Below are 70,147 nucleotides of genomic sequence, written 5' to 3'. Positions count from 1 at the left end.
CCCGTACCTGCAATATCTCCACCGAGGAGAGCTACCCCTCGACAGAGCCGAGGCTCGGCGACTGGCGCGGCGCGCCAAGTCATTCGTCTTGCTGGGTGACGGGAAGGAGCTCTACCACCGCAGCCCCTCTGGCATCCTCCAGCGATGCATATTCATCGTCGAAGGTCAGGAGCTCTTACAAGAAATACACTCGGGGGCTTGCGGTCATCACGCAGCGCCTCGAGCCCTTGTTGGAAACGCTTTCCGACAAGGTTTCTACTGGCCGACCGCGGTGGCCGACGCCACTAGAATTGTCCGCACCTGCCGAGGGTGTCAATTCTACGCAAGGCAGACCCACCTGCCCGCTCAGGCTCTGCAGACAATACCCATCACCTGGTCGTTTGCTGTGTGGGGTCTGGACCTCGTCAGTCCCTTGTAGAAGGCACCCGGGGGCTACACGCACCTGCTGGTCGCCATCGACAAATTCTTCAAGTGGATCGAGATCCGACCCCTAAACAGCATCAGGTCCGAACAGGCGGTGGCATTCTTCACCAACATCATCCATCGCTTTAGGGTCCCGAACTCCATCATCACCGACAACGACACCCAGTTCACCGGCAGAAAGTTCCTGGACTTCTGCGAGGATCACCACATCTGGGTGGACTGGGCCGCCGTGGCTCACCCCATGACGAATGGGCAGGTAGAACGTGCCAATGGCATGATTCTGCAAGGACTCAAGCCGAGGATCTACAACGAGGTCAACAAGTTCGGCAAGCGATGGATGAAGGAACTCCCCTCGGTGGACTGGAGTCTGAGGACAACGCCGAGCCGAGCCACAGGCTTCACACCGTTCTTTCTAGTCTATGGGGCCAAGGCCATCTTGCCCACAAACTTAGAATACGGTTCCCCGAGGACGAGGGCGTACGACGACCAAAGCAATCGAACCAACCGAGAAGACTCACTGGACCAGCTGGAAGAGGCTCGGGACATGGCCTTACTACACTCGGCGCGGTATCAGCAGTCCCTGCGACGCTACCACGCCTGAGGGGTTCGGTCCCGAGACCTCCAGGTGGGCGACTTGGTGCTTCGGCTGCGACAAGACGGCCGAGGGCGGCACAAGCTCACGCCTCCCTTGGAAGCGCCGTTTGTCATCGCCAAGGTTTTGAAGCCCGGGACATACAAGCTGGCCAACAGTCAAGGCGAGGTCTACAGCAACGCTTGGAACATCCGACAGCTACGTCGCTTCTACCCTTAAGATGTTTTCAAGCCCTTCATACACCTTGTTTACATATGAAGTCTAACCATCAAGGAAGGGTAAGCCTTGCCTCGACAAAGCCCGACCCTCCCTCGGGGGCTAGAAGGGGGGAGCCCCCTACGCGTCAAAATTTTCCTCGGAAAAGGTCTTTCTGCCAGAACGTCTTTCGTGCTTTTCGACTACTTCGAAAGTGGGATCCTGAAAACGACGGAGTACACGTAAGCAGCCAAGGCCGACTGAGCCGAGGGACTCCTACGCCTCCAGGATACGGATACCTCACTCATCACCTTCTGCGATAAGTAACTCACGCTCGGATAAGCGATTCCGCCGACCGAACAAGTCTTAATGCTCGGAAACTTTTCTGCCGAAACGATTTTTCGTGCCTTCTCGACTATATCGATAGCAGAATCCTACGGACGAGTAAGAGTACACGTAAGCGGCAAGGCCGGCCGAGCTGAGGGACTCCTACGCCTCCGGGATACGGATACCTCACTCATCACCTTCCGTGAAAAGTAACTCTCGCTCGGACAAACAATTCTATTACCGACAAATAAGTCCGGATACTCGAAACAAGAGGAAAAGAAACGCAGCTTTACAACGCGACAACAGTATGTTTGGGCCTCGGTGGCCGCAAAAAACATATGCATACTACAGGCGAACTGATCCTGCAGGCTCAGACGTCGATGGAGGGGGAGCAGCAGCACCCTCGACGTCAACTCCACCTTCGGCGAAGTCCGACCGAGCCTCGGACGGCAACACGGGCGAAGGATCTCCGCTCCGAAGGACGACGTCAGCACCACGCCTGGGCCATCACCGCCAGGGTCTCCTCCAGAAATCTGACCCGAGCAGACGGCTCGGCCGGCCGCCCCGAAGCCTCAGCCAGCTGTCCCCCGAGGACACCAGCCCGGCTCATGGCCTCGGCAACTCGACTCTGGCGCTGGTCCCGCCAGTGGACGGCCCGACCAGGCTCCGGCCGACGAAGTCTTCTTTTCGAGCCAACTCTGCCTCTGTCCATGCTGACACCGCTGCCCCCGGCTCCGGCTCACCGCAGAGCGGCCGAGGGTTCCTTTAACTAAGCAAGAGAAGCCTCGGGCGGCAAGGCCGACCGAGCCGAGGGACTCCTACGCCTCCGGGATACGGATACCTCACTCGTCACCTTCGCACGAGGCAACTCACACTTGGTGAAGCGGTTCAGTTAGCCGACAGGCAAGTCCTAGTGCTCGAAATGAGGAAAAAACACGGCTTCATGCCAAAATACATACATGTTCAGGCCCCGACAGCCACAATGAACAGACACCGGCACTCAAGGTGCCATTACAAACGGAACTCCGGTTCCGCCCCCGCAGGTACGAACAACCCCCCACATTGGAGGGCCTGCGGGGCAACGAAACCCCAGGTGGCTCGCCGACGCCCGCTCCGGCAGCAGCGACAACGACCTCCGCTCCAGGTGGCCAAACAACAGCAGTGATGGCCTCACGGCGGACGCTGCTGCAACAAGGCCCTCGCCCACGCCCCCGCTCGAGGGGCGAGGACAAGCCTCCAAGGCCGTGGAGTTGGAGGTCAGTCCGCGGGTGGCTCCGACTATCTCGTCGGCGGAGAAACCTCTTCCGGCTGCCTCGGTGGGAGGTGGCACCGGAAGCAGCACCGAAGCCGCTCAGGCCGGAAAGCCAGACACGCGGCAGCTGCCAGCGCCACGAACGGCGAATGCCCTTCCCCCCGATCACTGAGAGAAGGAGCGGGCCGCTCCCCGCGCGGAGACAGGCCCCAACTCGGCGCACTCCCCTCCCCAGCATTGATGATGAACATCCTTGAAGCTGAGGGAGGGGCAGAGGCCGCAACCCGGCTTGCTTCTCCCCACCCTGGAACTGGTGGTCACCGTCTTGGGTGACCACCGGCGAGGGGATGCAGCCGGGCTGCCTGATGAAAATCCTTGAAGCCGAACGATGGCTGAAAGGTAGCAACTTCCGCGAAGTTGCGTTCCTCCAACGATGACAAGGCGGAAGAACCGCGGGCGCTCCCCATCCGGGGGCTCGGAAGGTGGAAGGACGCGATGCATGAAGGGAGTGCGAAGGCATGGTTGCCTTCCAAGGGGGTCACCCTCCTTTTAAAGGCAACTCTCCCCACTTGCGTCCTCAGCCGGCGCGGACCGAGTCTTCTCCAACACGCTCCAAGGTCCTCCCCCTACGACACGGGGGTTGAGTCCCACGCGTCATGCAAGCTGGCCCAGGGCAGAAGAAGCCAAACCGCCGCGCGCGGTGCGCGTAACTGCCCAGCGGTTACAAGCGTAACTGCCCAGCGGTTACTGGGAAGATATTGCAACTATTAAGTCCTTCTTTGAGGCAAACCTTGCTCTTGCTGAACAGGTACGTGTTTAATGATTATTGGCTTTCTGCAAACTCTTCGAGTAACTCTTTGTACTGCTTTTGTTGCAGAGCTTGTAGTGACCCGTACGCCTGTAGTGACCCGTACTGCTTTTGGCGGAAGGAGAAGGTGAGGCACACCTGTAGTGACCCGTACGCGGTCGCTCTTGTTGCAAAGCTTGTAGCCTTGTAGAGGTGGAGCAGCTACCGGAGCCCAAACGAGAAAAGAAAGAAGAAACAAATGGAATCTAGAGAAGCAAGAACACTGACAGCACAACGCATGCCTAGGAGAAGCAGAAGAAGAAGGAACCCGCTACGCTAGGGATCTCATCTCAGACGACCATGGCGAAGCAAGCGAGCGTGAGCCCATCGTCGGGCCTGGCGGCGGCGGCGGTCCCAACGAGTGTCCCGAGGAGGCGGTGGAACGCGACCACGGGAAGGGGATGCAGAGCGGGCCCGGACACGCGTACATGTACTCTTGCGTGGCACGGCGGAGCAGCTCGACGATGGGTGGGCGGCCCAGCAGCTCGGCAGGGATGACGAATCACTGCGTATCCTCCCCTCCGCGCCGACCACCACAGGCACGTGCCCCACCGGCACCTTCCCGCAGGTGGCCCCCGGCAACGCCGGCACCGGCTTCACCACGGCGCCCGGCGCCACCCTACACACCCCCGTGGACACGCACCGGAGCAGTGCAGGTCTGCAGCGACAGGACGAGGAGGAGAGGTGAGGCACAACACAACGCGGGCGGGGAGGGAGGCAAGCGAACAGCGGGGAGGGAGGGAAGCGGGCGGCGGGGACGTGTGCTCTATGCTCTGTGGGCGTTGCTATATAACCCCGGCTGCATGCGAGGATGGCGGGGGTGGCCGCGCAGATCCATGAATGGTGCCTTCCATCTAGAGAGAACGTGGTGGGGGCGAGGATGGTGTCTCCGATGGAAGGGGACCGCGGGGAGCGGGGCGAGGATGGCGGCGCGGTGGTGAAGCGGGGCGTGGAGAAAGGCAGAAAGCGCGGCGTGCGGGCAGGACGCGGTTTGGGCAGAACATCCTAGTGTGCACGCCTACATTAGGCACTTAAGTAGTAGTAGAGATTAAAAGAGTAAAAATAAAATATATCTATATTTTTTAAAACTTTGAATTTTTTTGTTAGTTTAATTGTAAGATGGTTGCATGAGAAACTTAGGCCTAATTTGGTGGAAGGGAAATGTAGGGGATCTATAGGGAGAAATTACCTTGCTACTCAAAATAAATAGCAAGATAATTACTCTCCCATTGATCACCTCCAATTCTTCTTCCACCAAACTAGCCCATAAAAACTAATTTGGTGGGATCCATGGGGTTTCTCTCCCATATATTCCCTCTAATCCTCTTGTTACCAAAACAACAGTAACTGTACAATAGTCTTTGTTTTAAGTCAAATCATAAACTAGGTGTTCGAGAAAGACAAATAGAATTGGTGTATTCATGATTTTGCATCATAAAACCTTTGTTTGGTTACAAGGGATGAAATTTCACTATGGATTTAATCCGGGTCTGAATTGTGTAAATCCATACCTCACATCCAATCTTACGATGGAATTAAATTCATCGTTTATTCCTGTATATCTCAAAGCTAGTTATTCTTTTGATCCATTGATTCTAATATAAACACGTGTAATATCTTTATGGATTTGTTCTATACCTAATGAGTTATGGATATAATCCATGCATTTCATAGTTTAAAAAATTCCTAACCCTTGGGTTCTAATTCATGAGTTTAACCAAATTAATTTTTTAGTAGGCTTGGATTATGACATAGATTTAATTTCAATCCATACTAATCTAGAGTTGGATTGATGTAAACGAATAAGGATTAAAGGGGCGCACGCTTTATTTTTCCACAAGAAAGTAACCAGGGAAAATAATAATCCTTACCACACTTTCGTCTCATCTGAGCCACTCGATTCCGCATCCAATGGCGTATGTGTTCTCCGAGGTCCGACTAGCAAAGTGGAAAATTGATTTGTCCACATTTCAGGCGGACACCACCGTGTCGCCCCCGCGTCCTAAACTTCTCACCTCGCCGGGGTCCGGTAGCCGCGAACGATGCTCCGCCGCGCTCCTCCTCTCCTCCGTCTCCCCACTCCACGGAACGGTACGAATCCCGAGCCCCAGCTACTCTCCTATCCAAGCCCTTCTCGCCCCAGGGGATCACTGCGACCTCTACGTCTGCAGGCATGACGTCAAGTCCAGCATCATCTGCGTCGCCACCCTCTCCAGCTCAGTACGTTGCTGGTCAAGACGAGCCCATCACTCCAGCGCACGGCGCAGGAGGAGTGGCGGACTTCGCGTCGCCACCAGAAGGTTTTGATGAGAACCTGGACGCCGATCATGAAGAGGATGCACCACTCAGGTTCAAGAGGATGAACAACCTGCTGGGCTCTGCATCAGCACCTGGGCTGGCACGAAGAGAGCTGAAGGAGCATCTTTTTTTGACCAGCGACGCGGAGCCGTCGTGTTTCGATGAGGCACAGAAGCACGAGTGCTGGCGCCACGCCATGCTCGATGAAATGACGGCGATCGAGGCGAACGGTACATGGGAGCTCGTCGACCCTCCGCCGCGTTCCCGACCCATTGGGCTCAAATGGGTGTACAAGGCGAAGAAGGACGCAATCGGGTTCATCTCCAAGTATAAAGCCCGGCTGGTCGCGAAGGGCTACGTCCAACGGCAAGGCGTCGACTTCGACGAGGTGTTCGCGCCCGTCGCGCGCATGGAGTCCGTGCGGCTTCTCCTGGCGCACGCTGCAAGCGAGGGCTGGGCCGTGCACCATATGGACGTTAAGTCCGCGTTCCTCAACGGCGAGCTGCAGGAGGAAGTCTTCGTCGAACAGCCGCCGGGGTTCGTGCTAAAGGGCTAAGAAGGGAAGGTCCTGCGCCTCGTCAAGGCGCTGTACGGGCTCGGTCAAGCTCCTCGCGCCTGGTACGCCAAACTGGACAGCTCCCTGCTGGAACTTGGGTTCCAACGCAGCAGCTCCGAGCATTCTGTGTACTTCCGCGGTGCTGGCGCACGTCGCCTCGTCGTGGGAGTGTACGTCGACGACCTGGTGATCACCGGCGGCACCAAGGACGACATCGACAAGTTCAAGGTCCAGATGAAGGGCACATTCCACATGAGCGACCTGGGGCTGCTCCACTGCTACCTCGGTCTGGAGGTGAACCAGACTAGGGACGGCATCACGCTCGGGCAGAGGGCGTACGCGGCGAAGATATTGGAGAACGCCGGCCTAGCTGGGATTGCAACTTGAGGCGCGGCTCCATGGGGATGCAGCTGGGATTGCACCCAGCTAGGCCGGCGTTCTCCAATATCTTCGCCGCGTACGCCCTCTGCCCGAGCGTGATGCCGTCCCTAGTCTGGTTCACCTCCAGACCGAGGTAGCAGTGGAGCAGCCCCAGGTCGCTCATGTGGAATGTGCCCTTCATCTGGACCTTGAACTTGTCGATGTCGTCCTGGGTGCCACCGGTGATCACCAGGTCGTCGACGTACACTCCCACGACGAGGCGACGTGCGCCAGCACCGCGGAAGTACACAGAATGCTCGGAGCTGCTGCGTTGGAACCCAAGTTCCAGCAGGGAGTTGTCCAGTTTGGCGTACCAGGCGCGAGGAGCTTGACGGAGCCCGTACAGCGCCTTGACGAGGCGCAGGACCTTCCCTTCTTGGCCCTTTAGCACGAACCCCGGCGGCTGTTCGACGAAGACTTCCTCCTGCAGCTCGCCGTTGAGGAACGCGGACTTAACGTCCATATGGTGCACGGCCCAGCCCTCGCTTGCAGCGTGCGCCAGGAGAAGCCGCATGGACTCCATGCGCGCGACGGGCGCGAACACCTCGTCGAAGTCGACGCCTTGCCGCTGGACGTAGCCCTTCGCGACCAGCCGGGCTTTATACTTGGAGATGAACCCGGTTGCGTCCTTCTTCGCCTTGTACACCCATTTGAGCCCAATGGGTCGGGAACGCGGCGGAGGGTCGACGAGCTCCCATGTACCGTTCGCCTCGATCGCCGTCATTTCATCGAGCATGGCGTGGCGCCAGCACTCGTGCTTCTGTGCCTCATCGAAACACGACGGCTCCGCGTCGCTGGTCAAAAAAAGATGCTCCTTCAGCTCTCTTCGTGCCAGCCCAGGTGCTGATGCAGAGCCCAGCAGGTTGTTCATCCTCTTGAACCTGAGTGGTGCATCCTCTTCATGATCGGCGTCCAGGTTCTCATCAAAACCTTCTGGTGGCGACGCGAAGTCCGCCACTCCTCCTGCGCCGTGCGCTGGAGTGATGGGCTCGTCTTGACCAGCAACGTACTGAGCTGGAGAGGGTGGCGATGCAGATGATGCTGGACTTGACGTCATGCCTGCAGACGTAGAGGTCGCAGTGATCCCCTGGGGCGACACAGCAACAGCCTCCTGGATGTTGAAGTCCTCCTCGCTGGCCTGTTCTCCGGTCCAGCACCATTGCGCGCCTTCGTCGAAGACGACGTCACGGCTGATGTGGACTCGCCGCGTCGACGGGTCGTACAGGCGGTAGGCCTTGGAGCCTGCCTCGTACCCGACGAAGATGGTACGCCTGCTTCGATCATCCAGTTTCTTCTGATGCGGCGCCGTGAGCTTCATGTGTGCGACGCACCCAAACGTCCGCAGGTGTTGGACTCCCGGTGTGCTCCTGGTCCAGAGCTCGTATGGGGACTTGCCGCCAACGCTTTTGGATGAGGATCGGTTCAGCAGGTATACTGCTGTTGTAACAGCCTCGCCCCAGAACATGCCCGACAACCCCTTCGCCTTGAGCATGCACCGAGCAGTGCCAACCACTGACTGGTTTCGTCGCTCGACGACGCCATTTTGTTGGGGCGAGTAGGGCGCCGTGCACTCACGGCGGATGCCGATATCAGCGCAGTACTGCTCGAAGTCGCCCGCCAGAAACTCCCCACTGCGGTCAGTGCGGAGCGCACGTACCCGCTTGCCTGTCTTCCGCTCCGCCGTGGCTTGGATACGCTTGATCGCCGCGGCCGCGCCATCCTTGCTAGGAAGCAGTGCGATCCACATATAGCGTGAGTAGTCATCGACGATGAGAAGAAAATACCGGTTCCCCTCGGCGTCGGTGGCGAGATTGGACCACAGAGGTCCCCGTGCAGCAGCTGAAGCACCTCCGTGGAGCGCGACAGGGCGTGCTGGGGAAACGGCGAGCGCCTATGTTTCCCTGCCAGGCAGGCGTCGCACACCTGCTCCACCTGGTCGAGCAGAGGCATGCCTCGAACAAGCCTCTCCTGGCCCATCTTCCTTAGCGCAGTGAAGTTGACATGCCCGAATCGGGCGTGCCACAACCACGCATCTTCCTTCGGGTGTGCCGCCAAGCACACTGGTCGAGCAATCTCGGCGTCGAGGATGTAGAGCCAGCTTGGGCTCCGGTAGATCTTGGCGAGCAGACGACGCGCCTTGTCATGAATCCGCATCACTCCTCCCCTTACGTGCACCTCAAACCCCACCTCATCGAGCTGGCCAACACTGATTATACTCGTAGTGAGGCGGGGAATGTAATATGCATTTGCGAGGGTGTGATGCTCCCCGTTCTTGCAGGCGAAGAGGATGGTGCCCCGGCCTTCGATGTTGACGATGGATCCGTCTCCGAAGCGCACCGTGCCGGCGATGTTCTTGTCGAGGTCGGAGAAGACACCACGACATCCGATCATATGGTTCGTGGCGCCAGTGTCCAGGACCCATCGCCGTGAGTCCCGGTGCCCAGCCGCGTCGAATGAGGCGAACACCTTTGCCTCCACAAGGTTCACGTGATGTGGCGTGTGGACACTTGTGGGGCCGTCGATGTTCACAGCAGCATCGACAGGTGTCGGAGAAGACGTGTTCGCAGCGCCGCCAGGGTCCTCAATGTCGAGGGCAAACATTAGCGTGGGCTCGTCGTCCTGAGCCACGTGTGCCTGCTCCTCCACCTTCAATTGTCCACGACAATTGCGAGCCCAATGGCCCTTTTGCCCGCATCGCCTGCATTCGTCATCCGGGCTGGCACGACTCGAGCTCGTGCCGGAGTTTGCAGCGCCGTTGTTACGGCCTCCGCGGCCGCGTGGCTTGCCGCGGTGCTTGCCCCGTCCTCCAGCACGCGCACCACCGCGTCCGAAGTCCGACCCCTTCTACTTGTACCTCTCCATCCACTGCTCCTCCGTGAGCAGCAGGCTCCCACCAGCGGCTTGAGGCGGCGTAGGCTCAACGTCGTCCGTCGCCTTCAGCCTTCCGGTGATTTCCTCGACCGAGAGCTGGGAGATGTCAAGGAGCGTCTCAATGGAAATGACGAGCTGCATGTACCTCGGTCGAACGACGCGCAGATACTTGGCCACGACCTTGTCGTCTGGCTCGGGATCACCCAGCGATGCCAGCCGCTGGACAATTCCCGTCCGACGGAGCGCGAAATCCTCGATTGCTTCTCCGTCTCGCAGCTTGATCGTCTCGTACTCGGTGCGAAGGTTTTGCGCCGTCGCCTTCCTCACTCGGTCATCACCGATGCGGAAGGTTTTGATGGCCTCCCAGGCTTCCTTTGCGGATGGCTTGGCCACCAGCACGGGAACCATCTCCGCCGGAACTCCGCTGCAGATCGCGTCGAGCGCACTGCGGTCGTTGTCATACTCCGCGTCATCGAACTCGATGGCGTCCCAGAGATGGCGTGCCTGCAGCTTCAGCCTCATGCGAAGGGACCACTCGTGGTAGTTTGTCTTCGTCAACTGCGGCCAGTTGCCGGAGCTGCTGCCCTCTCGGATGACGCGCTCGATCACCACCTCCCGCTGATGGTGTGCACCACGGGTGCGCGAGCGACGCCCGTCGCGCGTGCGTGGTCGGCGTGGCGGAGTAGGCATGCGCGGCGACGTCTTGGTGCCTGAGTCCGTGCCCTTCTCCTTCCGTGTCGGGGAGCGTCCTCGTGGGCGCGGTGGAGATGCCATGGGCGCCGCGGGTATACCAATTGTTGGAACCGGACCGCCGACACATGGCGTGTCCGTCGGGGCCGCCCGCACACACGGCGCGCCCACCCAGGCTGTCGGGCCGCGACACACGCGCCCGCACGTATAGCAGCGGGCTTTTAGGTCTCTTGGGCCAACACTCCCCCAAAAAGCTAGCCTGTCAGGGGTTGCACCCTCAACCATATAAACCATGCTTTCTCACCCTCACCACACAATATGGGACTATTCCCAACAATCTCCCCCTCACACATTGTGAGCTGAGATTTGTCTGAGAATGCACTGGGCCAACCTGGCTCTGATACCAATTGTTAGGCCTGAACAGCAATGAACGGCACCGGCGAACACTCGAACTCAGCAGAGGCGAAGAGCTTCACTCACACACAGTTTCTGGAACAAACTGGACACACGTATTTGGTGCTGCCTGAAAGCGCAACTTTTCTGTTCTATTTGCTTCTCCTTTATTATGCATTACACAGAGGAGGGCTCTGGTAGCCGTCCGCGCGACGCGTCCATCCCCATGTCCGCATCTTTCGTTCAGCCCCAGACGCCCAGGTCGTGCGGCGAGCGATTCTCGCGGTCACGACCTCCTACGCGCACGGCAGCCACAATCCGGCGCTCATGCGCATGTATCGCAACAAAACGGAAATATGCAACTAACTACATGCGAGGCTTATCCAACAAATCTCCTCCTAAGCCTTGCATCTCTGCTTAATCTTGACGAGCCTGAGCTTGTCGCGCAGTTCGCAGAAACGTTCCCGCGCAAGCGCCTTCGTCAAAATGTCCGCCAGCTGCTCGGTGGTGTCGATGGAGACGACGTTCACCCTGCCTTCCTCGACGCACTCACGAATGAAGTGATATCTGGTGTCTATATGTTTGCTGCGTTCGTGAAAAACAGGGTTCTTACTGAGCTGGATGGCGGACTGGTTGTCGATAAAGATCGTGATCGCACCCTCCTCATTGTTGGAACCGGACCGCCGACACATGGCGTGTCCGTTGGGGCCGCCCGCACATACGGCGCGCCCACCCAGGTTGTCGGGCCGCGACACACGCGCCCGCACGTATAGCAGCGGGCTTTAGGTCTATTGGGCCAACACTCCCCCAAAAGCTAGCCTGTCAGGGGTTGCACCCTCAACCATATAAACCATGCTTTCTCACCCTCACCACACAATATGGGACTATTCCCAACAATCTCCCCCTCACACATTGTGAGCCGAGATTTGTTTAAGAGTGCACTGGGCCAACCTGGCTCCGATACCAATTGTTGGAACCGGACCGCCGACACATGGCTTGTCCGTCAGGGCCGCCCGCACACACGGCGCGCCCACCCAGGTTGTCGGGCCGCGACACACGCGCCCGCACGTATAGCAGCGGACTTTTAGGTCTCTTGGGTCAACACTCCCCCAAAAAGCTAGCCTTTCAGTGGTTGCACCCTCAACCATATAAAACCATGCTTTCTCACTCTCACCACACAATGTGGGACTATTCCCAATATTTTATACTATGTTAAGTGCCAATAGCGATTCTCAGAAATGATTGACACAGAGAAGCTTTCTACCTCTGACAGAATGCCACCTCCACATCCAACATCAATAACTTTGAGACCTTCAAGTGGCTTAGATGAATTTGGATCCCTCCTGGTTGAACAATTATGCACACTTATGCAGTTAGCAAAACGTTAGCAAATAACATGTGCTGTTTCATAAGCTATATCAGTTTACAGTCGAAACAAAGAAGTTTGATCCCAGACATAAATGCAAATGGAATACCACATAAATTTACGAACACCATTACTGATTTCATTAGTCTAGTAAAGCATACTAATTAATCAGCTCAATCAAGAAATCAATTCTATAGGAAAACACTGCCAATGTAGACCAAGAACGCCTTAAGAGATGATATTCACAAACAGCATGATTTATCAACTCTGGCTTTAAGATGGTAAGATACACCATCAAAGGAACATTAGAATTCATTGTTCATGATTGGTAAAACGAATGTGTTAAATGGCCGGAGAAGTGAAATAATGTCGATTCAACCTTTAATTTATTCGTATACCATGAGAAATACAGCTGGCAGTAGATTTCATGTATATTTCAGGCGGCTCACTGTGGTACCAACAAAAATGAACAAGATCAAGGGGTGCACAATTGTACCTGAAATGTCTACAGAGAGTGGAGCGGATAAAAGACAGTCGGGTTGGATTCATCACATGCAAAGGATTGAATGGGCCACTAGAATCCCACCTGTTTATTCCAGAAGAATAGCACCATGTCAATGAGCTAAAACATACAAAGAGATACCTGTAGTTCGCCACCGATTTAGCATTTCATCTGTGATTCTAAGTTACAGTGTTAGCTGAACAGTCCTACCTTACTCAGGTCTAATTGCGTGATTCCTTGCCGGTATTCATAAACATGGGTGGTGATCCAACACTAGTTATAGCATCATTGTCTATATCCATCCATACCGCAACCAAGGGCAGTAAGTAAATGAAGGATGGTAGGGATTCTGTTCAAATGCGTTCGGAAACGGGTTGCCAACTGATCTGTTTAAACTTTGCCTCCCATGTTACATAGGCTGTAGCTGTTTCACCACCATCCTTCAAATACACGCACGCGCTCAACCATGCTGTCGCCCAACCTCACACACGCTCAAAAATTTATCCAAACGTCCACGAACAAGCACGGGAGGTCGTCGTCCTAGGCAAAGTAAGGAGGGATCTCATTTCTCACCAGGTCTCGGCGATGGATGCGAACTTGGCGACCTCTGCAGGGTTCAGCGACGAGGAAGTGGGACCTCCACCGCTCGACCTCGATGGACCTCGAGGCGGAGATGGAGGGGGCGGCGGCGGCGGCGGGGCCGCGGATGAGACCACGGAGGCGTACCTGCTCCATTGAGGGAGAAGGGCTTGGATAGGAGAGTAGCTGGGGCTCGGGATTCGTATCGTTCCGTGGAGTGAGGAGACGGAGGAGAGGAGCGCGCGGCGGAGCATCGTTCGCGGCTACCGGACCCCGGCGAGGTGAGAGGTTTTCGCGGGGGCGACACGGTGGTGTCCGGCTGAAATGTGGACAGATCGATTTTCAACCTTGCTAGTCGGACCTCGGAGAACACCTAAACCATTGGATGCGAAATCGAGTGGCTCAGATGAGACGAACACATAAACCATTGTTTAGAAGAGTTTCACAAGAGTTTTAAGTTTATTTTAGCTTCTTCTGTCTAAACAGTGTCAGCCTGATGAGCTCTAGATTCAAAAAAAAATGAAAATAGAGATTAGTTTCATGAAAGTTTCCAAGCTTCTCAAAGAATGCTTCAAAAACAGTGTTTTATAATTCCTCATGAAGTTGCACAAAAATTACCCAACATATCATTGGTTACATGGCCTATCAATTCATGTCTCTTTCTCCACCCTCTAATTATCAAAAGTAATTAAGTAAACTCACACATATTAATGGTATTACAGAAGCTAGAGTTTACAAGCCAACCACTCTTTGAAACCGCCTTATCAATATGTTTAAGTTGTTTCGTGTTGAAGCTAGAAAATCGAAATTGTTATTTCTAAAGTGAAGCCCTCTCAAATAGGACCTAAAAACCGCTCAGAATGAAGAGCTAGAGCCAGTTTAATTCCTAGGAGCCGGAGCCCAAAATAATAGCTCCATGCTGCTCTTCCTCGCGCTCAGGGTCCGTCGTCGTATGCGGCGAGCAGGTTGGTTCTTCCGGCGGCGGCTCCTTGCACTCGCCCTTCCCAACGTTGCGCTGGACCTCACTGTTTTTTCCACGTAGCTTTGTGCCGACGTCCATTACTTATGGAGAGCTATGCCTATACGAAAATGAAAAGACTTGATTTCTCATGGGAGTAACAGGCGCGACCATTATTCTATAAAATATTTTTTCAACATGTTTTTTTTGTCTCGTACACAAATCAAATAATATACGAGGAACCATTTTGCCAAACGATTTGTGTCGGCGTTTCGAGACCGGGGGGTCCCTAAGCCGACGAGTGAGTGTGCCGTGTGCCCCAGCCCAGATGGGTCGAGCGCGTGGGCGAGCGTGAAGGGGGGAAAGCGAGGTGGCCGGAGACGGGTCGAGAGAGAGGTGGAAGTCCCGCGGCCTTCGTGTTCGTCCCGCGCCCAGGTCGGGTGCGATTGCAGTAGGGGGTTACAAGCGTCCACGCGGGTGAGGGAAGCGAGCGGCCCCAAGAGAGCGCCTGCCCCGTCCTCGTCCCCGCGCGGCCAACCTTCTCTAAGAAGGCCCTGGTCCTTCCTTTTATAGGCGTAAGGAGAGGATCCAGGTGTACAATGGGGGTGTAGCAGAGTGCTACGTGTCTAGCGGGGGTGAGCTAGCGCCCTAAGTACATGCCAATGTGGCAGCCGGAGAGATCTTGGCACCCAGCTGGTGTGGTGTCGTGGCTGTCGGAGGAGCAACGGAGCCTGGCGGAGGGACAGCTGTCGGAGCGGTTGGGTCCTTGCTGACGTCCCCCTGCTTCCGTAAGGGAGCTGAGAGCCGCCGTCGTCACGGGTCTAGCGGGGCGCCATCATTGCCTATCTGGTGGAGCTAGCCAGATGGGACGCCGGTCTTGTTCTCTGCGGCCCGAGTCGGCTCGGGGTAGGGTGATGATGGCGCTTCCTGTTGACGTGGCGGACTTGTGCCCTAGGTCGAGCGACGTGGAGGCTCCTCCGAAGCCGAGGTCGAGTCTGTCTTCCATGGTCGAGGCCGAGCCCGAGATCCTGGGTCGGGCGAGGCGGAGGTCATTTGGCAGAGGCCAGGGCGGAGTCCGACCCCTGGGGTCGGGCGAAGCGGAGTTCGTCGTCTTCTGGGGCCTAGCCCGAGTCCGAGCCCTGAGTCGGGCGGAGCGGAGTTCGCCGTCTTCTGGGGCCTAGCCCGAGTCCGAGCCCTGGGTCGGGCGGAGCGGAGTTCGCCGTCTTCCGGGGCCTTAGCCCGAATCCGAGCCCTGGGTCGGGCGGAGCGGAGTTCGCCGTCTTCCGGGGCCTTAGCCCGAGTCCGAGCCCTGGGTCGGGCGAAGCGGAGTTCGCCGTCTTCCGGGGCCTAGCCCGAGTCCGAGCCCTGGGTCGGGCGGAGCTTCCTATGGCGCCTTTGGCAAGGCCTAACTGCCTGTCAGTCTCACTCTGTCAAGTGGCACTGCAGTCGGAATGGCGCAGGCGGCGCTGTCCTTCTGTCAGACCGGTCAGTGGAGCGGCGAAGTGACGGCGGTCACTTCGGCTCTGCCGGGGGGCGCGCGTCAGGATAAAGGTGTCAGGCTACCTTTGCGTTAAATGCCCCTGCGACTCGGTCGGTCGGCGCGGCGATTTAGTCAGGGTTGCTTCTTAGCGAAGGCAAGGCCTCGGGCGAGCCGGAGATGTGTCTGCCGTTAAAAGGGGGCCTCGGGCGAGACGGAAACATCTCGGGATCGGCTGCCCTTGCCCGAGGCTAGGCTCGGGCGAGGCGTGATCGAGTCGCTCGTATGGACTGATCCCTGACTTAATCGCACCCATCAGGCCTCTGCAGCTTTATGCTGATGGGGGTTACCAGCTGAGAATTAGGCGTCTTGAGGGTACCCCTAATTATGGTCCCCGACAGTAGCCCCCGAGCCTCGAAGGGAGTGTTAGCACTCGCTTGGAGGCTTTCGTCGCACTTTTTTGCAAGGGGACCAGCCTTTCTCGGTTGCATTTTGTTCCGGTGGGTGCGCGCGAGCGCACCCGCCGGGTGTAGCCCCCGAGGCCTCGGAGGTGTGGTTTCACTCCTTCGAGGTCTTAATGCCTTGCGTAATGCTTCGGCTGGTCTGGTGGTTCCCTCATGCGAACTGGCCGTAGCCCGGGTGCACGGTCGGGGCCCAAGTTCTCGGGCTGGTATGTTGACGCTGTCAACGGTTTGGCCGGAGCCGGGTTTGCGAGAGCAGCCCCCGAGCCTCCGCACAGGGCGAGAGGGCGATCAGGGACAGACTCGGCTTTTTTGCATACGCCCCTACGTCGCCTTTCCGCAAGGAGGAGGGGGGGAGAGTGCCATGTTACCCTCGATGGGCACCAAACATGGTGTCTCCGGTGAGCTGCAAGCGGGTAATCCGAGTGGACGTCCGTGCCCCGTTCGTTGGGGGTCGGCTAGGGGCCCAGAGACACGCCCAAAAGTACCTGCGGGTGATCTGCCGGACCCGGTCCCCTAGCGACAGGGTCCGAGGGCTCGATGCCTCCCTCCGATGGGATTCCGTTACAAAATCGCTCCCGCTGGTCTCGGAAATGTCCTAGGGTACCTCGGGAGCGCAGCCCGAGCCTCGGTTATGTATCGAACGTACCCCTGGTCATCCCTCGCTCGGTGTCTGAGGCGACTGTGAACCCTTCGGGGGCCAGCCTTCGAACCCCTGATCAGTAATGGGCGCGGAGCCCGAGTAGCCTGAGGCGGCCGTGGAACCCTTCGGGGGGTCGGCCTTCGAACCTCTGACCAGTAGTGGGTGTAGGGCCCACGCGATCTGAGGCGGCTGTTGAACCCTCCGGGGGGCCAGCCTTCGAACCCCTGATCAGTAAGGAGGCTCGGAGCCTAGTTCCTTCACGGGGAAGGATCCCTTTCGGGGTATCCCCCTTTCCCGGTCCCTGTCGCAAGAGATAGAGAAAGAGGAAAAAAGGAAAAAGGATACGAAACCGAACGACGCGGCGTACCTTTTTTGGCGCGGTTGTTTCGGCGAAGGCGAAGCGTCGCCCGCTGCTCCTGCCAGAAGCGCCGCCTGTCCAGCCGCGGAGTTAATGCGACGGGGCGAGTAGTTGGCGGGGCTGCCGTTGCGCGTGCGCGAGCCGTTCGAGGAACGGATCACGGGCGCGTTGTCTTCACGCCGTGAGAGGGGGTTCTCTTGCTGCCCCCGGATGGGACGCGAGCTTGGCTGACGACGTGTCCGCTGCTCCCGCGCGCCTGCCACCGTCATTACTGCCGGCCCACCTTTGGCCGCGTTGGCCGCTGCGTCAGGCTGGCGCTGCTGGGTCGCGCGCTGGGTCGCCTCGAGTCGCGGTATTGGTTCCGCGATCGAGGAGGCGCGGTGGTGGCGCAAGTGGTACAGTTGCTTGCATGCGGCATCCGGCGCGCCGGTCGCGCGACGCGTGGGCCTGGGCCTCCATGCTGGCGTGTCGGGAGTCGGAGAGGTGCGTCCACTTGGCGCGATTGCATGCCGCCTGCATGGCTGCCCGCCCCTTTCGCCCGTTGGTCTGGGCAAAAGTGGGGGGTCACTTGTAACCGCTGGGCGGTTGCGTGCACCACGCGCGGCGGTTTGGCTTCTTCTGCTCGGAGCCGGTCTGCATGACATGCGGGACCCAGCTCCCGCGCCGCAGGGGAGGGCTTTGGAGCATGTTGGAGAAGACTCAGCCCGTGACGGTTGGGGGCGCAAGCAGGGAGAGTCGCCTTTAAAAGGAGGGCGACCCCTTTCGTAAGGCGACCATGTCTTCTTCCTGCCTGATGCACCGTGTCTTTCCACCTTCCAAGCCCCCGGATGGGGGAAACCGCCGTCTTTTCGCCCTATCGTTGGAGGAACGCAACTCCGTGGGAGTTGGTACCTTTCAGCCATCGTTCGGCTTCAAGGATTTTCATCATGCAGCCCGGCTGCACCCCTCCACCGGCGGTCACCCAAGATGGTGACCTCCGGCTTGATGGTGGGGGAAAGCGAGCCGGGCTGCGGCCTCTGCCCCTCCCTCAGCCTCAAGGATTTTCATCACCAGGGCTGGGGAGGGGAGTGTGCCGAGTTGAGGTCGGCCCCCGCGTGGGCGGCGGCCCGCTCCTTTACTCAGTGATCGGAGGGAGGAGCGATCGTCGTCCGTGGCGCTGGCATCTGCAGCGTGCCTGGCCTTCGGACGCGAGTGGCTTCGGAGCCGCTCGCGGCGCCGGCGTCTGCCACGGCAGCTGGAAGAGGTTCTTCCGCCGGCGTGATAGCCAAGGCTGGCCACGGACCGACCTCCAACTCTACGGCCTTCTGCCCTTCCTTGCCTCTCGAGTTCGGGCATGGGCGGGGGTCTCCCAGCAGCAGCATCCGCCCTGAGGTCATCACTGCTGCTGTTCGGCCCCCCGGGACAGAAGTCTTCATCGTCGCCGCTGTTGGGGCGGGCGATGACATGCCGTTCGTCGGTCTTCTGTTGCTCCGCAGGCCCACCTCTATCGAGTGGGGTTGTTCGTACCTGCGGAGGGGAACCGGAGTTCCGTTTGTAATGGCACTTCGAATGCCAGTGTTTTTTGTTCATTTCGGCTTTCGGGGCCTGAACATGTATGTAACTTTGGCACGGAGCCGTGTTTTTTCCTCATTTTTGAGCACTAAGACTCGCCTGTTGACTATCTGAACCGCTTCACCAAGCATGAGTCGCCCCGTGTCAAGGTGACGAGTGAGGTATCCGTATCCCGGAGGCGTAGGAGTCCCTCGGCTCGGTCGGCCTTGCTGTCCGAGGTTCCTCTAGCTTAGTTAAAGAGACCCCTCGGCCGCTCTTCGACGAGCCGAGGCCAGGGGTAGCGATATCAGTATGAACAGAGGCGGAGTTGGCTCGAAAATGAAACCTGGTTGGCCGGAGCCTAGCCGGGTTGTCCGTTGGCAGGATCGACGTCGGAGTTGATCAGCCGAGGCTTCGAACCGGGCTGGCGCCCTCGGAAGATGGTTGGCCGAGGCCCCAGGGGTGACCGGTCGAGCCGCCTGCTCGGGCCGGATTCCCGGAGAGGTCCCTGGGAGCGATTGCCCGAGCGTGGTGATGACGTCGTCCTTCGGGGCGGAGACCCTCGGACCGCGTCGCCGTCCGAGGCTAGGTCGGGCCTCGCCGTAGGTGCCGTCGATGCCGAGGGTGTTGCTGCCCCCTTCTAGCGTCAAGACCCGAGCCTGCAGGATTAGATTGTCTTGTAGCGTGTGCCTTGTGCGGCCGTCGAGGCCAGAACACACACCCTTGCTGCATTGTAAAGCTGCGTCTCTTTTCCTCTTGTTTCGAGTATCTGGACTTTTTGTCGGTAACAGGGATGTTTGTGCGAGCGAGAGTTGCTTCTCGCGGGAGGTGATCAGTGAGGTATCCGTATCCCGGAGGCGTGGGAGTCCCTCGGCTCGGTCGGCCTTGCCGCTTACGCGTACTTTCACCCGTCCATGAGGCCCTGTCACCGACTTGGTCGAGAAGGCTCGAAGGATCGCTTCGGCAGAAAGGCTTCCGAACGTAAAGACTTGTTCGATCCGCGGAGCCACTTTATCCGAACGCGAGTTACTTATCGCAGAAGGTGATGAGTGAGGTATCCGTATCCCGGAGGCGTAGGAGTCCCTCGGCTCGGTCAGCCTTGGCTGCTTACGTGTACTCCGTCGTTTCCAGGACCCACTTTTCGAAGTAGTCAAAAAGCACGAAAGATATTCTGGTAGAAGATTTTTTTTTCGAGGAAAATTTTGACGCAGAGGGGGTTTCCCCCCTTTTAGCCCCCGAGGGAGGGTCCGGCTTTGCCGAGGCGAGGCCGACCCTTCCTTGTTGACTAAACTTTGCGTGGGTGCGAGGTATATGAACAACTCGGAAACATCTTAAGGGTAGAAGCGACGTAGTTGTTGGATGTTCCAAGCGTTGCCGTAGACCTCGCCTTGACTGTTGGCCAGCTTGTACGTTCCGGGCTTCAGAACTTTGGCGATGACGAATGGCCCCTCCCAGGGGGGTGTGAGCTTGTGCCTCCCTCGGGCGTCTTGCCGCAGCCGAAGCACCAGGTCGCCCACCTGGAGGTCTCGTGGTCGGACCCCTCGGGCGTGGTAGCGTCGCAGGGACTGCAGATACCGCGCCGAGTGTAGTAAGGCCCTGTCCCGAACCTCTTCTAGCTGGTCCAGCGAGTCTTCTCGGCTAGCTTGGTTGCTTTGATCGTTGTAGGCCCTCGTCCTCGGGGAGCCGTATTCCAGGTCAGTAGGCAAGACGGCCTCGGCCCCGTAGACCAGGAAGAACGGCGTGAAACCCGTGGCTCGGCTCGGCGTTGTCCTTAGGCTCCAGACCACCGAGGGGAGTTCCTTCATCCATCGCTTGCCGAACTTGTTGAGGTCGTTGTAAATCCGAGGCTTGAGCCCTTGTAGAATCATGCCGTTGGCACGCTCTACTTGCCCATTCGACATGGGATGAGCTACGGCAGCCCAGTCCACCCGGATGTGGTGATCCTCGCAAAAATCCAAGAATTTTCTGCCGGTGAACTGGGTGCCGTTGTCGGTGATAATGGAGTTTGGGACCCCGAAGCGATGGATGATGTTGGTGAAGAACGCCACCGCCTGCTCGGACCTGATGCTGTTCAGGGGTCGGACCTCGATCCACTTGGAGAATTTGTCGACGGCGACTAGCAGGTGCGTGTAGCCCCCGGGCGCCTTCTGCAGAGGGCCGACGAGGTCCAGACCCCACACAGCGAAGGGCCAGGTGATGGGTATCGTCTGCAGAGCCTGAGCGGGCAGGTGGGTCTGCTTCGCATAGAATTGACACCCTTCGCAGGTGCGGACAATTCCAGTGGCGTCAGCCACCGCCATCGGCTAGTAGAAGCCTTGCCGGAAAGCGTTCCCGACGAGGGCTCGAGGCGCTGCATGATGGCCGCAAGCCCCCGAGTGTATCTCTTGAAGGAGTTCCTGACCTTCGGCGATGGAGATGCATCGCTGGAGGATGCCCGAGGGACTGCGGTGGTAGAGCTCCTTCTCATCGCCCAGCAAGACAAACGACTTGGCGCGTCGCGCTACCCGCCGAGCCTCGGCTTGGTCGAGGGGTAGCTCTCCTTGGCGGAGATATTGCAGGTACGGGGTCTACCAGTCTCGATCAGGCGTGACCCCGCTCCGCTCCTCCTCGATGCGCAGCGCCTCGCCCTCGGGGGCCGAGGGTACCTCGGGCTGAACCGAGGACGCCTCGGACTGGGCCGAGGGTACCTCGGACTGGGTCGAGGACGCCTCGGGCTGGGCCGAGGGTACCTCGGACTCAGGCGTGTCGTTGATCTTGACGGAGGGTTGGTGCAGATCCCGGGAGAAGACGTCCGGGGGAACCGCCGTTCGCCCCGAGGCTATTTTTGCCAGCTCGTCCGCAGTCTCGTTGTAGCGCCGGGCGATGTGGTTAAGCTCGAGCCCGTAGAACTTGTCTTCCAGGCGCCGAACCTCATCGCAGTAGGCCTCCATCTTCGGGTCGCGGCAGTGGGAGTTCTTCATGACTTGGTCGATGACGAGCTGCGAGTCGCCGCGAGCGTCGAGGCGTCGGACCCCTAGCTCGATGGCGATTCGCAATCCGTTGATCAGAGCTTCGTACTCCGCCACATTGTTGGACGCCGGGAAATGGAGGCGCAGCACGTAGCGTAGGTGTTTCCCGAGGGGCGAGATGAAGAGCAGGCCCGCGCCGGCTCCCGTCTTCATCAGTGACCCGTCGAAAAACATGGTCCAGAGCTCCGGTTGGATCGGAGCCGTCGGCAGCTGGGTGTCGACCCATTCGGCTACGAAGTCCGCCAATACCTGGGACTTGATGGCCTTCCGAGGGGCGAACGAGATTGTCTCGCCCATGATTTCCACCGCCCACTTTGCGATCCTGCCTGAGGCCTCTCGGCACTGGATGATCTCCCCCAGGGGGAAGGATGACACCACAGTTACCGGATGAGACTCGAAGTAATGTCGCAACTTTCGCCTCGTCAGGATCACTGCATACAGTAGCTTCTGAACTTGTGGGTAGCGGACCTTGGTTTCGGACAGCACCTCGCTGACGAAGTAAACTGGCCTCTGAACGGGCAATGCATGCCCCTCTTCTTGCCTTTCGACCACAATCGCGGCGCTAACCACCTGAGTGGTCGCGGCGACGTAGACCAAGAGGGCTTCTCCATCAGCTGGGGGTACCAAGATTGGCGCCTTGGTGAGGAGCGCCTTCAGGTTCCCGAGAGCTTCCTCGGCCTCAGGGGTCCAAGTGAAGCACTCGGCCTTCCTTAAGAGGCGGTACAGAGGCAGGCCTCTTTCGCCGAGGCGTGAGATGAAACGGCTCAAGGCCGCGAGACATCCCATGACCCTCTGTACACCTTTTAAGTCCTTGATGGGCCCCATGTTGGTGATGGCTGCGATCTTCTCTGGGTTGGCTTCGATGCCCCGCTCGGAGACGATGAACCCCAGGAGCATGCCTCGGGGCACCCCGAAGACACACTTCTCGGGATTGAGCTTGACGTCCTTTGCCTTGAGACACCGGAATGTCACTTCAAGGTCGGAGAGGAGGTCGGAGGCTTTCCTTGTCTTGACTACGATGTCATCGACGTAGGCCTCGACCGTGCGACCGATGTGTTCGCCGAACACATGGTTCATGCACCGCTGGTACGTCGCACCCGCGTTCCTCAAACCGAACGGTATGGTGACATAGCAGTACATGCCGAAGGGCGTGATGAAAGAAGTCGCGAGCTGGTCGGACTCTTTCATCTTGATTTAATGGTACCCTGAGTAGGCATCGAGGAAAGACAGGGTTTCGCACCCAGCAGTGGAATCCACGATTTGATCGATGCGAGGTAGAGGGTAGGGAACCTTCGGACATGCTTTGTTGAGACCAGTGTAGTCTACACACATCCGCCATTTCCCCCCTTTCTTTCTCACAAGCACAGGGTTGGCAAGCCATTCGGGATGGAATACCTCTTTGATGAACCCTGCTGCCATTAGCTTGTGGATCTCCTCGCCTATCACTCTGCGCTTCTCCTTGTCGAATCGGCGCAGACGCTGTCTGACCGGTCGGGCTCCGGCCCGAATATCCAGCGAGTGCTCGGCGACATCCCTCGGTATGCCGGGCATGTCCGAGGGACTCCACGCAAAGACGTCAGCGTTTGCGCGGAGAAAGTCGACGAGCACTGCTTCCTATTTGGGGTCGAGCCCAGAACCGATCCGGATCTGCTTGGAGGTGTCGCCACTGGGGTCGAGAGGGACGGCCTTAACCGTCTCCGCTGGCTCGAAATTGCCAGCATGTCGCTTCACGTCTGACACCTCTCTGGAGAGGTTTTCCAGGTCGGCGATGAGGGCCTCGGACTCGGCGAGGGCCTCGGCGTACTCCACGCACTCCACGTCACATTCGAACGCGTGTTTGTACGTGGGGCCGACGGTGATGACCCCGTTGGGGCCCGGCATCTTGAGCTTCAGGTAGGTGTAGTTGGGGACGGCCATGAACTTCGCGTAGCATGGCCTCCCCAATACCGCGTGGTAGGTTCCTCGGAACCCGACCACCTCAAACGTCAGAATCTCCCTTCGGAAGTTGGAGGGCGTTCCGAAGCAGACAGGAAGGTCGAGCCGTCCGAGGGGCTGGACGCGCATCCCAGGAATGATCCCGTGGAAGGGCGCAGCGCCTGCTCGAACGGAGGACAGATCGACGCGCAGGAGCCTGAGGGTCTCGGCGTAGATGATGTTGAGGCAGCTGCCCCCATCCATCAGGACCTTGGTGAGCCTGACGTCGCCGATGATGGGGTCGACGACGAGCGGGTATTTCCCCGGGCTCGGCACGTGGTCGGGGTGGTCAACTTGGTCGAAGGTGATGGGCTTGTCAGACCAGTCTAGGTAGAGAAAAAAATATATATTATCTCTATGTAAGTTGATTGCTTTGGATTTTGATTTGTCTTTTTTCTTCCTAACTTTTGTTTGGACTTTTGAGTCAATTCTTGAATCTAAGCTTGTGAGGAGTTTTAGACTAGATAGAAACTTAAGAAACACTACCAGAATCATTGTCACATCTGGTATCGACTGATTTAACTCGTGCATAAGTCTAACTAAATTGTGATTATTTACGAAAATCATAGTTCGATTTTGAGTTTTATGATCTGTCATCTTCAGGTTTGATTTTGAGCTTATGATCGAGCGATGTATTGCAGAAGTAACTTAATGTGCCACCACCAGTGTGCGATGTACTCGCGAATGATCATACTCATACTGGATACCCTTTACGAAAAAATATATATGATCGAAGATGACATCCCTTGAAATATGAACACGCTCAGTGATGGGGTCGTAAGCCCGGTATGCCTTCGTGCCTTCTTCATAGCCAATGAAGATCATTTTCCTTCCTCGATCCTCCAGCTTCTTCAGATGAGGAACAGTGTTTCGGACATAGACAATGCAGCCGAACGTCTTGAGGTGGTGAACTGCTGGTTTCTTGCCATGCCATGCCTCAAATGGAGTCATCCCATCTACACTCTTGGTTGGGCACCTGTTCAAAACATAAACAGCAGTTTTTACTGCCTCTCCCCAAAACCAGCCAGGGAGTTTCTTTGCCTTCAACATACTCCTTGTTGTGGCCACAACAGTCCCATTCCGGCGTTCCACTACGCCGTTTTGTTGAGGATTGTACGGCGCAGTGTGTTGTCGGTGAATACCACTGGCCATACAATACTCCGCAAATTCACCCGAGGTGAACTCCCCACCTCGATCAGTTCGAAGTGTCTTCAACTTGAGTCCAGATTCCCTTTCAGCTTGCATCTGAATTCTTTTCACTGCATCAATAGCTTGGTCTTTCGACGAGATTGCAGCCATCCACATATATCTACTCAAATCATCCACCAACAGCAAGAAATATTTGTTACCTCTTGGTGTCATTGGGGCAATAGGACCACACAGATCACCATGTACCAACTCCAAGCGCTGTTTTGCTCGGTATTCTGCCTGCGCTGGAAAAGAGGTGCGTTTCTGTTTGCCTGCCTGGCATGCCTCACACACCCTTTCAACCTGTCCGAGCTTGGGCAAGCCTCGAACCAGTTCTTCTTTCTCTAGTTTCCGCAGTGCAGCCATATTAACATGACCAAACCTCTCATGCCACCGCCAGGCTACTTCATCTTCGCGCCCACGCACTGCTAGGCACACAGACTGTTGTATCTTCAAATGAAGGAGGTACAGCCTGTTTTCAGCCCGCACTATTCTTGCCAGTAATCTTCCATCAGGTTCCCTAATATGCATCACCCCATCATCAACATGAATCTTGTACTTTGCTTCATCAAGTTGCCCAATACTGATGATATTTGTTGTCAGGCGAGGAATAAAATAAGCCCCAACAAACGACCGGGTCTCGCCATTCTTGCACATAAACTTGATGGTTCCTCGTCCCTCAATCTGAGCCACCGAGTTGTCACCGAACCTGACAGTACCCAGCACTCTGGTATCCAGATCGGTGAAAACAGCCCTGGATCCGGACATATGATTTGTGGCTCCAGTGTCCAGGATCCAGGTTCCCTCCTCTAATTTCTCCTCTTCTTCATGCTGTAAAAACACCTTCTCCTCCCTGATCTCTAGATGAGAACTAGACATCTTGCAGCATGGTTTAAGTGTTGAGGTTTTTACCGGGAACGTCTTTGCCACAAGAAGTGTAGCCTCCTCTTCTTCTTGGACAGCATGTGCTTGCTCCTTCTTGTGCCTTGACGGACACTCTCGCGCCCAATGTCCCATCTTGCCACACCTTCTGCACTCATCACCAGTGACCTTTCCAGCCAGTGGTCCACCTGATGAGCGCCCTCCTCTGCCACGACTGTGACCACGGCCCCGACCACGCCCACGGTATCCTCCATCATGGCGCCCTGATCTTCCACCCGAGCTGCTGCCAGGATGGTGCTCGACTTCCTTCTTGCGCCGGGCATTCCACTCTTCTTCCGTGAGGTAGAGTCGACCACTGTGCTAAAGTGATCCTGGGGCCTCCTCAAAGGCGTCCTCCGCTGCCCTCAACCTCCCCACCATGTCAGACACAGTGAGGGTTGACAGGTCGAAGAGAGTGGTGATGGAGAGGACGATTTGCTTGAAGCGTGGTGGAACGCTGCGAGCAATCTTCTCCACGATCTTCTCTTCTTCCACGCCAGCTCCAAGAGTGGAGAGTTTCGCTGCCATGCCATTTAGGCGCAGCGCGAAATCTTCAACGGACTCACCGTCATTAAAAGTTGCCAAGTCGAACTTCCTCCGAAGCAGCACAGCAGCAGTCTTCTTCATGCGATCATCGCCGACCCGTAGGTCTGCAATGGTCTTCCACGCCTCCTTTGCCGTGGACTTGTCTGCGATCGAAGACACCATCTCTGGTGGCACTGCGCTGCAGAGAGCGTCGAGTGCCATCATTTCTTCATGGATGTCTGCTCCTCCGTGCTCGATGACGTCCCACAACATCCTCGCCCTCAACTTCACCTTCATCAGGAGTGCCCAGTCCGAGTAATTGGTCTTGGTGAGTGTGGGATATCCACTCCCTGCACTCACCTCACGAATTACTCGCTGGACCACTGCTCCATCTTTGGAGGTGTCGTCGCTGGACTTCCTGAATGTCGCACTGCTATCAACAGTTTTCGACATCTTGCTCCTCCTTAGCTCCGATACCAGTTGTTGGAATCTGCGCCGGAGAGACAACCCTGCAGGTTGCCGGCGAGTTCCTACCTCCCAGGTAAGTTCTTCAGGTATAAGAAAAACCTCCCAGGGACTCACACGCACGCGAACTCTTTTGGAGGGGAACACAGCAGATTTGGTGGCGTCCTATTGACTGCCTTTTCTTAGCCTCTAAGGCCATATATTTATAGACTTTCATAAGGAAACAAACTAGCTATTACAAGGTAATAATCCGGACTGCTATCAGTCCTGATCTTGCTGATTGGATCCGTCCATATAAGACTGATCCACTACCATACTAGCTATTTCCTAAAACAGAATAAGTAAACTAGCACCAATCAAGGATTACTTTCCTAACATTTTATACTATGTTAAGTGCCAATAGCGATTCTCAGAAATGATTTGACACAGAGAAGCTTTCTACCTCTGACAGAATGCCACCTCCACATCCAACATCAATAACTTTGAGACCTTCAAGTGGCTTAGATGAATTTGGATCCCTCCTGGTTGAAAAATTGTGCACACTTATGCAGTTAGCAAAACATTAACAAATAACATGTGCTGTTTCATAAGCTGTATCAGTTTACAGTCGAAACAAAGAAGTTTGAGCCCAGACATAAATGCAAATGGAATACCACACAAATTTACAAACACCGTTACTGATTTCATTAGTTTAGTAAAGCATACTAATTAACCAGCTCAATCAAGAAATCAATTCTATAGGAAAACACTGCCAATGTAGACCAAGAATGCCTTAAGAGATGATATTCACAAACAGCATGATTATCAACTCTGGCTTTAAGATGGTAAGATACACCATCAAAGGAACATTAGAATCCATTGTTGATGATCGGTAAAATGAATGTGTTAAATGGCCGGAGAAGTGAAATAATGTCGATTCAACCTTTAATTTATTTGTATACCACGAGAAATACAGCTGGCAGTAGATTTCATGTATATTTCAGGCGGCTCACTGTGGTACCAACAAAAATGAATAAGTTCAAGGGGTGCAGAATTGTACCTGAAATGTCTACAGAGAGTGGAGCGGATAAAAGACAGTCGGGTTGGATTCATCACATGCAAAGGTTTGAATGGGCCACTAGAATCCCACCTGTTTATTACAGAAGATAGCACCATCGTCAATGAGCTAAAACATACAAAGAGATACCTGTAGTTCGCTACCGATTTAGCATTTCATCTGTGATTCTAAGTTACGGTGTTAGCTGAACAGTCCTACCTTACTCAGGTCTAGTTGCGTCTTGCGTGATTCCTTGCCGGTATTCATAAACATGTGTGGTGATCCAACACTAGTTATAACATCATTGTCTATCTCCATCCATACCGCAGCCAAGGGCAGTAAGTAAATGAAGGATGGTAGGGATTCTGTTCAAATGCGTTCGGAAACGGGTTGCCAACTGATCTGTTAAACTTTGTATCCCATGTTAGGATGTAGCTGTTTCACCACCATCCTTCGAATACACGCACGCGCTCAACCATGCTGTCGCCCAGGGGCGGATACAGGCCTATGGCCACTAGGGCCTGGGCCCTACTCTTGGGCCGGATTATTGCTAGGTATGGGCCCAGAAAAGTGCACAGCAATTGCCTTCACCCCACTGCGCACAACTGCGATTTGTAGCGAGCATCGGCTTTCACGCTAGGTTATGGAGCAATCGAGTGGCGGCGGCGTGACTCGGCAACCAGCCAACCACGCGTGTCGAGCGGGGAGCGGCGGCACCACGGCAAGCAGCTGCCCCTGCCCGGACGCCGGCATGGCGGCGGCAAGCTAGCCAGCGAGCGGCCAGCGGCGTGCAGGATGCAGGCACGCGCACGTAACCAGGGCACGCGATGCACATATCCCCTCGGTGAGCACTCTTAATTATTCTTTCTTGCATCTTCATATTACTGTGTTGCCATACTTTGAAGTTTTGATCATAGAAATAGCTGAAGATAAGTTGTTAATGCATATAAATAGCTTCAAATATGACTACTAGCTGCAGCTTACATATCCATGTATACAGATTCCACATACACATACCTTCATACTAACGCAATTTTTACCTATTGGATTTGGATCCATACAAGCCATTGACTATATGAACAAATGCACTCCTACAGAGCATGATTATTTTAATAATAGAGTTGAAATCACCATCTTAAGAGAGTTCGAACAATAACATCCTAATGTTGATGAAAGCAACACAAACTATTGATTAATTGATCACCGAGACGAAAATCTATCTTTATCTTAATTAGGTAACCACTTGTTTAAGTCAATTTTACGTTAAATTATAATTATTGTGTTCAAATGATATGTGCCATTATCTACGCATTTGCATAAAAAATTTAGTGTTATATCCGGCCATACTCATAGAAAGATTCTGGCTCCGCCACTGCTGTCGCCCAAGCTCACACACGCTCAAAAATTTCTTATCCAAACGTCCACGAACAAGCACGGGAGGTCATCGTCGTAGGCAAGTAAGGAAGGATCTTATTTCTCACCATGTCTCGGCGATGGAGGCGAACTTGGCGACCTCTGCAGGGTTCAGCGACGAGGAAGTGGTACCTCCACCGCTCGACCTCGATGGACCTCGAGGCGGAGATGGAGGGGGGGGCGGCGGCGGCGGGGCCGAGGATGAGACCACGGAGGCGTACCTGCTCCATTGAGCGAGAAGGGCTTGGATAGGAGAGTAGCTGGGGCTCGGGATTCGTACCGTTCCGTGGAGTGGGGAGACGGAGGAGAGGAGCGCGCGGCGGAGCATCGTTCGCCGCTACCGGACCCCGGCGAAGTGAGAGGTTTAGGACGCGGGGGCGACACGGTGGTGTCCGCCTGAAATGTGGACAAATCGATTTTCCACTTTGCTAGTCGGACCTCAGAGAACACATAAACCATTGGATACGGAATCGAGTGGCTCAGATGAGACGAAAGTGTGGTAAGGATTATTCTTTTCCCTGGTTACTTTTTTGTGGAAAAATAAATCGTGCGCCCTCCTTGTTAGTTACATCAATCCAACTCTAGATTATTATGAATTGGAATTAAATCTATGTCACAATCCATGTCTCAAAATAATCCAAACCTACTCAAAAAATTTTAACTCAGTTAAACTCATGAATTATAGTCCAAGGGTTTGGAAATTTTTAAAACTATGAAATGCATGGATTATATCCATAACTCATTAGGTATGGAACAAATCCATAAAGATATTGCACGTGTTTATATTAGAATCTATGGATCAAAAGAATAACTAGTTTTGAGAGATGTATGGATTAAATGATGAATTTAATTCCACCATGAGATTGAATGTGAGGTATGGATTTAACCAATCCAGACCCGGATTAAATCGAGATTTTATCCCTTGTAACCAAACAAAGGCTTTATGATGCAAAATCATGAATACACTAATTCCATTTGTCTTTCTCATGCACCTAGTTTATGATGACTTAAAACAAAGACTATTGTACAATTACGGCTGGTTTAGTAACAAGAGGATTACAGAGAATATATGGGAGAGGAAACCCCATGGATCCCACCATTAGTTCTTATGGGCTAGTTTGGTGGGAGAAGAATGGGAGGTGATCAATGGGAGAGGAATTCTCTTGCTATTTATTTTGAATAGTAAGGCAATTTCTCCCTATATCCCCTACAATTTTCCTTCCGCCAAATTAGCCCTAAATTTCTCATGCAACCATCTTACAACTAAACTAACAAAAAATTCAAAGTTTTTAAAAATATAGATATATTTTATCTTTACTCTATTAATTAATATATTAAATTTCAAGTTATAATCTATCATACGTCAAGTGATATAAAAAAGAGAAAAAAAAATCTATTATCTCTATGCAAGTTGATTGCTTTGGATTTTGATTTGCCTATTTTCTTCCTAACTTTTGTTTGGACTTTTGAGTCAATTCTTGAATCTAAGCTTGTGAGGAGTTTTAGGCTAGATAGAAACTTAAGAAACACTACCAGAATCATTGTCACATCTGGTATCGACTGATTTAACTCGTGCATAAGTCTAACTAAATTGTGATTCTTTACGAAAATCATAGTTCGATTTTGAGTTTTATGATCTGTCATCTTCAGGTTTGATCTTGAGCTTATGATCGAGCGATGTATTGCAGAAGTAACTTCATGTGCCACCACCAGTGTGCGATGTACTCGCGAATGCTCATACTCATACTCTGGATACCCTTTATTTCGGAATGATCATACTCATACTGGGTACCCTTTATTTCGTTATATTATATTATATACACAAAATCGACACCGTACAGCTCGGAACAAATCACAAGCGAAGCTCAGGTCTTTGGAAAATGAAACACATTGAAGCATTACAACACACTTAAAACCTGGCTACTGGATAGCTCAGTTGATGTTTGAATGACCACCCAGTCCTGGATATTTTCTTTCGTCATTTAGCCCACCAAGAAGCCTTTCTCAAGATAGCCTAGACCGGACAGTGGTGTCTAGTGATCTTCTTGTCGCCTCTCAGTACTCTCTTCTCCGGCGCTTGAAACTGGAAGGTACGGTGAAGTGACTTTGGGAGTTCTGAAGGGAGGTAATTTCAGGAACAAACATGGTGCTGTCATACGCAGGGAAACACAAATTCCCGTGCCAGTTGAGCCCCGAGGCTGTTGGTGGAGAGGGAACCTCAGGCACTGTCCATGAATTCTCAGGTACTCGGCTCATATATTCATCGGTGATCAATCCAGGCACCTGCCCTAATAGTTCCTCAGCAACTGAGCCTTCAGCCAAACGGCATTGTGGAGATCCACCAGCGCCCCCCAGCTTAGCGTTATCACCCTGTAAAGAGAGAAATGGTATTCAGTAGTCTGTCTTTTAAGTATTTCAAGTGAATGAACAAATCTGATGCTACGCTAAAACGAAATAATGATCGTCATCATGTCACAATCCACAAAGCCTGGACTACCGCAAATAGCAATCTCCTAAACTAGAGTAACGGTCACCAAATGTAGCAACTAAACCTAGCACTACAACAGCACAGATCTGAAACTCTAGTTCACCATCAGCCAGTTAACAATGGATCAGATCAATTTTCAACCTAAATAACCTTATCCATTAACTTTCTTCATGTAGATGCCAGAAAGGATGTCACTCTCAAGCTCTTAAATCATGTTTACAACAACAATCTGAATTTTCGTCATAGTAGAAGGTCACAAGTTCAAATGCATGAAGCTAGTCAACCATGAACTATGCAAGAAATAACATGAACATCCACATCAAGAAATGCTGCCTATGTGAATCAACAGTCTAAAAGACCATAAAACTGAACAGAAGCTAGTAGGCTATTAACGATATGGAGGAAAGAGAGGCAAAAAGATAAGAAAAAAATGTATATATGGTAACTTGCCTTAGAAGAACCATTCTCGGAGAAGCCAAAGTTTGGACCATATTCTGAGTTACTGAAGAACTCATCCACGGGCCAATCTGGTAGGCTGTCTGTCACATTACCACCTGAGAATGACAAGTGGTAGGCCCCATCACTGTTGCCATTAATTTGGTTGGAGAAGACTGTTGTGGTCTGGCTAGATTGCAGAAGTGTCGGGCTTTCCTCTGAAATGTACTTAGGCGGAGATTCTACTGACCGAATTGTACTATTATTCATAGTCCAATCAACCACTTCTCCCCTGGCTGTTGGGACAAAATTCTGCCTCGAACAATCTCCATTTGTTACATTTTTAGTAGGAACAGAAGCACTCCCTTCAACTGAAAATTGAACTGTCGGGCTTCTCTTTGGCTGATGTCTCACTGGTTGATTTACTGATCCACCAGCAGCATTAACGTGCTTTTCAGCAATAGGTGGAACTGGATCAGCAGGATCAAGACCCACCTGAACTCCAGTTAGCAGGAATCTCTGATGTACTGAAACAAAGGAATTCACTGTGTGTATAGCAACATCACAGTCTCTACAAAGTAGTGCACGGTCCTCTAGGCAGAAGAAGTATCCAGAAGCCTCCTGCAGTAAGGATAAACATGAGAAGGGTCTTGCAGGAGGATTCGATACACTACAAAACAAACTGTGTCACAGTAGCGAACTATATCGTTGTGATAAACTCTGGTCTAGATGGCCCTGAACCTCAGCAGCATGACATCGCTGATAGCCGGCAACCACACCACAAGGGTAAGGGTAGGAGAATGGGACTAGGACAATATTGATTGATATTCTTCTAGTCTGCCAAGTTCCAACTAATGATCACATGCCCTCTCTAACCACATACTAGCAGCAAGATGATAAAATACTACCAAATGGATCTAGTAGCTAACTAACAAATAATGATAGCAACTCAGAATAAGGTTGTTGCTTGTTTTCTCCTTGTGCCAGCCGCATGAGCCCCTGAAGCCGGTTGGCCACATCCAGATACAGCTTGTCCATGGACAATATAACTCAACAAACTCAAAAATGTAAAATGTAGTTCACTCATCATCCAGACAGTGATTCGACCTTCATAAGTAAAACAATGTAGAGTAACAGAAGGTACACCGCACATCCAAGTACCCAACAGCACTACAGCAGCCCTTAGTGCAGAAACAAGGGTTTTCATCTAGCAACCAGAAGCATAACAAATGCAACTTGCAGAAACACACCAGGCAAATAAATTTATCTGTTCACAGTACTCATAACTTAGGTTGACACAAAATAATGGCATCACTATACATGGACTGGGATTAGTAAATTTACAGTTTGATGGTTGACGCATTTACCAGGTTTTAAAAATCAGAAAAATGTGAAGGTTACAAAAAATGATAGGACATAATGTGTTGTAATTAGAGAAAACACATGTTGTTTTACTTTAGCTTCTTCAAGGTGGTTACAACTTACAACTGCACGTGTCTTTTCATGAACTTCTGTAAGTAAACATGTGCATGAGACTGTGGGATGCAACGCACACATGAGCTTGAGCTATTGTGTGCATTATGTAGCGATCTTGTCTTTCATCTTGAAGATTACCTATTTGTTCCACCTGTGGTAAATTAGGTGCTGGTGAAAAGGAGAAAACTTGCGCAAGTGCAATGTAAAGCCTATTGGGGTGCACTCTAGTTAAATGTACCATTTCACGTAGCATGTAGTACATTTAGCTATGTAATTCTCTAATATTTCAGGCCTTGAAGAATATATATGACCAAATGAAGAGAAAGCTTCTATATGCATGCATTTAGAATTATCTTCACCATTGTCCTTTAAACATACATGTCATTCAAGTAAAAATTGCAATGTAGTCTAACAAAGCTACCATCAAGGCTTGGGCCATTCTAGTGCACACTTCATCAGAAATCAAGATTGAATGCTTATCCATTTCATCAAAACAAGGCTGGAAATGCAAACTGAGACTGCATGTGCATGCACATGGTTAGTAGTCCAGGCAGTATGGTGAAGCAAGCATGCTCATACCTGGGTCCACGCAGGACACCATGATCAACTCTAGCCAACATTAATTATTCTCCTCGCAATTATTGATGTTTTTCAATACTTTTCTATTTATAGAAATTTCTACTACATCTGGCTAGCTAAGGGGATGTTTGGTTTCTAGAGACTATTTTTTAGGCCCCGTTTGGTTTGAGGGACTAAAGATTAGTCCCACTATTTTAGTCCCATTTAGTCCCTAAATTGTCAAACGGTGGGACTAAAACAGAGACTAAACTGTTTTATGGGGCGTTTGAATGCACTAAAACTAATAGTTAGTGGCTAAAATTAGTTGAAACATCCAAACGCCCTAGCTAATAGTTCAACTATTAGCTATTTTTGGTAAATTAGTTAATAGTTAGGTAGCTATTTGTTAGTTAGCTAAGGGGGTGTTTGAATGCACTAAAACTAATAGTTAGTTGGCTAAAAATTATTAGTGAAATTAGCTAGCTAATAGATAAATACCTAACTATTAACTAATTTACTAAAAATAGCTAATAGTTGAACTATTAGATAGGGTGTTTGGATGTCTCAACTAATTTTAGTGGCTAACTATTAGTTTTAGAGCATTCAAACACCCCCTAATTTTACCACCAATTTTTAGCCAACTAACTATTAGTTATAGTGCATTCAAACACCCCCTTAGTCTCTAGTCCCTCAAGGGGTGACTAAAAGAGACTAAACCATATAAATTTCACTTTTTGCCCTCCTTTATTTCAATTGCACTAATGGCGGGAGAATGTTAAGGGGTATTTTAGTCCTCTTATGATTCATTTAATGTGTTTTGAATATTTTTAGTCCATAGAACCAAATATGGTAGGGACTAAACTTTAGTCTCTGGACTAAAGAAACCAAACGGGGCCTTAGTCCCTCCATTTTATTCTATTTTAGTCCCTAAATTGCCAAAAGTTTCCACATTTGGTAATTTAGTGACTAAAATGGAATAAAATGGATGGACTAAAATTAGTCCCTAGAAACCAAACACATCCTAACTAACTAACTAATATGTACAAATATGTCCCAGCCAAGAGATAATTTGCAATACTCTCGCAATCAACAATTTACATCTTCCAATGTCACATTAAGAGAAGCATGAGCTTAAACCCCATTGGCTACAGGGAGAAACATAGACCAACTCTAGATCAATTGTATAAGGGGGTGTTTTTTTTGTAGGTACTAATTTTTAGTCGCTCCATTTTAGTCCCTTTTAGTTCGTAAACTGCCAAACACAGGCATTAAAATAGAGATAATCTCTCCACTTATGCTTCATTTTCTTGTTAAGATTGCTATACATCTAAAGAACTATGCTAATGACACTCACATCAGAGGTGTCATTCAACCTATGGTAGATAAATATAATAAATATTGGAGGAACATCCCTTTACTTTACTCTTTTGCATTCATCTTGGACCCTAGAGCTAAAATGAAAGGTTTTAGTAGAGTGCTTAGAAGATTAATGAACCTGACAAGTACAGATTATGCTGTTTATCAGGTTACCACTAGCGCTAAGCTTACTGATGTTTATAATAAATATGAAGAGAATTATGGATCTGTTAGATTGAATAGGGTTGTCCCTCCTAACTTGTCTGGTAAGAAACGGTCTGCTTGGGATGAAATTTATGATGATGCTGATGATGTGGGTACTTCTGTTGGTATGCATTCTTTTGCTTCTACTCTAAACATTGCTAGAGATACCTCTGCAACTGCTCTACTGCATGCTGCAAGCTCTTCAGCTTCTACTGCTTCTGAACTCATTTCTTACTTAGATTGTGACACTGCCAGATGACTGATGATTTCAACATCTTGCACTGGTGGCATCAGCACAAACTCACTTATCCAGTACTGTCAATTATGGCTAAAGATATTTTAACTGTTCCTGTGTCTACCATCTCTTCAGAATCCACTTTTAGTTTAACTGGCAGGATCATCGACGAGCGGAGGAGATTGAAGTCTGATGTGGTTGAGATGTTGACATGCATTAAAGATTGGGAGGATGCTGAAGCAAGGATGCAACACATGGTGGATGACAAAGAGCTTGAAGAAACATTTGAAAATCTTTATCTTGATTAGTCTCTAGTATCTTACTCTCTTATTCTCTTTGTGACCATTTCTGTAATGGGACTGTAATATTATGCACCTGGACTGGACTTTGTTGTAAGGACAATAAACTTTTTAATGAGCTGGGTTGTACTCTTTTTTCCTGTCTAGGGTTTCTCACAAGGGTGAGTTTTACCTAGACAGGTTTTTAACGAGGCAGCCATTGCACTACAGCTCATAAAATTGTTGTTTGATTAGTCTCTTACTCTCTGTGTGACCATTTTTATGTTGTTTGAAATTATCTTATATCTATTTGATTGCTAGAAGTCATAATAAAATTATCTGTTATTCACTTATTCTGTTTGAGTGTTTGAATGTCGCTGCTGGGATTTTTATGCATAGTATCCGTGCTGGCACTAGCACTGGCGTGCTGGTTGGCACGGCACGGCTAAGCACTAATAGTGTCGTGTCTAGGCCGAGGGCCCAGCACGCTGGCACTAACAGGCACGGCACTCGGCCCAGCACGCTGGCACTAACAGGCACGGCACGGGTCGTGTCGTGCCTGGTCGTGCCACCCGTGCCGTGCGGCCCGGTTGGCCATCTATAGTTCAGGTATGGTAATAGATTCTTCAGCGATGCTTCGTCAGAAAACAAAGGGTACTGAAGACTCAAATATTGTCTTGGGACCGGAAGAAATATCTTGTCAGTCAGTAGCGAAGTGTGTACCACTACCAGGTCAACAAAATCCCTTTGCCAATTACACATGTGAGCGGGAGATTTATTAGGTCTATTGCTCAGGTCATTTATTTACACACGAATTTGCAGGGAGGATTCATATTCTTTTCCCCATGTATTTCATCTTTGTTGTTGCTATAGCCCTGAAGATCTCAGGGCACCCCAAAAATGTAGAACCTCAACCTCTGGTCATATCCATCATAATAAGATTTGACTCGGAAGCATAATAAAAGTGTAACTTACATCTCATTCCTTCTACTTCGTCACATAAACACACACACAGGATCATGAACTGAGGTGGTTACAATGCAAACACACAACACATACGTAGGTGCCGCTTATTCTTCATTGCTTTGTTTATTCTGTATACATGTAGTTATCGGCAGTCCTCGGCCGGGAGAGGCAGTTGCTTAGTGCTGACCGGGGAGTTTCTCTTTGATCTTCTCCATGAAACCCTTCTTCTCGTGCGTACCCTCAGTCGTCGTCCCATACGTCGTGTCGGTGGCTCCACCATAGCCACCGCCGCCGCCAGTTGCCGCGGTGGTGTGCTGATGCTGGTCGTAGTCCTTGTGGCCGCCTGGGATCTTCTCCATCACACCCTTCTTCTCGTGGGGGCCTCCGGTCGTCGGCCCAGCCACGTACCCTATCCCACCGTACGCGCCGGTGGCCGTCGCCTGGCCCTGGCCTTCCCTGTGGCCTCCGGGCATTTTCTCCTTGATCTTCTCCTTCAGGCCCTTCTTTCGGCGCCCACCCATGCCGTCGTCTTCAGATGACTGCATGGAGAGAACATGTAATAACCAGGTACTGCACACACATGCATGGTGTGCATGGGAATGGAAATAGGTAACGAGAATGCGATGGAGCAACGAAACGCACCGAGCTGCTGGAGCTGGAGCTGCTGCCGGAGCGGCGAAGGATGCCGCCGCCCGTCTTGTGCTCAGCTGCATGGGGGAACGCGCCGCCGGTTCCAGCTACGCCTGTGGCGCCGGGACGCGTGTCGTGGCCGGCGGGCATGCCGGTGGCCGCGTGCCCTCCGCCGCCTAAGACCCCCGTGTCAAGCATTCCGGTGGCACCGTGCGCGCCAGTACCGGTAGTCGTCCTCATGCCTGTTGCATGCATGCAGACCACCACCGGTGAGGCCGGCGGCGCCGTCCTGGATCCCGGTCACGCCGCCGTGGGCTCTCGTGCCCGTGGCTCCTCCATACGCACCTGGGCCACCGGCGTCGTGGACGCCCGTTCCGGTAGCCCCGTAACCCGGATGGCCCGAGCCGCCGTAGCCCCCGGCGTCATGCGTGCCGGTGCCCGTGGGGCCATACCCGGCCTGCTGCTGGCCGCCGTAGCTGCCGGTGCCTGCGACGCCGTACCCGCCGGCGGCTTCACCCAGCTGCTGGCCCTGGACACCGTGGCCCCCAGGGACCGGGTTGCCGTACTCGTCCACTTGCTGCCGCCTCCCCTGCTGGTAGTGCGCCATACTTCCTGTCCTCCTGCTCGCTCGCTTCTTCTGAACTTTGGCTGGCTTTGCTGAGCTCACTTGTGTCACTGCACGAGATGCGATGGATGAAATGGACGAGGCCGGATATGTTTATTTATAGACGATACATGCGTGCAACGTGTTGGATCTGGCAGTTTTCGACACGTCGCAGCTACGTGTACGTCCGTCGTGTAGGCAGCAGAGCTGACGACGCGTGGACTGGCCGGGTGCCTGCGTACGTGTTGGTGTATTGTAAGAGCACTAGAACTAGAAGCACCGACGCGGTTTTGACGTGGGATTGCTTTTCCTATTCCGTTCCTTCCAAACAGACCACGATCACCCACCGATCAGCAACCTATAATAATATAACGGAATCGCAGGCGCTAGCTCATCATCTGGCGACGGTATGCACCGGTACGCCGACATGTAAGTGGCACACAAGTGCATTTTGAAAGTTCGTGGATTTAAGTGACGGTCTTTGACAAGCTAAGGAGCTGCACATGCATTTAGAAGGTGTTTAAATGTAATAAGCTAATAATTAGTTCTTAAAATTAGCTAAAGACATTCAAACAGACTAACTAATAATTCGACTATTAGTTACTTTTAGCAAATTATCTAATAATTAGCAACTATTTGTTAGCTAGCTAATTACACTAGCAATTTTTTAGACAGTTAGCTCTAGCACATTCAAACACCTCTTAACTTTCCCTTAAGACCTTGTTCGGTTATTGATATTCCATGAGGATTGAAGTGTATTGGGTGGAATTGGAATGGATTTTAACTTGCTATAGATTTAATCCGACTCAATCACACTCAACCCAATCCATATGGATTAACGCAAAAACGAACAAGCCTTAACTGTTAAAAATAGTTACATTTCCAGACAGCAAATCTGTTCAGTTTTCACGTACAGCAGTGTAGTAGTATTATTTTTATTTAGATCATCAGTGATTGCCACAAAATTGAGAAAAACTGCCCGAAACATTACCCAAAAAAGGCAGATAGCTCTACTTGTTAGCAGTCACTTGTTGTCAACTTGACTTCTCAATGGCGCTTCCAGGAAGCATCACTCCACAAGCTCCAGTTTCCAAGACTAACAAAGGGCAAGAGAATTCTCTTCTGCTACTTGGTTGCATCCTTAGCAGTAAGATTTCAGTGACATGAATTGGTCCTCTGAAAATGATGCCCGACAATTCAAGGTCACGTGTTTTTCTTCAGCTATGATAAACTTGCATCTCTGCCATTTGTCGATGATGCTTCACCCTTCTTGACGCCAAAAGCAATGTAGTTCACACTGATATCATCTGACAGGGACCATTCTCCACTCAACGGATTGTAAACGAACCCTGCCATCTCTTCGACCTGGGGATAGATGTCAAGATATCAGCAACACAACTTACAGTCAAACTCTACAGTGGCTGAAAACTTACGGAGACGGAAGCCTTTTGCAGCATTAGGACAAGCTCCTCCGGGGTAACCAGTTTGGACCACTCATGTGTGCCTCTAGGAAGCTGCACAGGTACAAAAGCTCAGAATGAGATATCAATCTTAAGCTGCATTAGTACTCCACCTCAAGAAAAGCTATGCCAGTATAACTGTAGAACATCATAGCATGAATGTTTCTCTGGAGAAGTGGGAGCTCTTAACCGTCTACGTCTAGGACCATTACTGGATTCTAACCTGGGCAACAAAATATCAGAAAGCCAAGAAGCCTGAACTGACATGGCCTTGATAGAATGATGACTAGATTAGCTCACAGGTTCTCTTCGTTAGGTCATAATAAAGAGTTTCAAATTTGAAACAAAGTCTTCAAACCAGACCAACTTTGAGGGGCGTAAACCACTGGTTTATGGTCTAAAGACAGATTATGACAACCGAACCTACAGAAACATGTAGCTGCACAGAACAAGGGGGGCACTCTAGATGTTCAGTCTGTGACATCATATGTTAGGAAGAATAGAAGTATAGAACTACCATGTCCTTTACAACATAACTGAATATTTAATAGATTTGAAATACTGAATTGTTATAGCTCAAGTTCATAAGAAGCATTAGCTATCAGAGTCCAGACTACAAGTTCCACTAGAGTCAAAACATCACTAAGCAAGCATATTTCTCCAATACAATGGGCTACCCAACAAAATTTATTGATCCCAGAAAATGATTCCAAAACATGAAAGAAAGCTAGATACTAACCCATCTGAGGATATACTCAGCAGCAACTATTGCAGTGGCATATGCTCGCATTGATCGGTTGATTGTGGAAATCACAGTGGCACCATTAGGAATTGTCAAAGCCGAGAGGGATTCACAGAACTCCAAAGGATTGGCGACATGCTCAATCACCTGTAAGACATACAAAGTTCAATCCATATTTCAGATCCAAATTACATGGGTTAACAAAGCTGTAAACTAAATGACCCCCACCCCAACAACAAAAAAAGGCAGTGGTCACATGATCTAAAGATTCTATTGTTCAGAATAAGCATGCATGCTGATATTCTGTTTCAGATTTCACAAGTTTCTCATGATGAGCTATGTTGATGTACACACAGTGCTAATATCCAGATGTATGTGAAGTAAATTAGTCTTATGTATGAACAAACTAATACAAGTATAAATATATTTTCTCTTATGACTAATACACACAAAAGCATTGTCGTCCTATGATCTAATATTTCTAATAAGTAATTATGCTCAATCAGATAAACAAGATGGTGCAAACAGAAAGCTCCAAGCAATAAAGTGCAGGACCACCACGGTCTTTTCCAGTATTATTGAAACGGCTACTCCATATTATTTTGATGGAAGGATAAATACTGATGGAACCAAAAGTATGCATACCTCAAGAGAAATTACAGCATCAAACAGCCTTTTCTCTTTTACCAGTCCCTCTGCATATAAACACTTCTGATATAAATTTCCTCTAGTCACAGTCATAAGAAATATCAGGAATGGATAACTTAGATGTCCAAATTCAGTCTCATCAAAATTTGAAAGGTAATGCTCTTTATTTTGTGCTATGACTAGTTCTACATACAATACGATGCATTAAAACTGTAACCACATTAAGTATTAGCAAAGTTTACAGCAAATAATCTGCACAGCTTAACCCACATGCGAACTAGGGACCTTATTCCTTGTAAAAGATTACATCAGAGTATGGTGTCAATGGAAAAGAACTCCCAGGATCAACTCAGCAGCTCATCTATCATTGTTCAACAGATACAATAGGTACATGGAGGGAGGGAAGTACCAGCTGTTGCACAACAATACTCAATCGAAGCAGTTGTTGGATCAGATGCCTGAGAAGATAAGAACAAAGAATCATAGACTGAAGAAATAGTGAAGTTACTGATTATTGTGCTTATAAAAGCCAAAACTAACTCTTGAGGCAAACAAACAAACATACCTAAATTCATATTACATGATCAAGATTTTGCACATACCGCATGAATACTTGCAATCTTTATATTCTTGTCAACAGCATCAATTGCAGTAACCGTAGCACCCATTCGAGCAAGAGGCTGCAATCCAGAAGATAGAATTATTTTAATAGCCTTTTCCAGATTGATCACAGAACAAAGAAGCACTTCTTACAATCTATATAATTGCACTCAAAACACCCGAAAGGGATTGCACAAACATTATGATAAAATGTTACTTTCAAACAATTACTTACATTATATTAAGCCATATTTGTAAAATCTATTAAACTAATTAGTAATAGCATGTGCAATGTTCCGAGCTGAACTAATAGACGTTGATGTTCCGATGTTCATTGATATTTAAAGTTTTGGTGTTTGATGATCATCATAACCATTTGGACTAACATTATTTGCTAGTGTCTTTGGTTATAGTTCAAAGAATGCAGAGTAGACTTGGACAAAGGCAAAGTGGTGATCCATATGATCAACACCTCAAGCAAGACATTAGAGGACTCGTTGAAGACCTACAAAAGCATGCAAGAATCTAAGACACGAAATGGAACCGAGTCAGTCGAAAAGATAACGAAGAAATGAAGCAAGAGAAAGGTTTGCAGGCGTCAAATCGAGACATCGAACCATTTCCGAGGGAAGCGTCGAACCATATGGTTGAATACAACCCTAACCGGCATAAGAACAAGAAGCTTCCGACACATGTGTCGAACCCACCAAGGCCAGGCAAGGGTGTCAGACCAAAGTTTCCCACTGCTAACACTCATAGAAGGCTTCGGACCATTGCAATAGAGTCTGACAATCATGTTGAAAGGTTCCATAGAGTGAAATAGGGCATCAGACTGGTTGGACTATTGATATAAATGGCATGAATATTATCCGTCTGTATTTGAATTCGGGTTGTCTAAGGCCTTGTTCGGTTGCATTGCAAGGGGACCAGAGGAGAATGAGGGGATTAAATCTTTTTCTATTCAATTTTGACTAGCAAGGGATTTAATTCCCTACAAAAGAGCCTCTAGCTGAGTTGGTTAGGTCGTCTGAGTAGCACTCTTCAGGTCCTAGGTTAGACTCCCCGTGGGAGAAAATTTTGGTTCAAAAAACTCCCTCATCTGTCCCACGCCAGAGCATAGGTCTAAGGCCTAGTCCTGGTAACAATCGTTTCTCACATGGGCTACGGTGCCGCTATGTATGGGTGGGGTAGGGGTTCGAAGGTTTTCTCGGCCTGTGTGAGAAGGTATTCTTAATATAATGTCCGGGGGTTGTCTTACCCCCCACAGGTCGAATTTTTAAAGGATTTGATTCCCTCCAATCCCCTTTAATCCACTCCTAACTAAACAATCCCTAAGGCCTTGTTCGGTTGCATGGGGAACAAAGGGGATTGGGGGGATTAAATCCCCTTCTATTCAATTTTGAGTTTTTGACTAGCAAGGCATTTAATCCCCTACAATCCACTTCAGTCAAATCCACTCCTAACCGAATAAGCCCTAAGAGGGTTGAGATCTAATCCGTATCCGAGTTCGGGTATTCAATATCCGATTCGTATCCGATTTATATTCATATTCGTATTCTTGAAGTTGAATATTTAAGATGTCGATATTTATTCAAATCTTATCTAACACAACTCGATAATATTTGTATTTGATACGAGTCCGAACAGAAATTTGAAAATAAATATGAAACGAGTAATATACATCCATATGTGATCCAATTACATCCCTAGGTCCGTCAGTAGATGTTGGATTATACGGGATTACCCAACGATCGGTATATCGTGACATCCACTAGGGGTTCAGTGCTCAGTTTGCTCAGCTTCAACCGTGTCTCCATGGGAGTCTGACACGGGTTGCATTCTCTCATTCCATTCTTCTCCAGAATTTTTTCTGCATAGGCTCCTTGGCTGAGAGATATTCCCTCCTTATTTTGCCTTACTTCAATTCCCAGATAATATTTCAGTAACCCCAGATCTGTCATCTTGAAAACAGTTGCCATCTCTTCCTTGAACAACTTGATGTCCTCACAATTTGTTCCAGTGATTATCAAATCATCCACATACACGCCAACCACCAACTGTGACTTGATGTTTCTTCTGAGATAAATAGCAGGTTCTGAAATGCTCTTTCTGAAACCAAGAGATTTCATTGTCCTGTCCAGTTTCTCATTCCAGGCTCGAGGTGCTTGGTGTAGCCCATATAGTGCCTTTCTCAGCTTGAGCACCTTGTGTTCTTTTCCAGTGACCACAAAACCTGCTGGCTGCTGCACATATACCTCTTCACCCAATTCACCATTTAAGAATGCTGATTTCACATCCATATGATGTACTTCCCAACTCTCATGTGCTGCAAGTGCAATAAGCAACCTCACAGAATCAAGCCTGGCTACTGGAGCAAATACTTCATCATAGTCAATACCATGTTGTTGTGCATATCCCTTCACTACCAGCCGTGCCTTGTGTTTGGATACTGCACCTTGTTCATCCCTTTTCACCTTGTATACCCATTTAAGACCGATTGCCTTGCGCCCTGGAGGAAGATCCACAAGAGTCCAGGTCTGGTTATCTTCAATTGATTTCATCTCCTCCATCATTGCTTTTCTCCAGCTCGGACTCCTTTCTGCTTCACCAAAAGAGATTGGTTCATCGGCGCTTACTGCATGTAACTCCTCATCTAGCAGCCTCCTTGTTGCATAACCAGGTGGAGTTTTGGATTCCAGTAGTCCATCTACCTTGCGGAATCTAAGTGGATCATCTTCTGCTCTATAGGCATCTAGATACTCATCAATATTTCCCTCCGGTGGTGAAGCAAACTCCACTTCCTGCATTTCATCCTCCTCTTCCGAAACATGCCCTGTATCAACATGAGGGGTCCGAGGGGACAGACCTCCAGCTGAATGCTCATCTTCAGATTCCCCAGCAGTTTTCTCATCTCCTTCAGGATGTGTCTGCTTTCTGATGGCATATTCCATTGTGAACACATCTTGATCTTCATTTTCTGAATTGATGTCCTCCTGGGTTTCCCAATCCCACTGAGCCTGTTCGTCGAAGATGACATCCCTTGAAATATGAACACGCTCAGTGATGGGGTCGTAAGCCCGGTATGCCTTCGTGCCTTCTTCATAGCCAATGAAGATCATTTTCCTTCCTCGATCCTCCAGCTTCTTCAGATGAGGAACAGTGTTTCGGACATAGACAATGCAGCCGAACGTCTTGAGGTGGTGAACTGCTGGTTTCTTGCCATGCCATGCCTCAAATGGAGTCATCCCATCTACACTCTTGGTTGGGCACCTGTTCAAAACATAAACAGCAGTTTTTACTGCCTCTCCCCAAAACCAGCCAGGGAGTTTCTTTGCCTTCAACATACTCCTTGCTGTGGCCACAACAGTCCCATTCCGGCGTTCCACTACGCCGTTTTGTTGAGGACTGTACGGCGCAGTGTGTTGTCGGTGAATACCACTGGCCATACAATACTCCGCAAATTCACCCGAGGTGAACTCCCCACCTCGATCAGTTCGAAGTGTCTTCAACTTGAGTCCAGATTCCCTTTCAGCTTGCATCTGAATTCTTTTCACTGCATCAATAGCTTGGTCTTTCGACGAGATTGCAGCCATCCACATATATCTACTCAAATCATCCACCAACAGCAAGAAATATTTGTTACCTCTTGGTGTCATTGGGGCAATAGGACCACACAGATCACCATGTACCAACTCCAAGCGCTGTTTTGCTCGGTATTCTGCCTGCGCTGGAAAAGAGGTGCGTTTCTGTTTGCCTGCCTGGCATGCCTCACACACCCTTTCAACCTGTCCGAGCTTGGGCAAGCCTCGGACCAGTTCTTCTTTCTCTAGTTTCCGCAGTGCAGCCATATTAACATGACCAAACCTCTCATGCCACCGCCAGGCTACTTCATCTTCGCGCCCACGCACTGCTAGGCACACAGACTGTTGTATCTTCAAATGAAGGAGGTACAGCCTGTTTTCAGCCCGCACTATTCTTGCCAGTAATCTTCCATCAAGTTCCCTAATATGCATCACCCCATCATCAACATGAATCTTGTACTTTGCTTCATCAAGTTGCCCAATACTGATGATATTTGTTGTCAGGCGAGGAATAAAATAAGCCCCAACAAACGACCGGGTCTCGCCATTCTTGCACATAAACTTGATGGTTCCTCGTCCCTCAATCTGAGCCACCGAGTTGTCACCGAACCTGACAGTACCCAGCACTCTGGTATCCAGATCGGTGAAAACAGCCCTGGATCCGGACATATGATTTGTGGCTCCAGTGTCCAGGATACAGGTTCCCTCCTCTAATTTCTCCTCTTCTTCATGCTGTAAAAACACCTTCTCCTCCCTGATCTCTAGATGAGAACTAGACATCTTGCAGCATGGTTTAAGTGTTGAGGTTTTTACCGGGAACGTCTTTGCCACAAGAAGTGTAGCCTCCTCTTCTTCTTGGACAGCATGTGCTTGCTCCTTCTTGTGCCTTGACGGACACTCTCGCGCCCAATGTCCCATCTTGCCACACCTTCTGCACTCATCACCAGTGACCTTTCCAGCCAGTGGTCCACCTGATGAGCGCCCTCCTCTGCCACGACTGTGACCACGGCCCCGACCACGCCCACGGTATCCTCCATCATGGCGCCCTGATCTTCCACCCGAGCTGCTGCCAGGATGGTGCTCGACTTCCTTCTTGCGCCGGGCATTCCACTCTTCTTCCGTGAGGTAGAGTCGACCACTGTGCTAAAGTGATCCTGGGGCCTCCTCAAAGGCGTCCTCCGCTGCCCTCAACCTCCCCACCATGTCAGACACAGTGAGGGTTGACAGGTCGAGGAGAGTGGTGATGGAGAGGACGATTTGCTTGAAGCGTGGTGGAACGCTGCGAGCAATCTTCTCCACGATCTTCTCTTCTTCCACGCCAGCTCCAAGAGTGGAGAGTTCCGCTGCCATGCCATTTAGGCGCAGCGCGAAATCTTCAACGGACTCACCGTCATTAAAAGTTGCCAAGTCGAACTTCCTCCGAAGCAGCACAGCAGCAGTCTTCTTCATGCGATCATCGCCGACCCGTAGGTCTGCAATGGTCTTCCACGCCTCCTTTGCCGTGGACTTGTCTGCGATCGAAGACACCATCTCTGGTGGCACTGCGCTGCAGAGAGCGTCGAGTGCCATCATTTCTTCATGGATGTCTGCTCCTCCGTGCTCGATGACGTCCCACAACATCCTCGCCCTCAACTTCACCTTCATCAGGAGTGCCCAGTCCGAGTAATTGGTCTTGGTGAGTGTGGGATATCCACTCCCTGCACTCACCTCACGAATTACTCGCTGGACCACTGCTCCATCTTTGGAGGTGTCGTCGCTGGACTTCCTGAATGTCGCACTGCTATCAACAGTTTTCGACATCTTGCTCCTCCTTAGCTCCGATACCAGTTGTTGGAATCTGCGCCGGAGAGACAACCCTGCAGGTTGCCGGCGAGTTCCTACCTCCCAGGTAAGTTCTTCAGGTATAAGAAAAACCTCCCAGGGACTCACACGCACGCGAACTCTTTTGGAGGGGAACACAGCAGATTTGGTGGCGTCCTATTGACTGCCTTTTCTTAGCCTCTAAGGCCATATATTTATAGACTTTCATAAGGAAACAAACTAGCTATTACAAGGTAATAATCCGGACTGCTATCAGTCCTGATCTTGCTGATTGGATCCGTCCATATAAGACTGATCCACTACCATACTAGCTATTTCCTAAAACAGAATAAGTAAACTAGCACCAATCAAGGATTACTTTCCTAACATTTTATACTATGTTAAGTGCCAATAGCGATTCTCAGAAATGATTTGACACATAGAAGCTTTCTACCTCTGACAGAATGCCACCTCCACATCCAACATCAATAACTTTGAGACCTTCAAGTGGCTTAGATGAATTTGGATCCCTCCTGGTTGAAAAATTGTGCACACTTATGCAGTTAGCAAAACATTAACAAATAACATGTGCTGTTTCATAAGCTGTATCAGTTTACAGTCGAAACAAAGAAGTTTGAGCCCAGACATAAATGCAAATGGAATACCACACAAATTTACAAACACCGTTACTGATTTCATTAGTTTAGTAAAGCATACTAATTAACCAGCTCAATCAAGAAATCAATTCTATAGGAAAACACTGCCAATGTAGACCAAGAATGCCTTAAGAGATGATATTCACAAACAGCATGATTATCAACTCTGGCTTTAAGATGGTAAGATACACCATCAAAGGAACATTAGAATCCATTGTTGATGATTGGTAAAATGAATGTGTTAAATGGCCGGAGAAGTGAAATAATGTCGATTCAACCTTTAATTTATTTGTATACCACGAGAAATACAGCTGGCAGTAGATTTCATGTATATTTCAGGCGGCTCACTGTGGTACCAACAAAAATGAATAAGTTCAAGGGGTGCAGAATTGTACCTGAAATGTCTACAGAGAGTGGAGCGGATAAAAGACAGTCGGGTTGGATTCATCACATGCAAAGGTTTGAATGGGCCACTAGAATCCCACCTGTTTATTACAGAAGATAGCACCATCGTCAATGAGCTAAAACATACAAAGAGATACCTGTAGTTCGCTACCGATTTAGCATTTCATCTGTGATTCTAAGTTACGGTGTTAGCTGAACAGTCCTACCTTACTTAGGTCTAGTTGCGTCTTGCGTGATTCCTTGCCGGTATTCATAAACATGTGTGGTGATCCAACACTAGTTATAACATCATTGTCTATCTCCATCCATACCGCAGCCAAGGGCAGTAAGTAAATGAAGGATGGTAGGGATTCTGTTCAAATGCGTTCGGAAACGGGTTGCCAACTGATCTGTTAAACTTTGTATCCCATGTTAGGATGTAGCTGTTTCACCACCATCCTTCGAATACACGCACGCGCTCAACCATGCTGTCGCCCAGGGGCGGATACAGGCCTATGGCCACTAGGGCCTGGGCCCTACTCTTGGGCCGGATTATTGCTAGGTATGGGCCCAGAAAAGTGCACAGCAATTGCCTTCACCCCACTGCGCACAACTGCGATTTGTAGCGAGCATCGGCTTTCACGCTAGGTTATGGAGCAATCGAGTGGCGGCGGCGTGACTCGGCAACCAGCCAACCACGCGTGTCGAGCGGGGAGCGGCGGCACCACGGCAAGCAGCTGCCCCTGCCCGGACGCCGGCATGGCGGCGGCAAGCTAGCCAGCGAGCGGCCAGCGGCGTGCAGGATGCAGGCACGCGCACGTAACCAGGGCACGCGATGCACATATCCCCTCGGTGAGCACTCTTAATTGTTAGACCACCCGTCTAGGGTTTGTCCTATTCCCTGTGTAATGACCGATATACCCTGCTGTGTAATGGGCCTTGGCCCAATTACTCTCTCTATTTAATATCACTCCCATCCCCTGGTTTGGGTATGGGTTCCTATTCTAACATGGTATCAGAGGGCGGGCGACGGAGGACGGGGGGTACTCGGTGCCTGGCCCGGCCACATGGCGATGGTCCCGGTCCAGGGGTTGTAGAATGACGGCCACGCGTGGCCGCCACCCCGGCCGGAGGAACCACCACGAGAGGAGCCGCCGCTCCCACGGCCGCCCTTGCGGGAGCGACGACCCCCGTCGGCCGTGGAAGTCGGACGAGGGGCCGCCGGGACGGCAGGAGTAGGGCGGGTGGGAGCCCCGGTCGACGGAGGACGGGTGGCCTAGCCCCCTGAAGGCGGCTGACCACTGGTGGGAGCGCTGTAGAGGGCGGAGGCAGGAGTGGGTGCCTCATTCGCCATGGTGAGCTCCTCGAGGAGAAGCTCGTTACGCACGGCGTGGAAGGTGGGGAAGGGCACACTCCTCTTGATGAGAGCCTTCAGGTGGCCGTAGCGGGGGCTGAGGCCACGCAGGAGGTTCAGCACCAGGGTACGATCGGCAACGGGCTCGCCGAGATCGCGGAGAGAGTCAGCCAGGCCCTTCATCTGGCGGCAGTACTCTCCCACGGAGAGGTCCCCGTCGCCCGCCCTCCTGACTACACCTCACTACGGCACACCTCCGTATGGTGTTCCCGTCGTGCCCCCGGCTTCGCCCGCGCTCCTGCCCCCGGGGACCCCCACCTCGACGACTTGGTCCCCGCCGGCCGGTGGTTGGGACAGCGCCTCCCTCGCTGCTGCCTTCAGCACCATGGCGATGACCCCACCCCCCTCCGACTGGGTGATCGACTCCGGTGCCTCGTACCACACCACTCCCACGGCAGGCACGCTCTCTCGCTCTCATCCCCCCCTCCCCTCTCACCCATCCTCGATCGTCGTTGGAAACGGTTCCACTCTGCCAGTCACCTCAGTAGGTGCCTCGGTTCTCCCTGGGCCGTTTTACCTCAACGATGTTCTCGTAGCCCCCCACATCACCCACAATCTTCTTTCTGTTCGTCGATTCACCACTGACAACTCCTGTTCCATTGAGTTTGACCCCTCTGGTTTTTCTGTGAAGGATCTGGCCACCAGGACCCTTCTCGCCCGCTGTGACAGCTCGGGGCCTCTCTACACGCTCCAGCCCTCCACCGCCGGCGTGTCTCCACCTCCTGCCCTGGTCTCCACCACCTCCTCCACCACATGGCACCGACGTCTCGGCCATCCTGGACCCGACGTCATGACCAAGATTACCAGTAGTCTCGATCCTTCCTGTAGTAGGGGACATTTTGAGGGTCTCTGTCATGCTTGTCAGTTAGGCCGACATACTCGTCTCCCATTTACTACTTCTTCTCGGGCTGAGCAGGCTTTTGATCTGGTTCATTGTGACCTTTGGACCTCCCCTGTACTCAGTCTTTCTGGTTATAAATACTATCTGGTGATTTTGGATGATTTTTCCCATTTTCTCTGGACCTTCCCGCTTCGGTTGAAGTCGGACACATTCACCACCCTCACACACTTCTTCACCTGGGTATCCACTCAGTTTCGTCGCCCGGTCCGTGCTCTGCAGTGTGACAATGGCCGCGAGTTCGATAACAACGCCTCTCGCTCCTTCTTCCTCACTCATGGCGTCCAGTTGCGTCTCTCGTGCCCCTACACTTCTGCCCAGAACGGCCGTGCCGAACGCATGATCCGCACCATCACTAATATGCTCCGCTGTCTCCTCTTCCAGGCGTCTCTCCCTGCCAGCTACTGGGCAGAGGCCCTGCATACTGCCACCCACCTCCTCAACCGTCTTCCCTCGAAGGCGGTGAGCCACCCTACTCCTCACTTTGCCCTGTACGGCACAGCCCCTTCCTACGACCACCTGCGCGTGTTCGGCTGTGCCTGCTACCCCAACACTTCCGCTACCGCCCCTAACAAGCTTTCTCCACGCTCCACTCGATGCCTCTTCCTCGGCTACTCCCCCGACCACAAGGGGTATCGGTGCCTAGACCTCACCTCCCACCGCATCATCATCTCTCGTCACGTCGTCTTTGACGAAGATGTGTTTCCCCTTGCTGGCTCCACCCCACCCACCGACCTTGACTCCCTCCTCGAGTCCGATCCGATTCCTCCCCCATCGTCGGCTTCCGCGACACGCGCGACCCCGTCGACCCCGCCTGCGCCATGCGCGGCCCCGTCGACCCCGCCTGCGCCACGCGCGGCCCCGTCGACCCCGCCTGCGCCACGCGCGGCCCCGTCGACCCCGCCTGCGCCACGCGCGGCCCCGTCGACCCCGCCTGCGCCACGCGCGGCCCCGTCGACCCCGCCTGCGCCACGCGCGGCCCCGTCGACTCCGGCTCGACTTGCCAACCCCGCCCTCGTCTACCATCGCCGCGGCCACGCCAATACCTCGGCGCCCCCCGACTCGGGCCCGTCGACGAGCGCGGCCCGATTCGCCGACCCCGCCGTCGTCTATCACCGCCGTGCGCCGGCCCCACCAGCTGCTCCCGACGGTACAGCGGCCCACTCCGAGCCGTCCGTATACCACCCGGTCGCCATCCATCGCGACCCCGGGCACGTCCACCCGATGGTGACTCGGCGCGCTGCTGGCGTTCTCCGCCCCGTTGACCGGCTCATCCTGGCAGCCGCTACGACCAGCACTCCACCCGACGCCTCCCCAGTACCCTCCTCCGTTCGCACTGCCCTCGCCGACCCACATTGGCGTCGCGCTATGGAGGAGGAGTACGCGGCTCTCTTGGCCAACCACACCTGGGACCTGGTGCCGCGTCCACCAGGCACCAACGTGGTCACCGGCAAGTGGCTATTTCGCCACAAGCTGACCTCGGACGGCTCCCTCGACCGCTACAAGGCCCGTTGGGTCCTTCGGGGCTTCACCCAGCGCCCCGGAGTGGACTACGACGAGACCTTCAGCCCGGTCGTCAAGTTCGCCACTGTTCGCGCCGTCCTCTCCCTCGCCCTCTCCCGCGACTGGGCGATCCACCAGCTCGATGTCAAGAATGCCTTCCTCCACGGCACTCTGACGGAGACTGTCTACTGCAGCCAGCCCACCGGCTTCGTCGACGCTGACTGTCCGGACCTGGTTTGCCGGCTGAACCGATCCCTGTATGGCCTCAAGCAGGCGCCACGGGCTTGGTACAGCCGCTTCGCCTCCTACCTGGCCTCCGTCGGCTTCGTCGAGGCCAAGTCGGACACGTCCCTGTTCATCTACCGGCGCGGCGACAACACTGTCTACCTCCTGCTCTACGTCGACGACATTGTGCTCACGGCATCCACAGCCGACCTCCTTCACCGCACGATCGTCGCCCTTCAGCGGGAGTTCGCGATGAAGGACCTGGGGCCCCTCCACCACTTCCTCGGCATCACCGCCGAACGTCGGCCTCAGGGTCTCTTCCTCCACCAGCGCCAGTACGCCATCGACATCCTGGAGCGGGCTGGCATGTCTGACTGCAAGCCCTGCTCCACGCCTGTCGACACTCAGGCGAAGCTCTCTGAGGACGACGGGCCTCCGGTCGCCGACGCGACGTCCTACCGGAGCCTCACCGGCGCGCTCCAGTACCTCACGTTCTCCAGGCCCGACATCGCTTACGCCGTCCAGCAGGTGTGCCTGCATATGCACACTCCGCGGGAGCCCCATCTCACTGCGCTCAAGTGGATTCTACGCTACCTCCGCGGCTCCCTCGACTACGGCCTCCTACTCCGCCCATCCCCGACGTCGGAGCTTGTGGTCTACACCGACGCTGACTGGGCTGGCTGTCCCGACACGCGCCGGTCCACCTCCGGCTACGCCGTCTTCCTGGGAGCCAACCTCGTCTCTTGGGCCGCCAAGAGGCAGCCCGTCGTCTCTCGCTCCAGCGCTGAGGCCGAGTACCGTGCCGTGGCCAACGGCGTGGCCGAGGCCTCCTGGCTGCGCCAGCTCCTTCACGAGCTTCACAGTCCCCTCCAGCGCGCCACCCTCGTCTACTGCGACAACGTCAGCGCGGTCTACCTCTCCACCAACCCCGTGCAGCATCAGCGCACGAAGCATGTGGAGATCGACCTGCACTTCGTCCGCGAGCGTGTCGCTGCCGGTGACGTCCGCGTCCTCAGCGTCCCCACCACGCTTCAGTTCGCCGACATCTTCACCAAGGGGTTGCCGTCGAGTGTCTTTTCCGACTTCCGATCCAGTCTCAACATCTGTACAGGATAGAGTTGTGACTGCGGGGGGGTGTTAGACCACCCGTCTAGGGTTTGTCCTATTCCCTGTGTAATGACCGATATACCCCTGCTGTGTAATGGGCCTTGGCCCAATTACTCTCTCTATTTAATATCACTCCCATCCCCTGGTTTGGGTATGGGTTCCTATTCTAACATTAATTATTCTTTCTTGCATCTTCATATTACTGTGTTGCCATACTTTGAAGTTTTGATCATAGAAATAGCTGAAGATAAGTTGTTAATGCATATAAATAGCTTCAAATATGACTACTAGCTGCAGCTTACATATCCATGTATACAGATACCACATACACATACCTTCATACTAACGCAATTTTTACCTATTGGATTTGGATCCATACAAGCCATTGACTATATGAACAAATGCACTCCTACAGAGCATGATTATTTTAATAATAGAGTTGAAATCACCATCTTAAGAGAGTTCGAACAATAACATCCTAATGTTGATGAAAGCAACACAAACTATTGATTAATTGATCACCGAGACGAAAATCTATCTTTATCTTAATTAGGTAACCACTTGTTTAAGTCAATTTTACGTTAAATTATAATTATTGTGTTCAAATGATATGTGCCATTATCTACGCATTTGCATAAAAAATTTAGTGTTATATCCGGCCATACTCTTAGAAAGATTCTGGCTCCGCCACTGCTGTCGCCCAAGCTCACACACGCTCAAAAATTTCTTATCCAAACGTCCACGAACAAGCACGGGAGGTCGTCGTCGTAGGCAAGTAAGGAAGGATCTCATTTCTCACCATGTCTCGGCGATGGAGGCGAACTTGGCGACCTCTGCAGGGTTCAGCGACGAGGAAGTGGTACCTCCACCGCTCGACCTCGATGGACCTCGAGGCGGAGATGGAGGGGGCGGCGGCGGCGGCGGCGGGGCCGAGGATGAGACCACGGAGGCGTACCTGCTCCATTGAGCGAGAAGGGCTTGGATAGGAGAGTAGCTGGGGCTCGGGATTCGTACCGTTCCGTGGAGTGGGGAGACGGAGGAGAGGAGCGCGCGGCGGAGCATCGTTCGCCGCTACCGGACCCCGGCGAAGTGAGAGGTTTAGGACGCGGGGGCGACACGGTGGTGTCCGCCTGAAATGTGGACAAATCGATTTTCCACTTTGCTAGTCGGACCTCAGAGAACACATAAACCATTGGATCAGTGGCGGAGGACGGAAAAAAAATTAGGTATGGCTGGAACCTGGAAGTGGAAGGCACAGCGGCTCTGCGGCTGAGCGAGTGAGCTGCTCGGGCCGAGCGGACGGCGGGCGGAGGCGCGGAGCTGCTCGCCTGCTCGGGCCGTCAGGCGCTCGGCGGACGGTGGGCGGAGCGGCTCGGTCCGAGCCCGAGCGGACGGCGGGCGAAGGCCGGAGGCGCGGAGCTGCTCGCCTGCTCCGCTGCTCGGGCCGTCGGGCGCTCGCTGGACGGGCAGACGGCGGGCGGAGGGTCGTAGCCGCGGAGCGGCTCGCGGCCTCGGGACGAGCGGACGGCGGATAGAGGCGCGGAGGCGGAGCGGCTCGCCTGCTGGGCGGTGCTGGCTGCTCGGGCCGTCGGCGCTCGGCGGACGGGCGGGAGCGGGACGGAGGAGGCTCGAGCGCTCGGCCGGCTGAGCGGACGGGCGGACGGCGGCGACCGACTGATTGATTAGGGTTTAGAGATGCTGGGCTGGACCTATTTTTTTCTTGGTATGGCTTGGGCTATAATAGGCCATAATAGGCCCTCCGCCTCTGCATTGGATACGGAATCGAGTGGCTCAGATGAGACGAAAGTGTGGTAAGGATTATTCTTTTTCCTGGTTACTTTTTTGTGGAAAAATAAATCGTGCGCCCTCCTTGTTAGTTACATCAATCCAACTCTAGATTATTATGAATTAGAATTAAATCTATGTCACAATCCATGTCTCAAAATAATCCAAACCTACTCAAAAAATTTTAACTCAGTTAAACTCATGAATTATAGTCCAAGGGTTTGGAAATTTTTAAAACTATGAAATGCATGGATTATATCCATAACTCATTAGGTATGGAACAAATCCATAAAGATATTGCACGTGTTTATATTAGAATCTATGGATCAAAAGAATAACTAGTTTTGAGAGATGTATGGATTAAATGATGAATTTAATTCCACCATGAGATTGAATGTGAGGTATGGATTTAACCAATCCAGACCCGGATTAAATCGAGATTTTATCCCTTGTAACCAAACAAAGGCTTTATGATGCAAAATCATGAATACACTAATTCCATTTGTCTTTCTCGTGCACCTAGTTTATGATGACTTAAAACAAAGACTATTGTACAATTACGAATGGTTTAGTAACAAGAGGATTACAGAGAATATATGGGAGAGGAAACCCCATGGATCCCACCATTAGTTCTTATGGGCTAGTTTGGTGGGAGAAGAATGGGAGGTGATCAATGGGAGAGGAATTCTCTTGCTATTTATTTTGAATAGTAAGGCAATTTCTCCCTATATCCCCTACAATTTTCCTTCCGCCAAATTAGCCCTAAATTTCTCATGCAACCATCTTACAACTAAACTAACAAAAAAATCAAAGTTTTTAAAAATATAGATATATTTTATCTTTACTCTATTAATTAATATATTAAATTTCAAGTTATAATCTATCATACGTCAAGTGATATAAAAAAGAGAAAAAAATCTATTATCTCTATGCAAGTTGATTGCTTTGGATTTTGATTTGCCTATTTTCTTCCTAACTTTTGTTTGGACTTTTGAGTCAATTCTTGAATCTAAGCTTGTGAGGAGTTTTAGGCTAGATAGAAACTTAAGAAACACTACCAGAATCATTGTCACATCTGGTATCGACTGATTTAACTCGTGCATAAGTCTAACTAAATTGTGATTCTTTACGAAAATCATAGTTCGATTTTGAGTTTTATGATCTGTCATCTTCAGGTTTGATCTTGAGCTTATGATCGAGCGATGTATTGCAGAAGTAACTTCATGTGCCACCACCAGTGTGCGATGTACTCGCGAATGCTCATACTCATACTCTGGATACCCTTTATTTCGGAATGATCATACTCATACTGGGTACCCTTTATTTCGTTATATTATATTATATACACAAAATCGACACCGTACAGCTCGGAACAAATCACAAGCGAAGCTCAGGTCTTTGGAAAATGAAACACATTGAAGCATTACAACACACTTAAAACCTGGCTACTGGATAGCTCAGTTGATGTTTGAATGACCACCCAGTCCTGGATATTTTCTTTCGTCATTTAGCCCACCAAGAAGCCTTTCTCAAGATAGCCTAGACCGGACAGTGGTGTCTAGTGATCTTCTTGTCGCCTCTCAGTACTCTCTTCTCCGGCGCTTGAAACTGGAAGGTACGGTGAAGTGACTTTCGGAGTTCTGAAGGGAGGTAATTTCAGGAACAAACATGGTGCTGTCATACGCAGGGAAACACAAATTCCCGTGCCAGTTGAGCCCCGAGGCTGTTGGTGGAGAGGGAACCTCAGGCACTGTCCATGAATTCTCAGGTACTCGGCTCATATATTCATCGGTGATCAATCCAGGCACCTGCCCTAATAGTTCCTCAGCAACTGAGCCTTCAGCCAAACGGCATTGTGGAGATCCACCAGCGCCCCCCAGCTTAGCGTTATCACCCTGTAAAGAGAGAAATGGTATTCAGTAGTCTGTCTTTTAAGTATTTCAAGTGAATGAACAAATCTGATGCTACGCTAAAACGAAATAATGATCGTCATCATGTCACAATCCACAAAGCCTGGACTACCGCAAATAGCAATCTCCTAAACTAGAGTAACGGTCACCAAATGTAGCAACTAAACCTAGCACTACAACAGCACAGATCTGAAACTCTAGTTCACCATCAACCAGTTAACAACGGATCAGATCAATTTTCAACCTAAATAACCTTATCCATTAACTTTCTTCATGTAGATGCCAGAAAGGATGTCACTCTCAAGCTCTTAAATCATGTTTACAACAACAATCTGAATTTTCGTCATAGTAGAAGGTCACAAGTTCAAATGCATGAAGCTAGTCAACCATGAACTATGCAAGAAATAACATGAACATCCACATCAAGAAATGCTGCCTATGTGAATCAACAGTCTAAAAGACCATAAAACTGAACAGAAGCTAGTAGGCTATTAACGATATGGAGGAAAGAGAGGCAAAAAGATAAGAAAAAAATGTATATATGGTAACTTGCCTTAGAAGAACCATTCTCGGAGAAGCCAAAGTTTGGACCATATTCTGAGTTACTGAAGAACTCATCCACGGGCCAATCTGGTAGGCTGTCTGTCACATTACCACCTGAGAATGACAAGTGGTAGGCCCCATCACTGTTGCCATTAATTTGGTTGGAGAAGACTGTTGTGGTCTGGCTAGATTGCAGAAGTGTCGGGCTTTCCTCTGAAATGTACTTAGGCGGAGATTCTACTGACCGAATTGTACTATTATTCATAGTCCAATCAACCACTTCTCCCCTGGCTGTTGGGACAAAATTCTGCCTTGAACAATCTCCATTTGTTACATTTTTAGTAGGAACAGAAGCACTCCCTTCAACTGAAAATTGAACTGTCGGGCTTCTCTTTGGCTGATGTCTCACTGGTTGATTTACTGATCCACCAGCAGCATTAACGTGCTTTTCAGCAATAGGTGGAACTGGATCAGCAGGATCAAGACCCACCTGAACTCCAGTTAGCAGGAATCTCTGATGTACTGAAACAAAGGAATTCACTGTGTGTATAGCAACATCACAGTCTCTACAAAGTAGTGCACGGTCCTCTAGGCAGAAGAAGTATCCAGAAGCCTCCTGCAGTAAGGATAAACATGAGAAGGGTCTTGCACGAGGATTCGATACACTACAAAACAAACTGTGTCACAGTAGCGAACTATATCGTTGTGATAAACTCTGGTCTAGATGGCCCTGAACCTCAGCAGCATGACATCGCTGATAGCCGGCAACCACACCACAAGGGTAAGGGTAGGAGAATGGGACTAGGACAATATTGATTGATATTCTTCTAGTCTGCCAAGTTCCAACTAATGATCACATGCCCTCTCTAACCACATACTAGCAGCAAGATGATAAAATACTACCAAATGGATCTAGTAGCTAACTAACAAATAATGATAGCAACTCAGAATAAGGTTGTTGCTTGTTTGCTCCTTGTGCTAGCCGCATGAGCCCCTGAAGCCGGTTGGCCACATCCAGATACAGCTTGTCCACGGACAATATAACTCAACAAACTCAAAAATGTAAAATGTAGTTCACTCATCATCCAGACAGTGATTCGACCTTCATAAGTAAAACAATGTAGAGTAACAGAAGGTACACCGCACATCCAAGTACCCAACAGCACTACAGCAGCCCTTAGTGCAGAAACAAGGGTTTTCATCTAGCAACCAGAAGCAAAACAAATGCAACTTGCAGAAACACACCAGGCAAATAAATTTATCTGTTCACAGTACTCATAACTTAGGTTGACACAAAATAATGGCATCACTATACATGGACTGGGATTAGTAAATTTACAGTTTGATGGTTGACGCATTTACCAGGTTTTCAAAATCAGAAAATGTGAAGGTTACAAAAAAATGATAGAACATAATGTGTTGTAATTAGAGAAAACACATGTTGTTTTACTTTAGCTTCTTCAAGGTGGTTACAACTTACAAGTGCACGTGTCTTTTCATGAACTTCTGTAAGTAAACATGCGCATGAGACTGTGGGATGCAACACACACATGAGCCTGAGCTATTGTGTGCATTGTGTAGCGATCTTGTCTTTCATCTTGAAGATTACCTATTTGTTCCACCTGTGGTAAATTAGGTGCTGGTGAAAAGGAGAAAACTTACGCAAGTGCAATGTAAAGCCTATTGGGGTGCACTCTACTTAAATGTACCATTTCACGTAGCATGTAGTACATTTAGCTATGTAACTCTCTAATATTTCAGGCCTTGAAGAATATATGACCAAATGAAGAGAAAGCTTCTATATGCATGCATTTAGAATTATCTTCACCATTGTCCTTTAAACATACATGTCATTCAAGTAAAAATTGCAATGTAGTCTAACAAAGCTACCATCAAGGCTTGGGCCATTCTAGTGCACACTTCATCAGGAATCAAGACTGAATGCTTATCCATTTCATCAAAACAAGGCTGGGAATGCAAACTGAGACTGCATGTGCATGCACATGGTTAGTAGTCCAGGCAGTATGGTGAAGCAAGCATGCTCATACCTGGGTCCACGCAGGACAGCATGATCAACTCTAGCCAGCATTAATTATTCTCCTCGCAAATTTTGATTTTCTACCTCTTTTAACAAGAATAAAACATTTGCTACCAAAGACTCTAAAATATAAAACATTGGGCTTTTTACCGGTGAGAAGTTCATATGATGTCTTCTTGAGGATTCGGTGTAGATACAACCGGTTGATGGCGTAGCAGGCGGTGTTGACCGCCTCGGCCCAAAACCGATCTGAAGTCTTGTACTCATCAAGCATGGTTCTTGCCATGTCCAATAGAGTTCTATTCTTCCTTTCCACTACACCATTTTGTTGTGGCGTGTAGGGAGAAGAGAACTCATGCTTGATGCCCTCCTTCTCAAGGAAGCCTTCAATTTGTGAATTCTTGAACTCTGTCCCATTATCGCTTCTAATTTTCTTGATCCTCAAGCCGAACTCATTTTGAGCTCGTCTCAAGAATCCCTTTAAGGTCTCTTGGGTTTGAGATTTTTCCTGTAAAAAGAATACCCAAGTGAAGCGAGAATAGTCATCCACAATAACTAGATAGTACTTACTCCCGCCGATGCTTATGTAAGCAATCGGGCCGAATAGGTCCATGTGGAGGAGCTCAAGTGGCCTGTCAGTCGTCAAGATGTTCTTATGTGGATGATGAATGCCAACCTGCTTCCCGGCTTGGCATGCGCTACAAATCCTGTCTTTCTCAAAATGAACATTGGTTAGTCCTAAAATTTGTTCTCCCTTTAGAAGTTTATGAAGATTCTTCATCCCAACATGTGCTAGTCGGCGATGCCAGAGCCAGCCCATGTTAGTCTTAGCAATTAAGCAAGTGTCGAGTTCAGCTCTATTGAAATCAACTAAGTATAGCTGACCCTCTAATACTCCCTTAAATGCTACTGAATCATCACTTCTTCTAAAGACAGTGACACCTACATCAGTAAATAGACAGTTGCAGCCCATTTTGCATAGTTGAGAAACGGAAAGCAAATTGTAATCTAATGAATCAACAAGAAAAACATTGGAAATGGAATGGTCAGGTGATATAGCAATTTTACCCAATCCTTTGACCAAACCTTGATTTCCATCCCCGAATGTGATGGCTCGTTGGGGATCTTGGTTTTTCTCGTAGGAGGAGAACATCTTCTTCTCCCCTATCATGTGGTTCGTGCACCTGCTATCGATGATCCAACTTGAGCCCCCAGATGCATAAACCTACAAAACAAATTTAGTTCTTGATTTTAGATACCCAAACAGTTTTGGGTCCTTTGACATTAGATACAAGAACTTTATGTACCCAAACACAAGTCTTTGATCCCTTGTGTTTGTCCCCAACATATTTGGCAACTACTTTGCCGGATTTGTTAGTCAAAACATAAGATGCATCAAAAGTTTTTAATGAAATGCTAGGTTCATTTGATGCACTAGGAGTTTTCTTTCTAGGCAATTTAGCACGAGTTGATTGTCTAGAGCTAGATGTCTCACCCTTATACATAAAAGCATGATTAGGGCCAGAGTGAGACTTCCTAGAATGAATTCTCCTAATTTTGTGCTCGGGATAACCGGCAGGGTACAAAATGTAACCCTCGTTATCCTGAGGCATGAGAGCATTGCCCTTAACAAAGTTAGATAATTTTTTAGGAGGGGCATTAAGTTTGACATTGTCTCCCTTTTGGAAGCCAATGCCATCCTTGATGCCAGGGCGTCTCCCACTATAAAGCATACTACGAGCAAATTTAAATTTTCCATTTTCTAGTTCATGCTCGGCAATTTTAGCATCTAATTTTGCTATATGATCATTTTGTTGTTTAATTAAAATCATGTGATCATGAATAGCATCAATGTCAACATCTCTACATCTAGTGCAAATAGAAACATGCTCAATAGTGGATGTAGAGGGTTTGCAAGTTTTTAGTTCAACAATCTTAGCATGTAAAATATCATTTTCACTTCTAAGATCGGAAATAGAAGCATTACAAACATCTAAGTCTTTAGCCTTAGCAATCAATTTTTCATTTTCAATCCTAAGGCTAGCAAGAGAGACATTCAATTTTTCAATCTTAGCAATAGAAATAGCATGATCATTTCTAAGATTGGCATATGAATCATCACAAACATTTGAATCAACCTTAGCAATTAATCTAGCATTTTCATTTCTAAGGTTGGCAATCAAATCATGACAAGTGCTTAGCTCACTAGTTAATTTTTCACATTTTTCCATTTCTAGAGCATAAGCATTCTTAACCTTAACATGCTTCTTATTTTCCTTAATTAGGAAGTCCTCTTGGATATCCAAGAGATCATCCTTATCATGAATAGTGCTAATCAATTCATTTAACTTCTCCTTTTGTTCCATGTTAAGGTTGGCAAAACGAGTAAACAAATTATCCTCCTCATTACTATAATTGTTTTCATCACTAGAGGATGCATATTTAGTGGAGGATTTAGATTTAACCTTCTTCCTTTTGCCGTCCTTTGCCATGAGGCACTTGTGGCCGACGTTGGGGAAGAGAAGTCCCTTGTTGACGGCGATGTTGGCGACGTCCTCGTCGGAGGAGGAGTCGGTGGAGCTCTCGTCCGAGTCCCACTCGCGGCACACATCGCCGCCCTTGTTCTTGTGGTACCTCTTCTTTTCCTTTCTTCTCTCCTTCTTGTCGTCGCCCCTGTCACTGTCACTAGAAATAGGACATTTTGCAATAAAGTGACCGGGCTTACCACACTTGTAGCAAACTTTCTTAGAGTGAGGCTTGTAGTCCTTCCCCCTCCTTTGCTTGAGGATTTGTCGAAAGCTTTTGATGATTAAGGTCATCTCCTCATTGTCGAGCTTTGAGGCGTCGATGGGGAGCCTACTTGGTGTAGACTCTTCCTTCTTCTCCTCCCTTGCCTTGAATGCGACGGGTTGTGCCTCGGGCGTGGAGGAGGTGCCTTGCTCGATGATTTTCTTTGAGCCTTTGATCATTAGCTCAAAGCTTATAAACTTCCCTATAACTTCCTCGGGAGACATTAGCTTGTATCTAGGATCACCTCGAATTAGTTGAACTTGCGTAGGGTTAAGAAAAACGAGGGATCTTAGAATAACCTTGACCATCTCATGGTCATCCCATTTGGTGCTCCCGAGGTTGCGCACTTGATTCACCAAGGTCTTTAATCGGTTGTACATAGCTTGCGGATCCTCTCCTTGGTGAAGCATGAAGCGATCGAGCTCCCCCTCGATCGTCTCCCGCTTGGTGATCTTGGTCACCTCGTCTCCTTCGTGCGCGGTCTTGAGTACATCCCAAATTTCCTTTGCGCTCTTCAACCCTTGCACCTTATTATACTCCTCTCGACATAGAGAGACGAGGAGTATAGTAGTGGCTTGGCAGTTGAAGTGGTGGATTTGGGCCACTTCATCCGAATCATAGTCTTCATCCCCTACGGATGGTACCTGTACACCAAACTCAACAACATTCCAAATGCTTGTGTGGAGTGAGGTTAGATGATGCCTCATTTTGTCACTCCACATATTATAATCTTCACCGTCAAAAACGGTGGCTTGCCTAATGGAACGGAGAGTAAAGGAGTATGCTTTGAAATACGAGGGTAGCGTAGGGGAATCTTACTATACTTCTTGCGCTCATGGCGCTTAGAAGTTATGGATGGCGCGTCGGAGCCGGAGGTGAATGGCGATGAAGAATCGGTCTCGTAGTATACCACTTTCCTCATCTTCTTTTTTCTTGTCGCCACTCTGATGCGACTTGAGGGAAGAGGATTCCTTCTCCTTCCCTTTGTTGCGGGACTCTCTTGATGGAGCCTTCCCGTGGCTTGTAGCGGGCTTGTCGCCGGTCACTATCTCCTTCTTGGCGTGATCTCCCGACATCACTTCGAGCGACTAGGCTCTAATGAAGCACCGGGCTCTGATACCAATTGAAAGTCGCCTAGAGGGGGGGGTGAATAGGGCGAAACTGAAATTTACAAAGTTAATCACAACTACAAGCCGGGTTAGCGTTAGAAATATAAGCGAATCCGAGAGAGAGGGTAAAAACAAATCGCAAGCAAATAAATAGTGAGACACAAGGATTTGTTTTACCGAGGTTTGGTTCTTGCAAACCTACTCCTCGTTGAGGTGGTCACAAAGACCGAGTCTCTTTCAACCCTTTCCCTCTCTCAAACGGTCACTTAGACCGAGTGAGCTTCTCTTCTCAATCACACGGGACACTAAGTCCCCGCAAGGACCACCACACAATCAGTGTCTCTTGCCTCGGTTACAATTGAGTTTGTCACAAGAAAGAATGAGAAAGAAAAGAAGCAATCCAAGCGCAAGAGCTCAAATGAACACAAGTCACTCTCTCACAAGTCACTATTGATTGGAATTGAACTAGAGACTTGGGAGAGGATTTGATCTCTTTGGTTGTGTCTAGAATTGAATGCTATAGCTCTTGCATGAGGTGTGAATGCTGAAAACTTGGATGCTATTGAATGTGGGGTGGTTGGGGTATTTATAGCCCCAACCACCAAACTAGCCGTTTGGTGGAGGCTGCTGTCGAATGGCGCACAGGACAGTCCGGTGCGCCAGCCACGTCACCCGGACGTTAGGGTTCGACCGTTGGAGCTCTGACTGGTGGGGCATCTGGGCTGTCCGGTGGTGCACCGGACAAGTCCTGTAGACTGTCCGGTGCGCCTGCTGCGCGTGCTCTGACCTCTGCGCGCGCAGGCACGCATTAAATGCGTTACAGTCGACCGTTGCGCGCGAAGTAGCCGTTGCTCCGCTGGCACACCAGACAGTCCGGTGCGCCACCGGACACTGTCCGGTTGCCTCCCATGGTTTGTAATAATAATACTCACCACTCATATATTATATTTCTGGTCTGTAATATTATAACTCTGTCTTACTTTTCAATAAAGGTAACTTAATGTAATTGCTTCCGCATTTTCGTATCTCCGATGCTTGTAATGTCTGCGTGACGGGTGAAACGCTCTTGGGAAAGGTAAGGAAAGAAGATACCGAACTTGTCAAGTGATTCAGGGGCACCTACAGGGTTGTCTGAAGTCTGTTGGACAAGGACAACTGTGGGTGGGCCTAATGACTTGGGAGGTTCCGTCACAGCTCGTATCGGAGCGAAGCCCATCTCTGCAGAGGTTATGAGGCATTTTCAAAAAGAATTTTCCAAGATTTATCTAGAAAATTTTTTTTCTTTCTTATCTAGCTTCTTTCTGAAGTACTTATTTGAAAGACCAGATAATAGAGTGCAATGTATAGAAGGTGTGAATCGACTAAGGTTGATTCTATAATTACACATGCATCATGCTAAAAACTATGCTAATAAGATTTCCCCCCTTAAGAAATGCTGCCATGCACAAGAAAGACCGCGCGCAAGTCTACCGGGCCGATTGGCATACCCCGTCATCAACTTGCCCCATGGCATGAAGATAGCAGTAGTGGTACACTACAACACATGTTACCTTTTATGACATTTGTATTACGTCACAAACAGTGGTTTTTTGTCATAGTTTGCTCGGTTGTGACGTCTTTATGACAAAACTGCTATCGTCACAGAAGCTCCGTGTTAAAGCAACCTTTGTGACAAATGGTATAAAAACGTCATAAATTTAGTGACGACCTTAAAGTTCGTCATTAAATCTAATTTAAGTCCCAGTGATTACTATTATGTAGCATCATGGACAAAAAAATGAATTGACAAGTGATTACTTTTCTATGATATTGAATGAAATCAAGACATAAAATAAATAATATTATCACTAGCCATTGATGCCAATCGCCTATTGCAACCGCCGATGTCAAGGTCGAGCCGCTGTTGCAGGAATGCAAGGGATGAGAGGGGAGGGACGGGCAACACCTTCTGTTAACGCCAAGGGGCTGCGCTGAGATGTAGGAGACCTCCCAGTCATAGTAGATGTACAGGTCTCCCGCCGACGTCGGCACCGGCGCCGCAGCCAACAGAAGCAGCCGGGCTTTGGCTGTAATCGGACCTGCAGAGGTTGAGTTCGAGTCCGTCACTTTTTATTTTATTTTGCGGTTCAAATGTATATGTATATAAAGAGATGCTATTTTATTCGTAGCCACTCAAATGGTCTAGTGGAAGAGATGAATGAAGGGAACTATTAGATCTCAGGTTCGATCTAGAAGTTTGCATTATTTTATTTACAAATTAAAAGTGCAAAAAAGCAAGTATTTCTTTTTTTATCAAATGCAACAGTAACTAGCAAGTGTTTCTTCCTTTTTCCTACTAATTTTAACCAGAAAGTAGTGAGCCATAAAAAATAATGCCATGTAAACTAAATATTAGCCGGTCTAAAATTACCTTTTAAACTAACTCATGCCATGTAATCAATGGGGCTAGTGGAAGAGATGAATGAAGGGAACTATCAGATCTCAGGTTCGATTCAGAAGTTTGCATTATTTTTTTACAAATTAAAAGTGCAAAAAAGCAAGTATTTCTTTTTTTTATCAAATGCAACAGTAACTAGCAAGTGTTTCTTCCTTCACTACTACAGGGATCCTCTGTACAGGCGGTCCGGTTAGCCTCTACACAGGCGGTTCCAGGAACCGCTTGTGGTGCACCGCCTGTGATGTAAAACAACATCACAGGCGGTCAATCAAAAACCACCTGTGATAGACACACATCACAGGCGGTCCGGTTTAAAAGAACCGCCTGTGATAGCACACATCACAAGCGGTCCGGTTTAAAAGAACCGCCTATGTTAGCACACATCACAAGCGGTTTTAATTATAAGTCCGACTGTATTTCAATATGCAGATTCCAGATTCATATTTAGATTCCAGATTCATATACAGAAACAGAATTAATAACAGATTCAAACACATATTCCATACATATATTCATCATACAAAGATTCCATACACAGATTCAAACAAGTTCTATAGCAGGTTCCATGCACAGATTCATCCACATATATATCAAGTTCCATCATACACAGATTTATACACCAAGTTGCATAACAACTCAACATCTCAAAGTTCCATAGACAACTAAACATCTAAATTTCCTAACTAAAGACCTAAACACTGTGTGATATTGTGTACAAACTTAGTTCTGGGAATTTTTGCAAATTTCCATTTACATTGTAGAATAGCCCTTGTTGATGAAGAACTTCACGACGCATAAAGTAAAGCAAGTCTCTTACAACCTTAGCCACACCGGTGGAAACCATATCTCTTTCTAACCATTCAGCATTGATCTTAGATTTAGGAACCTGCAATGAAAGCAAAAAGCAATCGGTGCTAAGAGTAATGTGATGAGCAACAATATAACATAAAAATTGCAACATAGACAATGATAGCGAACTTACATCCTCACGATTGACCATGTAATGGAAGGTGACACGACACCATTCGCATACATAATAACCGCACAGGACAGTACCCGGAGGTTGTTTGTCACCATATGGAAATAATGATATTGACAAATTAGGCTTGTCCTCTGGATGTTCGCCGCCAAGATCTTTCCAATAAAAACGGTATGCACTGCATATAAGAATAGCATTGTGAGATTAAGAATACATTTGTTAAGTTGTAATAAGTACAAGTGTGCAATAATAATCATACTTCTCTAAAATCTTCAAGAAGTCATTATACGTAGCCTTTTCCATTCTCAGTGAGTCGAAGACCACGACTTTACCATCCTTTGGCCAGATCATGATACAAATGTAGTGGTCACTATATAGACATAGACGAAAACACATGTTAATATCACGATTGCCATAATTTATAGTTCAAAATTAAACCATGTTGATAACTTACTTAAAGTGGTGCAGAGCTAATATTAAGTCCTTGCCATGTTGTACATGATTATACATGGCTCGTCCAATGTATGCCGCCATTACCTTCATTTTCTTTCTCTGATTCTGTTTGACGGCTTTCTCAAATTCAGCATCGTCCAAGTCTTTGTATTCTTCTCCTTGCCTCCGAGCAACTACTTTGTAGCGAGCTTGGGATATCATCAACGGGTCAAGAAACCCTGTCTTAAGTTGTTTCTTCTTATCATCCATGTATTGCATCCTACGTGTAATAGTGTTAATCGTTAGACTCTCGTTTATGTGTGCGTGTACAAAACTAACAAATATGAAAGTTTAGAGGTACTTACAAGCAAAAGAGGGTTAAGTAGTTGGTTTCCATCCTTTGTCGGTGGTACAACGACCAGAGATCGTCAAAGAATAAATGCCGCACAGGATCTATATGATCATTGCTCCAAAATGCATCTTCTGGCACAACAAATGTGAATTCCTCGAGTTTGTATTTGTTGCTAGCCACCATGTACCACTCATGCATTCTAATCTCCGGAGTCAACAACTTAGAAAGTTGCACCGTCGTTAAGAACGGCCTCCCATTCACAAATTTAGGAGGAACATCCTCCTTCTTGTATACCGAGATATTGGTTTTAAGACGTAATGATTCTCGAGTATGAATCATTCCATCTTCTTCCCATACTTCGAAATTGTCTATTTGGGTCGACCGTGTGCCTACTCCATGAGATGCTGATACCGCTTTTGATTGATTAGTCATAACTCTCTGCAATTTATGCAGGTAGCGTGCCACTGATTCTGACGGTTTCTTGACATCGTCAGTGGCGATTCGCTTATGAATTTTCTTTGAAATAGTTGGCCCTTCAACATTGGTGCCAACCTTTGGTTCCTTTTTGATGTTGACGTCGACATTTTGAGGAACAATTTTGTCTACGTCCCCCTCATCGACATTCTAGTGAACAATTTTGGAGGTCGGTGTCATATTTTCCTGCACCATGGGGTGTGGAATGATCGAACTAGCTTTTTGTTACAAAATACATTATCTCTAAGAGTGAAACCTACGATACTCATATCGTGTTGTTTAGGACTAAACATCAACAACCCCTTGACTGGTCGCTATCATACTCAATTCCAAAATATTTTTCCAATATGTCGGCTTGAGTAAGGAGATCTGGGCTTGGGAGTTCCTCCAAATCATCTGCAGCTTCATCATCTTCAGCATATTGCAGGGCTTCATCTTGAATAATTTTAGCCCTCTTGGAGTCAGCATACTTTTTGATGGACAGAGCACACTTCTCAAGCATGTCGCATACATCTCCAATTTGAAACAAAGTGGTCTTAAGTGTGTACACTGATTCCGGTTCACTAGTATCCACAACCCCATCAGTCACTAGACTGCGAATGATGTCAACATGTGTCTCGATGACTCGAACTGAGCTCTCAACCATGTCAAGTGGCTCTTTTTCCATCTCTAAAACTGAAAATGGCCAAGTCTCACAATCAAAATTGAGATCGCAACAAAGGCAGGGATCAGAGGGAAAACAAGGATGTGGCTTATAGGGCAAAAAGAGGGGTCCAAATAACATTGTCATGGCTATGAACAAGTCAAAGATGGGAGATAAGAATAAGTCTTATAACATAGGGTTGGGAAGCAAAGATAGGTAGTCAAAAAACTAAGAAGAGAGATAAGAACAAGTCTTATAACATAGGGAGATAATAACATTGTCATGGCTATGTACTTCCATGATGTATGTGGCCATAAGCACATTTGCCCTAATGATTATCAAACAAAGATAGGTAGTCAAAAAACACTAAAAATAGACTTGTTGCCCCAATCACTATGGAGATTTTCTACCAAGAAGGGGTCCTAGTAGTTGCATCAACTATCCATGACAACATCAAACAACTGACATCGATGGAGGGACACAAAATTCTTCATTCGAAGGATACTAACACCTTAATGGTATACAAACATTTAATCACAAGGGATACAAGCTACTAAAGCAAAAATGGTGACCTTAACAAAATATGTAAGTGAAAACACCAACAATATAAGCATAATGACCAACATTAACAATATAAGATTAACAATAATTAATCTAAGCACTGATAATTAATCTAATGTACACTATCTGCAATGTAGTGCACCATGATCAAGGAGTGCACTGAGGAATCAAGGAATGACTAGCAGAAACAAGTAATCGAGGCATGAATTTGTAACAAGTAATCAAGGCATGATCATGGAGTGGACCGAGGAATCAAGGCATGACTAGCAAAAACAAGTAATCAAGGCATGAATTTGTAACAAGTAATTAAGGCATGATCAAGGAGTGCACCGAGGGCTCGGAGATGGGCACGACGGCGCACTCGGCGCTCGGGCTCGGCGGCGCGCGGGCTCGGGGACGGGGACGGCGGCGCTTGGCCTCGGGGACGGGGACAGAGGCGCTCGGGCTCGGAGATGGAGACGGCGACGCTCGAGCTCGGAGATGGAGACGGCGACGCTCGGGCTCGGAGATGGGGACGGGGACGATGGAGTTGGGCTCGGGGACGGCGCAGCGTGGCGGGCGCCCAGCTCGGAGACGGT

General features: G+C 49.9%; 5 protein-coding genes and 1 pseudogene across 6 annotated transcripts; 1 reads left to right on the top strand and 5 right to left on the bottom strand.

The window, feature by feature from the left end:
* Positions 1–3,936: 3,936 nt before the first annotated feature.
* On the top strand, positions 3,937–4,324 carry LOC109941831 (uncharacterized; annotated as a pseudogene).
* Positions 4,325–25,656: 21,332 nt separating this feature from the next.
* Positions 25,657–29,716, bottom strand: LOC103635592 (ubiquinone biosynthesis O-methyltransferase, mitochondrial). The gene is made up of 3 exons (XM_020542434.3): positions 29,337–29,716; positions 27,859–27,948; positions 25,657–27,340 (listed from the first exon to the last, which is right to left on the bottom strand). Exons 1-3 carry the CDS (start codon positions 29,594–29,596, stop codon positions 27,229–27,231), a joined length of 462 nt encoding a protein of 153 aa, XP_020398023.1. The 5' UTR covers positions 29,597–29,716; the 3' UTR covers positions 25,657–27,228.
* Positions 29,717–31,030: 1,314 nt separating this feature from the next.
* LOC109941829 (B-box zinc finger protein 22) lies at positions 31,031–33,356 on the bottom strand. The gene is made up of 2 exons (XM_035961738.1): positions 32,207–33,356; positions 31,031–31,638 (listed from the first exon to the last, which is right to left on the bottom strand). Exons 1-2 carry the CDS (start codon positions 32,459–32,461, stop codon positions 31,324–31,326), a joined length of 570 nt encoding a protein of 189 aa, XP_035817631.1. The 5' UTR covers positions 32,462–33,356; the 3' UTR covers positions 31,031–31,323.
* A 4,069-nt stretch (positions 33,357–37,425) lies between these two features.
* Positions 37,426–38,580, bottom strand: LOC109941454 (cold shock protein CS66-like). Its single transcript, XM_020542433.2, is given in 3 exon segments — positions 37,426–37,803; positions 37,907–38,143; positions 38,145–38,580. Coding segments are annotated over 3 exon segments (957 nt in total). The 5' UTR covers positions 38,502–38,580; the 3' UTR covers positions 37,426–37,440.
* A 753-nt stretch (positions 38,581–39,333) lies between these two features.
* LOC109941453 (ubiquinone biosynthesis O-methyltransferase, mitochondrial) lies at positions 39,334–55,231 on the bottom strand. Of its 2 annotated transcripts, none has more exons than XM_020542432.2 (10): positions 54,756–55,231; positions 54,316–54,678; positions 48,381–48,470; positions 47,784–47,862; positions 41,951–42,028; positions 41,758–41,806; positions 41,346–41,395; positions 40,698–40,847; positions 39,932–40,012; positions 39,334–39,863 (listed from the first exon to the last, which is right to left on the bottom strand). In XM_020542432.2, the coding sequence occupies exons 2-10, from the start codon at positions 54,576–54,578 to the stop codon at positions 39,720–39,722; spliced, it is 984 nt and encodes a 327-aa protein (XP_020398021.1). In that variant the 5' UTR covers positions 54,579–54,678; positions 54,756–55,231; the 3' UTR covers positions 39,334–39,719. The 2 variants fall into 2 exon arrangements, with proteins under 2 accessions (XP_020398021.1, XP_020398020.1); XM_020542431.2 differs by having other exon boundaries at positions 54,316–54,646.
* Positions 55,232–56,588: 1,357 nt separating this feature from the next.
* Positions 56,589–59,832, bottom strand: LOC103635591 (B-box zinc finger protein 22). Its single transcript, XM_035961737.1, has 2 exons — positions 57,765–59,832; positions 56,589–57,196 (listed from the first exon to the last, which is right to left on the bottom strand). Exons 1-2 carry the CDS (start codon positions 58,017–58,019, stop codon positions 56,882–56,884), a joined length of 570 nt encoding a protein of 189 aa, XP_035817630.1. The 5' UTR covers positions 58,020–59,832; the 3' UTR covers positions 56,589–56,881.
* Positions 59,833–70,147: the final 10,315 nt, after the last annotated feature.

This window comes from Zea mays, chromosome 8 (assembly GCF_902167145.1).
Source record: "Zea mays cultivar B73 chromosome 8, Zm-B73-REFERENCE-NAM-5.0, whole genome shotgun sequence".
Classification (NCBI taxonomy): Eukaryota; Viridiplantae; Streptophyta; class Magnoliopsida; order Poales; family Poaceae; genus Zea; species Zea mays.
Note: the sequence above shows the minus strand (reverse complement) of the source record. Positions and strands in the feature narration are given on the sequence as shown.

What these genes read in the sequence shown, in the direction of transcription:
- LOC103635592 (XM_020542434.3), bottom strand. Translation starts at nt 29,596, where the DNA reads ATGCTCCGCCGCGCGCTCCTCTCCTCCGTCTCCCCACTCCACGGAACG. An exon ending in GCCTCCATCGCCGAGACATG is followed by an intron (nt 27,949 to 29,336) that starts GTGAGAAATAAG and finishes TGTAATAAACAG; the next exon opens with GTGGGATTCTAGTGGCCCAT. An exon ending in ACTCTCTGTAGACATTTCAG is followed by an intron (nt 27,341 to 27,858) that starts GTACAATTCTGC and finishes TTTTTCAACCAG; the next exon opens with GAGGGATCCAAATTCATCTA.
- LOC109941829 (XM_035961738.1), bottom strand. Translation starts at nt 32,461, where the DNA reads ATGAATAATAGTACAATTCGGTCAGTAGAATCTCCGCCTAAGTACATT. An exon ending in CCGAGAATGGTTCTTCTAAG is followed by an intron (nt 31,639 to 32,206) that starts GCAAGTTACCAT and finishes CTCTCTTTACAG; the next exon opens with GGTGATAACGCTAAGCTGGG.
- LOC109941453 (XM_020542432.2), bottom strand. Translation starts at nt 54,578, where the DNA reads ATGCTCCGCCGCGCGCTCCTCTCCTCCGTCTCCCCACTCCACGGAACG. An exon ending in ATGCTGTAATTTCTCTTGAG is followed by an intron (nt 40,848 to 41,345) that starts GTATGCATACTT and finishes TATGTCTTACAG; the next exon opens with GTGATTGAGCATGTCGCCAA. An exon ending in CTGAGTATATCCTCAGATGG is followed by an intron (nt 40,013 to 40,697) that starts GTTAGTATCTAG and finishes GTACCTGTGCAG; the next exon opens with CTTCCTAGAGGCACACATGA.
- LOC103635591 (XM_035961737.1), bottom strand. Translation starts at nt 58,019, where the DNA reads ATGAATAATAGTACAATTCGGTCAGTAGAATCTCCGCCTAAGTACATT. An exon ending in CCGAGAATGGTTCTTCTAAG is followed by an intron (nt 57,197 to 57,764) that starts GCAAGTTACCAT and finishes CTCTCTTTACAG; the next exon opens with GGTGATAACGCTAAGCTGGG.